This window comes from Silene latifolia, chromosome Y, assembly GCF_048544455.1.
Source record: "Silene latifolia isolate original U9 population chromosome Y, ASM4854445v1, whole genome shotgun sequence".
In the NCBI taxonomy this organism is placed as follows: domain Eukaryota; kingdom Viridiplantae; phylum Streptophyta; class Magnoliopsida; order Caryophyllales; family Caryophyllaceae; genus Silene; species Silene latifolia.
Genome location: NC_133538.1, coordinates 145908065 through 145980153, shown reverse-complemented (window position 1 = coordinate 145980153; position 72089 = coordinate 145908065). Strand labels below are relative to the sequence as shown.

The 72089-nt window shown below is 38.7% G+C and overlaps 2 protein-coding genes, 1 non-coding gene and 1 pseudogene across 3 annotated transcripts; 3 read left to right on the top strand and 1 right to left on the bottom strand.

Annotated features, from left to right (window-relative positions):
• The first annotated feature begins 2659 nt into the window (after window positions 1-2659).
• Window positions 2660-2766, top strand: LOC141635616 (small nucleolar RNA R71). Its single transcript, XR_012540289.1, has one exon. It is a non-coding gene; the product is annotated as a small nucleolar RNA R71 (small nucleolar RNA).
• A 46007-nt stretch (window positions 2767-48773) lies between these two features.
• On the top strand, window positions 48774-51069 carry LOC141629127 (uncharacterized). Its single transcript, XM_074442179.1, has 5 exons — window positions 48774-48908; window positions 49051-49339; window positions 49682-49779; window positions 49855-50474; window positions 50589-51069. Exons 1-5 carry the CDS (start codon window positions 48774-48776, stop codon window positions 51067-51069), a joined length of 1623 nt encoding a protein of 540 aa, XP_074298280.1.
• A 481-nt stretch (window positions 51070-51550) lies between these two features.
• LOC141626438 (pentatricopeptide repeat-containing protein At2g13600-like) lies at window positions 51551-53866 on the top strand (annotated as a pseudogene).
• Window positions 53867-64705: 10839 nt separating this feature from the next.
• On the bottom strand, window positions 64706-65420 carry LOC141629126 (DNA mismatch repair protein MSH6-like). Its single transcript, XM_074442178.1, has 5 exons — window positions 65354-65420; window positions 65192-65285; window positions 65004-65106; window positions 64863-64916; window positions 64706-64777 (listed from the first exon to the last, which is right to left on the bottom strand). The coding sequence occupies exons 1-5, from the start codon at window positions 65418-65420 to the stop codon at window positions 64706-64708; spliced, it is 390 nt and encodes a 129-aa protein (XP_074298279.1).
• Window positions 65421-72089: the final 6669 nt, after the last annotated feature.

The following is a 72089-nucleotide window of genomic DNA, read 5'->3' as shown; positions in this document are numbered from 1 at the left end:
AATTTAGAAAGACGGGCGTCTTTTCCACAAGACGGATGGATTCTTCAAGACGGGCGGATTCTCCGGAATCCGCTCGGATTCTTCAACAGTCAAGAAAATTTCAAATTTCAGCTCAGTTCAGGACGGGCGTCTTTTCTGCAGGACGCTCGGATTGCATAAGACGGGCGGATTCTCTGGAATCCGCTCGAATTCTTCCCCTGTGTACACGGATTCAGTTCCATCCGTGCACAGCGCATTCCCTTTATCATTCTTCCATTCTTTCTTTCAAGGCTTGTGTTCTTCATTGTGGGGGCAATACGAAGGCATGAATAGCCTAGGCAATTGCCATCCCCACACTAAGGTAAAGCACTACACATCAATTGAAGTTGTTAGTCCCTCCCTCACTTCTCTCTTACATGACAATTATTTTGATCAAAGTAAATAAAAATCCAAAAATGACAAAAATGCAATACAAGAATTGAAATGTAAGTTAGGGAGTTAGAAATATTTACAAGTGGTGGTTTAGGGAGGACTCCACCAAACTCTCATTCTTGATGAGATGTCAAGGGGGCATGTTCAAGGTGTTGTTGATGTTGCTCAACACCTTGAAAAAGTAATCAAAAGCTTGTTCATTATTATGGTAGAGGTCCTCAATAGACCGTGGCCGTTGTTGTTGATCATGATCGATGGCATGCCCAATGTAGGGATTAAAAATCCCTTCAAACTCGTCGTCCCAAAGACCACAAACTTCATTGAGTTGATCATTGAAAATCTCTTGCTTAGATGGAGACAACTCTCCCAATTTCTTCTCTTGGCCAATGAGGCCATCCTCTTCTTCCTTGGTTGATTTTGATGAGCCTTGCAAGCTCTCCTTGTCACAATTCACTTGCTCTTTGAATGGAGCATCTTCAATTTTCTTCCTCCATTGGAGTTCCGATTTCTTCCTTTCATCTTTTCGGCTATAATGATCAATCATGAAACATGGCTCATGCAAACGAGGAGCTCTCATAGTCTTGTCAAGATTAAAAGTTATGCTTTCATCTCCCACTTCTAGAGTGAGCTCTCCATGTTTCACATCAATCACCGCACCGGCGGTGTGTAGGAAAGGTCTTCCTAGGATGATTGGAATGTTGGAATCTTCCTCCATATCAACAATGACAAAGTCCACCGGGATGAAAAACTTCCCAATTCGCACGGGGACATCTTCCCATATCCCTAACGGTGTCTTCGTCGATCTATCGGCCATTTGAAGTGTGATGTTGGTGCATTTAAGCTCTCCCATTCCCAACCTTTTACTCACCGAGTACGGCATGACACTCACACTAGCCCCTAGATCACATAAGGCTTTGTTGATCGTCGTGTCGCCAATGGTACACGGTATTGAGAAGCTTCCCGGATCCTTTAACTTTGGAGGTGAACTCCCTTGAAGTATTGCACTACTCACCTTAGTGAAGGCGATAGTCTCAAGTTTCCGGATCGACTTCTTCTTTGTGAGGATATCTTTCATGTACTTTGCATAGGCCGGAACGTGGTTGATTAATTCCGTGAAAGGAATTGAGACTTCTAAATTCTTCACAATTTCCATGAACTTTCCAAGTTGATCATCAAATTTGGGCTTGGCTTGACGACTTGGAAAAGGAAGTCTAATCACAATGGGCTCCTTCTCTTTGGCCTTGTCTTCATTTTTCTTTGAACTTTCTTCTTTTGATGATTCTCCATCTTTGGAGTTTTGCACAATTTCTTCCTTTTCACTAGCTTCCACAACTTCATCCTCAACTTGCTTCTTCGGTGCTTCATACCTTGTACCACTTCTCAAGTGAATGGCACTAACCGTTTCATGTCTAGGGGGATTACTTTGAGGTGGTAATTGCCCCTTTTGTCTTTGTGAGCTTGAAAATGCTAGTTGAGTCAATTGTGTTTCCAACATCTTGGTGTGAGCTAGAATGTTGTTGATGGTGGTTTCTTTTGCTTGGCTATCTTTTTGCATTTGGGTGAAAAATTCTTGTTGATTCTTTTGCATTTGGAGGACCGCTTTTGGACATCAAAACCTTGGTCATTTTGGTGATTGTATGGATTTTGATTTTGGTAACCTTGGTTTTGATTGTAAAAGGGTCTTTGATTTTGGTTTCTCATGGGTGGTGGAGTGTATGTTGTTTGAGGGTTTTGAACATTTTGGCTTTTGTATGAGAGATTTGGATGGAACTTGGTGTTCTTATTGTAAAAATTGGAATAAGGGGTACCACTCTTGTAAGCTTGGAAAGCATTAACTTGTTCGGTTGTTCCCCTACACTCACTTGGGTCATGACCCAAAGTTCCACAATTCTCACATATCCCACTTGGGATTGATGAGGAGGCCATCATGGCATTGACATGATGCTTCGATGATTTTGAGTTTTCCTCAAGTCTAGCCATAGCTTGTTCAAACTTCAAGTTGATTGTGTCGATATGGGAGCTTAGTTGGGCACCTAATTGAGTAACAGCGTCCACTTCATGCTTTCCTCCTCTAGTAGCCTTGCGAGGCCTACTATATTGTGAGTTATGGACCGCCATTTCCTTAATCTTGTTCCATGTTTGATTGTCATCAACTTCGGTGAACATTCCATTTGATCCCATATTGAGAATGTTCCTAGAATCTTCATATAAACCATTCCAAAATTGTTGCACCAAAAACCATTCGCTAAGTCCATGGTGAGGACATGAGTGACAAATTCCCTTGAACCGCTCCCAAGCTTCATACAAAGACTCTTCATCCTTTTGCTTAAAACCCGTAATTTGAGCTCTTAGCATGTTGGTCTTTTCCGGTGGGTAGAATTTTTTGTAGAAAGCTAGAGCCAACTTCTTCCAAGAATCTATTCCAAGGGTGGCCTTATCAAGGCCCTCACTAGGCATTCCAAGACCCATCTAATTTGGTCTTGAGTCACGCCCGTTTGAGAGATAGCATCACAATAATCGCAAAAGGTTTCCATATGAGAATGAGGGTCCTCACTAGGCATTCCCCCAAATTGGCTCCTCTCAACTAGTTGGATGAAGGCGGACTTGGCAATAAAATTTCCGGTGAGATGTTGCGGTGTAGGAGTACCATTTGGTAGATTCTCCTCGGTGGGTACGGAGTGTGACGAGAATTTTGGCATTGTAGGTGGATTTTGTGGGGTATTGTGTAATGGGTTTTCTTCTCCTTCTATTGCGAAAGGATTGACAAACTCACTAGTGGGTTGAACAACTTGACTAACACCTCTCAAATTCCTCCTAACAAGTCTCCTATTGTTCGTCAAGGTTCTTTCGATTTCACGGTCAAAAGGTAACAAATCACTTTGTAACCTTCTAGACATGTAAAATATCAAACAACTCAAAAACAATTAGAACAAACCTTGAGGATTTTTACTTCCTCAAGGCGAAGAAAGACACAACTAATAACAAAAAAGGAAATCTAAATCAAACAAACACCGTCCCCGGCAACGACGCCATTTTTGATCGGTCCGTTTCGTATTCACAAGTAAATAGATGTGGTCGTTGGTCACGGTCGAATCAAAACACAATTTATAGCTTAACAAGCAACTCTACAATTAGTAAAGAGGCAAGTAAAGGTCGGATCCCAAGGGACGGGAGTTGAAATGAGATTTCTATTGTAACTAGTGGTGTCTAAGGGGTGTCACAAATTTGGTTGATGTAGAAGGTTACTAAACTAGAATAATAATGAAAATAAACAAGCAAGATGAATTAAAGGGGTGTAAACAATTGATTAAAGGCACTAGGGTGTCATGGGGTCATAGGGGAATCATGGGATATGATCATACAAACATGTTCTCAAATTATAAGCAAGCAATTATTGTTGTGATGGATTGAGTTGGGTTATATCTTACAATCCTAGGAAAGTTTGGGTCCCGGAGCCGAATCGATTAGATTGTACAACACCTACAAGTCGACTTAATCTTCCCTACTCAACAACATGCATGGTCTAATGAGACTCGAGTTGGGTTATGTCTTACAAGTCTCATTGAAAAGATAGGAGATGCTAGTAAATGCAAGGATTCATAGGCTTAGCATTTCATCAAATATAACATGTGCATGAGTTGAGATCAAAACAAGCAAGCAAATAAGATATGAAAGCATATTAATTTAAGCATGAATCATTCCCCATGTTGGTTTCCCCTAATCACCCATTAACCCTAGCTAAGAGACTACTCACTCATTATCATGTTGATCATGCTAGCAAGGTTGTCAATCATACCAACAATATGAAATATGATGAATAAATGAAAGTAATTAACAATAATTAAAAAGGGATTAAGAGATTATACCTACTAATGATTCCAATAATAAAGCAAGAATAATAGAAGTACTTGAATGCTAGATTGAGAGGTTGTCAATCTCCCAATAATAACCCAAATAATCTTCAATTACCCAAAATAAAGGATGAACAAAAGAGAGATTAAAGAACTAAAACTTGGATTAAAACTTGATTAATACTTGATTACAATATTGAAGAGAGATTTGATTGATATTAACTACACTAATTATTGATAAGAAGAACATGCCCCTCTAATTAGCCTAATGGGGTATTTATAGTGAAAATTAGGGAGGATGCATTAGGGTTAACTAAGGGCTAAACTAGTAATTACACTTTTTAAGTTGAGCAAGGAGAAGCCGGTATTTTTGGAGAGAAGGGCTTCTCTTTTCGTAGCTTGAAGAAGACAACCCGTCTTTGTGAAGGAATCCGGGCGGATTCAGTCGGGACGGCCCGGATTTGGCGAAGGAATCCGAGCGGATTCTGGGAATCCGGGCGGATTGCTTGAGGGGAATCCGAGCGGATTCCAGCTGACGCTTTCGGATTGTGCAAGGGCAGGACGGGCGGATTGTTGACAATCCGCTCGGATTGTCAGTCAGCGTGGTAACTTCTTCTTTTCTTCCCTTTTCTTCATAAATTCCTTGGGGATTTCCTTGAGGACTCAAGGATCTTTTCTCAACATTGCTCTTCTACTAAGATATGTACAAAGGCCTTCTAATCTTGTCTCTCCTTGATGCTTGGTCATTGAATTTGATCAATTTAGTCTCGATTTGCCATGAAAATGCAAGATTCTTACTCCTTTCCTACCAAGGGATCAAAATCTCAAAGAATATGCAAAACAAAGAACTAAAGATAAGAAATGACCCAAATAAGCACTAAAAAGCATGGAAACAAGGGTAATTCGGGGGCTAAATATGCGCCAATTATGGTCACATCAACTACGGTCCCGAAGATTTTAGGACAAGACCCGAGTGCTGATGGGTCAGTCCCGGTCCCGAAGTTCGACCCAATGACGGTTAATGGTTCTCATTTGAGACGGTCTGAGGAGGGGTCTAGCTTCAACAAAGAGAAGGTGACGAACTTTCACCTAAGTCCAAGGACGCCGCGCGTGTGAATTGGAGGAGAGGGCTAAGGTACTCCTTACGGCCCCCATATCCGAGAGACTCGTGCCGACGAAGGAACAGTATCTTTCAAAGAACTTTGAGAAAGTTATCCGTAGTCTGAATGTACAAGTCCCCTTCCTTGAGTTAGTTAACCAAGTGCCCGCTTATACTAAATTTATGAAACAACTGTTGTCCAAAAAGCGGTCACTTGAAACAAGGTGCACACCGTCGCACTCACCAAGGAGTCTTGCTCTATCTCTGTCTCACACTGCGCCCCATAAGTTAGAGGACCCGGGTAGCTTTTTTGTTCCTTGCAAAATAGGTACCTTCTCAATTGAGAAGGCATTGTGTGACCTAGGGGCTAGCATAAGCGTCATGTCCTTGAGTTTAGCTAGGAGGCTTAAGTTGACCCGGTTTGCTATCACAGACATGACGGTTCAGATGGCTGACCGATCTGCGGTCGAGCCTATAGGAGTCCTAGAGGACATACCCGTCCAAATAGGGAAGTTTTTCTTCCCTGTTGACTTTGTTGTCCTTGACATGCCTGAGGATGCCCATATACCGATCATCCTAAGAAGGCCATTTCTGCACACTGCTGGTGCAGTTATTGACGTAGGCTCTGGAACTTTAACCTTCAAAGTTGGGAAACATTCTATCATTTTTGCCCAACCTGCTAAAAAGAAGGATCCCATGTGGCCTGTTACTTGTAATACGGTCTCTGAAAAGAAATCGTACTTTGTGCTTCCCGAATTGCTGTCTCTATCACTCTTTCTGTGTTAACCCCTCCGCCCAGTTTGGTAGCAAGAAGGAGGAAGAATCTGTTGTTTTATATATTGCAGGAGCTGGTTTGGGGAAGGAAGTGCTACAAGTTGTGCCAGCTGTAAAGAAGCCTATCATTCAAAGAGGAGGCCTTGGATGCCTAAGCTATGGGACTGATGAGGAAGTGGAAGATGAGCCAACCAAGGTGAGACGGTCTGACTTGGATTCCGTTGAACCCAACGAAATTCTTGATTGGGGAGCCGACAAAGTTGATCCATTGAGCCCTCCGATTGCCGAAGCTAAGAAGGGTGCGGTGATGAGATGAGCACCATTGAGGCTACCTCTAGTAGCCGTGGCCGACGAAGTGGGCCATACCGTGGTCCTTCTTGATCAACTATTAGTTGATCGATCTCGTTATAAGCTTCATTTTATTTGTTGTTAAGACATTTTTATTTTTTTTTTTTTGTGCGAAAACTTCGCTTTTATTTTGTTTGCTTAGGATTTTCAAGTACTTTAGACTTTTTTCTGGGTTTTGCGAAATTTTGGGAGCATATTATTGTGTACTTGCAGTGTTTAGAGCTTGTTAGCTCAAATCATTGAGCAAAACGAAGAAATAAGAGTACAAAGAGTATTTTCTGGTCGATCGATCGCCATCATGGTCGATCGACCGAGTTGCGCTTTCCGGAGCTTCGTTCGTTCATCTAGTCGATTGATCGCCCCTATAGGTCGATCGACCGTAGACATCTTGTTGTACTGTTCACGACCTCTCCCCTGCTGTGTTTGGTCGATTTGCGGACTTAAGCGAGTTTTCTACTCCACTTTATTTTCCGTCAAATTATTTATCTCTTCTATTTTCTCATTTGTGCACAATTTTACCACTTCAAAAATTGTTTTCTCGATCTTATGCGTGGTATTTTTCGTCTTTCGGCACTCTTATTGGTAGCATCTTTGCTAGCTCATCAAACCTCCTAGCTCATGCTGGTTTGGGGAGGTTTCCTTTGCTGCGCTTAAAGTCTTGTGAGTTCCATATCTTTCCTTTGTGTCTTGCTTGTTTATTTTCTCGCAAATTCCCATTTCTCTTTCCTTCATTACATGATTTTGCACAATGGGGACATTGTGCGATTTGGTTTGGGGAAGGGTTTTGCGTCGCATATCATTTGCTTGCATTCACGTTCAATTTTATTTTGCATTGTTTATTTCATTTCTCTTATATATACAGAAAAATTCAAAAAAAAAAAATTGAAAAATTTCAAAAATTCCATAAAATGCACGTTTATTTTAGCATATAGGTCGAGCCTGAATCGGTAGTATTTCTATGATGATTTTGCATTTGCACCTGTTTTGCCTGAGCCTTGCTAGATTAACATGTTATTAGTAGAATCGTATATGCATATCTACGAGTTTTCGTTACATTCTTGCTGAACTTGAGACTTGACTTTGATTTTTGGCAAACTACATCATATTTCTGAGAATTAGAGCCTATAACTGGTGACATTCATGACCGGTTTAATTAGGAATGTGAGTAGTACTCCTTATGAGACATGTTTCCTTAATTTGCATGAATATGAATTTGATCTACTTAATACCTGTATGCATTCGGTTTGTGGTTTGTTGACACATGTGGTAGAGGTTGCCTTTTCTCATTTTACCCATGAGCTTCACACTGCCAAAAATAGCCTTTTTGTCCCATTACTACATCCTACATTTAGCCTGTCCCTCGTCAAGCTAGTAGTCTGTGTTCTTGGGATTGTTACTCGTTTTTGGTGGCATTTGCTCTGTTGAGATGATGATTGGAAAATAAAAAAGGAAAGAAAGAAACAAAAGAAAAAGGAAGAAAAATGAAAAAAAAATGATTCGAAAAAGAAATGAAAAAAGAGGTTCTGTACTGTTTAAGCAGTCGATCGACTGCCAAATATGGTCGATCGACTGAGATTCGAGGAAGAAGTCAATTCGCATAATTTAATCCTTATCTTTTGGCGATTTTTGCTCCCATGTTTCATTGATATCCTATGGGGAGTTTATTAATTTGATAGTTTGGAGATTGTGAGTTTTGTGCTTGCTATAGCACCGTTTCGCTTGATTATGAGCAAGAAGCTGGATGTTGCCACCTGGTTCCGTTTTGGTACTAGCTTGATCACCTGTACCTCCACTTTACCATAAAATGTTTTGCCTCTTCTTACCCATACCTCACATATCCCATATATACCTCGGCATGTGTCATTGGTCATCTGTTTGGTTGGAATGCGTATGCACGGTCGTAGAGGTCATTTTCATACTTTATTGCTGGCATGTTTTCATAGGTCGTAGTTAGGTGAGAGTCACTACAAAATTAATTCTTTCTATCTTACATATATATCACCTGTGCTTAATGAGTGATTTGAGCGACCCGCGAGAGTCCAATTTGATAAGTCTCTACAGTTGACGGCTCAGCAGTCTTTAACGACCTCATAACTCGTTTGCATGATTCACGTTACTAGTTGATTGTTGGTTGTGCATTAAATTGGTTTAGGCTTAACAGTTTGCATTTCGCTCGAGATTGAACTCGTTCCATTAGGTCATTAGATCGAGTCTAGTTCTTGCTTGGGGACAAGCAAGGGTTTGGTTTGGGGAAGTTTGATGCGTGTTATTTATATGATGTTTTACATCCCATTTTACACGCATTTCAGAGCTCATTCTTGTAGTTTGTGCTACATTTCTCCCTATTTCCGTCTACTTCCGTATTTTGTACATTATTGCAGAAATGTGAAGAATTCAACGGGAAATCAAGCCAAATCCGTCCCCGAGTAAACTGCATTGCAAATGACGTAAAGGAATCACTTAAGGAACGAGCTTGGTGCGCAATCCAAGGCCCAAAAGACAAGTCCACGAGTTTCAAGAAGTCAAGTAGCAGCTCCATTAGTCGATCGACCATCACCTTCAGTCGATCGACCAATGTTCGGTTCCGAAGCTCTTTGTTTCTTGAGGAGCGATCGATCGACCGACCTTATCGGTCGATCGACGATTGCTATTCCAGGCATTTAAATTAGAAGACCGAGAAAGCGCAAGCCCATGATGCTAGGTTTAGGAAATAAGATGTTACGTTATTTGCTATATAACGTAACATAAAACATTCAGATTTGATCATCGAAGTTTTTACGACAATTTCACGAGTAACTTTCATTTGATTCAGTCGAGTAATTAGGGTTTGGATCATCGTTTTAGCATTGGAATTCTGTTCTTGTTCTTAATCTTTCCTCTGAAATCTTGGTATTCCTTCTGCCCTAATTCCACTTTATTGTTTTACTTTCATCATTAGTATAGATTTGCTAGTTAGTATCCCGAAAGCCAATTATCGTATTATCGCTGTTTGTTATTTACTTTAAGCATGAATTCAGTAATCGTTATTAGTTTTATTGTTGTTATCACTTTCATCATGAGTAGCTAATTCTTTAGTGCTAGGATGTAGGCGATTTATGGCATAGGCGGCAATAGATTTTACACGGATCGTCTCGCGTGTTGGTCGATCGACGACATTGTCGATCGATCGATTGACCTCGTAGGGTTTTATTTTCGTTTTAATTGAATTTAATCTTGTGTTTAACGAATCGAATGCATGCGACCAGTTAGATACCTATTTTGTGACCGACCCATTAGATCGAAAGATAGGGAAAGTTATTTGACCATCAATTAAATCGACTAAACTGTGCTAAGATCGAGAGATAGGTATAGTTTAGACCGTTAGTCACTTTTCAGGACGAAAGTTAGTATTAGTGACATTAGGGACCTATAGCGAGATCGAAAGATGCTATTTTTTAAGAGTAGACCGAGAGGACCTCTTTATCTCCCGCCTTACCTGTGTTTGATTCAGACCGACTTAGTTTGCTGCCGCCGAAGCTATAATGAACCGACCATCCTAGTACCCTTCTTTTATCTGTTTAAATCGTTTATTTAGTTTATCATCTTTGTTCACTTTTAGCTGTAGACCAATTCAATTTAACCCCCACAATAGTTACCTCAGACTGAACTTAAATCAACTAAAATTTACATCTGCCTCCTTGTGGTTCGACCCTGTTACCACTAGCCTAGGTTAGTCTTAATAGGAATTATAAATTTTATCTTTGGTACTCACAACGACGGGTATCAGATCAAGAGAGAGGTTTTTCCAAAAAAAACAACAAGAGAATAAGAATGATAAAAATGAGAACTAATTCTCATCTTTATGTGGGGGTGGGGGAGGGGGGGGGGGAGGTTGCACGGTTTAATCATCACAAAAAGAGGCATGCTCATACTTTTTGTCTTATCAAAATAATAGGCTAGTGTTTAGGTGTGTAAGAGTAATCATTGTGTTTTTATAAAAACAACTACGTTACCATCCTAAACCCCTTTAAACCGGTTTTACCACTTAAAATGGACCTCCATTTTATCTTTCACAATTTGTCAATTGTCATGTAATGTGTGACATGTGACACATGACATGTTTATTAGATAATGTATGCATATTTAACAAATTAAATATCATTACATAATCAATTAATTAAACTTAACAACTTAAGTAGTAATTCACAATTATATGTATATAAAATGGGTCATTTAAGATTTAGTTAATATAATCTACAACATTTTGTAATTATAACTAACTAATTACTCTTATCTCAAATGTTTCATAAACATTATAGTAATATAACATATTAATTACTAAATTGAATCTTATTTAATCACATTACAATAAGATATAAAATTCTCACTCACAATTGAAATTTGTTCAATTTAAGGAATTAATTAATCTGTATCGACATACAATCAATTAACTTATCAGTTAAGGGAATTGTCCTATAGGTGTGACCTTAAGGGATCAACTAATCACCACCGTCAAACGACAATAATGTCAAACTCTAGTCAGCCAATCGTTACCGATTAATGTTGATCAGTTGACAGTATATTGAATCATCCCTTTTGTATTCTTTTATATGAGATTTAAATATGTGATCGCACTATTGTTGAGGACACATACTCCAATAATCTCGCACTTTTCCGAGACAAGTGTGCGTCACCAGTTCTCTTATCCTATTACTATCTCCCACTCAATGCAAGGTGTCTTGCAGGTCGTACTTGCATTTTATCATATCTAGAGTGGTTTCCTCGATCTAGAGAGTAACTGTTTGACCAGAATTATCTGCCGTAGATACCTTACGAGCGTGGCCACGCATTTCCAGCTCACTACTCCTCGAGTGGCCCTAAGATTTAAATAACCCTAACAAGGGGATGGACAATTCCTATCGCACTATTCCCTTTGTTCAGCCACAGTTCATGATGACCCAAAAGATACCCATTTTCACTCCATTTTCGGAAGTCGTAGAGAAAAAATCAAAGTCAATCAGAAACTGTGCCAACTTGGTCGAACAGTCTCTAGTCAAGGAATCGACTAAAAAAGAATACTATAGTAGCTTTCGCCACGACCAGGCTATATAAAAATTACAAGAACTCTATAAGTGGTCACTGCCCGACAGAGTGTCCCATACAGTCTGCCTATGTGATCGACTAGTCATCTCTTATGACCCTATGGCACTTGAACTTACCATCAATCGACTCACACTGTAGTTACTAGGAGACGTCACCGCATATAAGTGACTAGGGGCCAATACTATGTTAATCCAGTTCACTTTAATAGGGTTCAACGTTGTCCTTACAACCTATTTGGATATAACAAAGTAAAAGAGTTTAAAATAAAACTCAAACGATGAATGTATTATCACATATGTAAAATTAATACAATATCAATTACAACATAATCTATAATCCAGAATTAATTTTGTATATAATTGTACATTTCAATTCAATTGAAATGGCATGATTTATCATGTTAAGCCTATGAGAAGGTCTTGGTCAACAAGTTTAAGCAACATCTTGAACCTTACTTAACCTCATTATATACTATTTTCCTTCGTTATCTATAATCTTGTATTATAAAACCTTTTGAGTACGTGTCTAGATCCAATCTAGACATATGCTCTCTTGCCTTAGGATAGCTCCCACTGTCCTCACAGTGTGTGGGATTCATCCTTCTTGCATATCTCACAGTTAAAAGTGTAATCAAGGGATCAAATGATTACCACCGTCAAACGACAGTAACGTCAAACTCTAGTGAGCCAATCTTTACCGATAAATGTTGATCAGTTGACAATATAATTTTCGTTGTATATTTCTCATTGTTCAACTGTCTAGAACGTTCCTCGCAGATTTACTCCTCAAATAATCATAGCCAAGGTGGTTCTCCAACCATCCTTATGTGTTTAGAATATGGTTTTTGTGTAACTCATTGCACATAAATCCAACAAATATTTCCAAACATTTAGCTTCATATCTTAGTCCTTCTTGAGTACTAACGGATGAACTATATGGTTATATAGTGAATTTCACAAAGATTCGATTTTAATTTCTCATCATACTCCAAGTATATGAAGTATAATAATAGAGATACATCTTAGCATAATAAATTAATCCAGCAGCGAAAGCAAAATGATTCAATTTCTACATGTTCAAGACTTTTGAACTTGTCAAGATTTAACTTTATGCTAATATCCATCGAACTGGATATCTTAGAGATGTATTATTCTTCTCCTAAGTCTTTCATCACTCATAGTGATCAATATGTTATTTATATATAAGACTAATAATACCACCCTACTCCCACTAAACTTCGCGTATAAACAAAACTACTCGACAAATCGAGAAATGTTTATTACATGACTAAAACATATCATTCAACTCCTTGACTTCTACTTAAGATTTCTTCTTAAGTTCGCATCCTACCTTAGGATAGTTTTGATTTACAAAACTCATGCAAGATGATTTTAAAATCCAACAGTCAAATAATATTATGAAATCCGAATTTAATGAAGCGTTGCAATTGGTGTAAACCTCTTACCACCAATCAACCAAATCATGGAAACATCTTAATGTTTATGTAACACCCGCGAATTCCTCATGTTGACATTTATAATTTATTTAACCGTTCAATTACTTTATTTTATGTTTTAAATTATTTAATTTAATTAACTGCGTTTTAAACATAATTTTTATAAAGGCTACATTTTTATGAGCTTGTTTATATAAGAATATAAATATTTTAGTCGGATATTAATAATAGGTGATAATAATAATAATATTTTCGTCTTATGTTACCGACTAGCATATACCGTCGCATTTCTCTTGTAAAGCTATTTTTAATTCGGGCCAACCCGATTCCGACAACACAACACACCTACCTACTCTCTTACCCTCTACATTTATATATAATCTTATTATTATTAATAATATTATTATTATTATTATTATTATTAATATTATTAATATTAATATTATGCCCGTCCTCACCCTCCTTCTTCTTTTTTCCTTTTCGAGCAAACACAGCCAAAACAACATCAATAATACAGAGACCTTAAACACCATTTCTGTCAGTTTCAAACCAAGATTTCGTCTTCATTTCTTCACCATTCCTCTTAATTTTTGTACCATTCTTTTCCTCTTTCCTTCCTCCTTCTTTCAAGGTAATAAAGTCTCGTTTTTGGGATGGTTTCGTTTTTCGCCGTCTTATAAAAGTTTCGGTTTTTGCCTCATTCCTTTCGTTTTCTTGCTCCTTGATGACGGTTTTGAAGACCCGGTGGAAGACTCAAGCTTTGGGGACCGTTTATTCGAAGAATAAGGAGCATTTAAGGTAACGGTGATAGGTTACCCGACAAAATGTCGGGACACTCGCCCTTCCTACTCGGTTTTTATCTTTTTTATCGTAAAGTTTAAGCCTTTATATGTTTCCTCGTGTATAGAATTGATTTTTGTAGTACTTGTGGTTAACTTCCATGATTGTTGTGTCTCACTGCGTGTCTCTTATTTTTATCCGGTTTAGGGTTCGAAAATGGAGTGTTGCTTGTCTGCTTGTTGAGTAATTGGTGTTTTCGTACTTGCTGGATTTTCCTGAGTTTATCTATGCTGAAAATGATGGTTTTATTCATGTCTCAAGCTTGCTCATCCCCGTCCTAACCTTGTTCTTAGTTTCGTCCTAAAAACTGAATCGAAAACCGGGTCATTGGATATGGTGTTATACCGTGACTATGGTGTGAACTCTGTCTTGAGTACCGTCTTTAGTTCTGGTTCGTATAGCGTCGTGAACAGTCGAAGTAGAGGTATTTAAAGGCTGAAATTTAGGCGGGCACATACGGAGTTTTAGGGACGAGTCATATGCATTTCTAGGACTGTTTTGGGACGGATTAAAGGGTCCCTTAGGACTGTTTCTCCTGCTTGTGCCTTTAAGCTAAGGTCGTCACATGTTTACTCGGTTTTGGGGGTTGTAACACGGGCTGCCCACGGCCTGTTGTTGGGCTGCTCGTGGCTGCCTGTTTCGGCAATTTTTGGGTGGCTGTTTAGACAGGTTTTTGGTAGCTGGTTGTGGGTTGAATGGTGGCTGTTTTGGGTAGTAATCGGGACTGATTAAGGTCGGGTATGGCAGCTTGAGGAAGTCGTGTATGGTTGTGTATAGAGGTCGTGTATAGTGCTGCCAAATGACATGTTTGAATCGTTTTATGAAATGTTTTGGGCGCAAGTTTGGTTTATTCGAATTATTAATTTCCGTCTCGTGTTTTATTTAACGTGACTCGTAAATATCGTTCTTTTACATATTAAGCTTTAATTGTTGGATTCATTTGATTTTGTTTGTTGGGCTTGATTTCTTGTACCTTTTGGACTCGATTTCTTATTCTATTTGGACCCACTTTCTTATTTTAATTGGACTCATTTTCTTGGTGTATTTGGGTTCACCACCATTAAATTTTTGGGCTCACCACAAGTTAATGGTTGGGCTCATTTTCTCACTTGTATTGGATTTGTTTGCATTTCGTAAATTTTCACATAACGTAAATTATTTATTATCGCTTACTATATTTTATTTTAACTGGCGTGTTAAATTATGAAGTGGAATATTTATTAATATAATACATGTATGAAATATTTATTATAAATAGTTACTTGTAGTGAGTCGTATTCTAGATAATGTCTTGTATGGTTCGGTTGTGAGAGTCTTGGTCCTATCAGATACTAGAGGTGAGCTATAAGCCCTCTAGTTGCGATATCATCGTCGGGATTGATGTTCCCATCCGTACTTATGGTGAGATACAAGCCATAAGTATGAATGTGACATTAGTAATCACGTCCCGGACACTTGTTTGTAGTATTTGGACATGTTTTAAAGGTAACCGCTGAGCTAGATACTTTAGAGGTCGTGCCTTGGACAAGTTTTAAAGGTAACCGCTGAGCCAAGGTACTTAAGGATTTGTGTCTTGGACAGGCTTTACAGGTAGCCTCTGAGCCGGATGCTTCGCTTTATGTGTTGTACCTCGGACATGTTTTAAAGGTAACCTTTGAGTCGGGTACTTGTTTGTAGTATTTGGACATGTTTTAAAGGTAACCGCTGAGCCAGATACTTTATGTGTTGTGTCTCGGACATGTTTTAAAGGTAACCTCTGAGTCGGGCACTTGTTTGTAGTATTTGGACATGTTTTAAAGGTAACCGCTGAGCCAGATACTTTAGAGGTTGTGCCTTGGACATGTTTTAAAGGTAACCGCTGAGCCAAGGTACTTAAGGATTTGTGTCTCGGACATGCTTTAAAGGTAGCCTCTGAGCCGGATGCTTTGCTTTATATGTGATGTTAGTAATCCCTTTTCATGTATTGTATGTTATTTTGGCTTTCAAAGTTCATGGCTAAGGTTTCTTTTTACATGTATTATGATGTAATCTTGTTTATCCGTGACATATGATATCCTATCGTGTTTATATTTGTATTATCATTTATGACGTTTTGGTTGAATTGTCTTATATGTATGCATCATATGCCCTATTTGTGATTGACTACGCGTGTTTCGAATGTTAATCTCATGTCTCAGTGCTTGCATTGAATAGTTTTATTTATGATGTTCTAATATGTTTCTGTTTATCTGTGTTTCGACATTTTGTAGCTGAGAGAACCTTAAGTTACTCCCCACTGACTGTGGCGTTCATATTTATATGAATGACAGGTTGTGAAGATTCTTACATGGGGAAGATGTGTGGGCTAGCGGGAACTAAACCTTGGACTAGTAGTCGGTTTATTAGGATTTCTTAGACTCACCATTTATCATTTTATCATTCGAGGGATATATTTTCCCTCACCTTTGACTATCACGTTTGTATAAACTTAACTTTATTTCCGCATTCTTTATTTATGTTTTAGATTTTAATGAACCCGCGCTTTAAACTTTAAAAGTTTCAAAAATTTCCTAAAATTCCGCATTTTATTATTGTATTTCTCTTACCGTTTTTGCGGGGGTTCACAGTTTAAGTTCAGTTCGGACTTTTGCGGAGTTGAAACTAGATAAAGCATCTTAATAAGTTACAGGTTTGTTACTTTCAAAAATAACATGACTCCTGTCCACTTAGGTTTCGAAAAAATATTTACTGATTTTGACCAAGAAAGAATATTTTCCTACATCTTATGATCAGTCTGTAGCTCTTGAATATTTTCTCCCGCTCTATCTTTAAAAAATATTCCTCTTTTCTTAATAGACAGCACCACGAGCCACAAACCCTTCGTTCTTGTGATTATGTAGGGGAAAAGTGCACATCTATACTATCGAAACAAGCTACAATTTAGGTACCATGTCTAATCACATCTCATATGAAATGTAGATATGGCTTTAACTATGTTTTGTTTTAGTGGAAAATTTAAATGCCAGACAAATTTTATAACAGAAACTACCTCCAACTTTATTATAAAGATTCAATCATATCATATAGAATTCTTTGTTACTTTCTAACACACTCTATCTAATATTATGTGTTTATGAAAGTGAACTTGTGATACCATATCATACTCCTTTTAGTGTAAATCAAAGTCATTACTTTATTGTTCCCCACCTTAGCAAAGTGCTAATACTTTGGTTTTACAATCTCTAGGTTTTGATACTTTTAAACATTCATTGAACTTATTCAAATAATTTCTCTTCTTACCTCATTAAGTGGATACCAAGTATCTACCTATTTCGTTGGTAAAAGAGATGAAGAAGTAATAACCTTTTCTGATTGAAATTGTATTCGACCATACACTTCAAAGTGTAAATAGGGCGAATATCTTGCTCTATTCGTAATCTTTTTTTGGAAAAAACATGAATTATCTTGCTTTGAATACAAGATTCGCACACACCGAGAGATTCCTAATCAAATGGTTTGGGAGACTAGTCAAAACTAGTTTCTAAATGCAATTTTCAATCGAGAATTGAGAAATGATAGGGGTCACCAACTTGAGTCTTGTATATATGACATTCTATTTCTAGTTTGAATATAATTACCTTTATTTTTTATGGTCTCACCATAAACTTAATCGTGGTATGTAAAGGCACAACGCTTGTTTTAATTGCATAATAGTGAAACCCTTTGTTTTTATATAAAAACTTGAATTATATTCTTATTTAGAGTTAGTGTACATCATAACAATTATTGAGGTACATTTCTAAATACAAAACTAAAATGAGTACACTACAACATTCATATGTTCATGGATGAAATGACAACTACCTAGTTCCATTCATGCAAATTTCTGAACTTATTCTTGGTAGTCGTCACACGATAATGCCAAATATTATGATGGAATCTACAAATTTGTATCAAATACTCATGATGTGGTAATTGGCAAGAATGCAATGTCAATGTCATAGATATTCAAGGAGGAATATGTTGGGGTCACACAACCAACTTCCTTGATCTTTACTTATTAGGGGTTCGTATCTATTTTAGTGTCTAACACCTTCTCTTTCGAGCCTAGTTCTATCCTTAACAATTAAGATAGGTACTTACTTCTTATTACTCCCACTGACTTCAAGAATTTCTAATTGATGAAAACTTATCTTCATATTAATTCCTAGTTAATCCTTCACAAGGGTTAACTCTATTGTGGTATTTGGTTAATCAAAATTTCTAACAAATCAATTAACCAAGTTAACATTGTCATGTTCTTAACTAATTAAGTGCTTGATGACAAGTGTTTAGGTTGAACAATAAGACTTTTGAACCGTGGATGCATAGAAGATATCATCAAAACATATTTTGACTAATCATTACTTCTATTCATATATATTCACAAGAAATCATACATAGGTATGTTAGGAATTTAAGATGCTAATCTTATATGACATAGGACAATTCCTATGGAGTTCTATGGAATAGAACGATTCCTATGGAGCTAGTCCATGCCTTATTTAAACGGTTCAATTGAGGCTTTTAGAAAGGAGATTCTATTTATCTTTAGCTATAGTGGTTTAATGGAGACATAAGTTAAAATCGAAATGACATCGTATATGTCTAGGAGCAAAGATATAGAAAAAATTTAAACAACAAAAAAGTGGGAAAACTAATATTCATCGTAATATATGAAAACTTTTAGCAAGTTTTAGCATTTATATAATGACCTCCACCCAATTATATAAACGATTCCAAGACCAAAATTCATACTAGCTTGATTGTGGGACAACGGTCCCTCTACAACCTTTACTAATACAATTTGGTCGGTTAACTCATTTAACCGTGAACTCTCGGTCGATGAAATTACATTAAGTTCATCTTTAGCCCGAACCTATTGAGACAACGGTCCCTCTAATACTTTCGTTGAGATCAACCAAATTTTGAAATGTAATAACATCTTATTACCCCACTTACCTAACGTTAAAAGAAAGCACCCCGATATAATATTTCAATACCGTATTGTACCCCTAATGAAATTGGGATTCATGAGTTCCTACTATTTGGTAAGGCTAAGTCTCAATTTTTAGAAATGTGAAGGTTATGTCAATTTATTATCTATCTCTTTTAAGTGAACAAAATTAGTGATCTATCGATAATTATAATTGACAAGGTCGAGGATTTGATATAAAAGATATGCATGATATGTAATGGGGATTTGGCATGCATGCATGCAAACATATAAAATAGAACATGTAAAGAAAAGCAATTTCCTAGTATGGCCTTTCCTAAAATAGAAAATTCAATAATCTATTACATATTCGGAAACCAACTCCTTTGGTCCCTTGAACTTCATGTGACACGCCTCCCAAGGAAACACCGTCTTGATCGGAACTCCTTTTCGAATGGCTCCGTCTTTAGGAAACTTCGGAATTACAAAAAATAATAATAAAATATATAGCTATTCCTATTATACATTTATAATAAAAATTTAAATCTATTAAATTACAAAAAAGTGATGCGAGATCACAATAAAATTACAACCAAATCGATATTCCCTTACATTACGGGTAATATTGATTAAAAACTAAGGTCATACTGAGACAAATTACATGATTCAAAATTACGTAAATTTAAATGACATACATCTATACAATATGCAGCATTATATATGTATTCAACATGCAAAAATGAATGTGCCAAATCGCCTTACTAGATTATGTCGTATATAGCTCGGTTTTTATGGAAATACGTGATTTTTAACTTATTAAAATCACTTACTAATTCTTAAATCAAATTTAAGGCCAAGTTAATTATCCTAACTATCTTAGGACTCAAATATTAGTCTCCACAAAAAATTTGACAATAATCGAACTTGGTTATACATTGTTGCTCATATTTAACCCATTTATCATAACAATTATGAAATAATTCCAAATTCAATTACAATAATCTAAAAATTTGAAATTTAAATTTTAAACATTTTGGAATATTACCATGACCCTCATAATTCCAAAATATGGGTTAAAAATTTCGAATTAATTTAGAGAAAAATATAGTTGCAATTTATCGGTTTTATCAAATAAAATGCCTAAAGCATACGAAAATTAATCTAATCAATTTTATAATCTTACATCTGACATACAAGACATAAATGCAACCTAAAATAATTTTCTCATACCATGGAAATTAATTTAGCTATTTTTGCTTATACAATCTCGATTTAATCCAATTTTAACCATTAAAATCATAAATCATGCAAAATTAATCGAATTAATCTCAAATTTTACGTAAAATAAGTAAAATATGCATGTGAGATCATATTAAAATTTCATGGTCAGATTCGAAGTTTAACTATTTTTAGTTAATAAACCACCATTTTACTCACTAAAATGTTATTATTATACTAAAAATCATAAAAATGAGCAATAAACTTCCATAAACCATCTAAAATAACCTAAAATATTTTAAGACCAGAATGTATACATGCATCCAAAATTTCGTGCATTTCTCATATATACACAAATTTTACGGTTTTTATTTTAGTCATCAAATAACTCGTAAAAAACTCTTTAACGATTTGCATGCAACAACCAAAGCTCTTCATACCAATTGTTAGGTTCTTCAACCCCTAATTATATACCTCTAATTAGTTTCTAAATTACTCACTAATTTAGAATAATATATCTAGTTGCATGCAAACAAAGATAACAAAATAAGGAGGAAAAATGTACTTGCTTACAATGGTGATGGACGAAATTAATGGGCACATGGTAGGACACCTTCCTAACCTTGTTCTTGAGCTTAACTAGATGGGATGATCCTCCAAAACCCAAAGTTCCAAATTAGAAACTCTCCTCTTAGTTGCACCCAAGACATATCCTTAACACTAATATAATCACTAACTAGGTAATATAACTTAGTACCTTAAATATTAAATCTAATATTTATTTTATTAGTACCATAGTAATTTTGGTGTAAATATTAGAGTTCTAGAACAAATTTTTAGCATAAAAGCAAGTTTTATGTGAGAGATCAAGAGAGAGGTTTTTCCAAAAAAAAAAAAAACATGAGAATAAGAATGATAAAAATGAGAACTAATTCTCATCTTTATGTGGGGGTGGGGGTGGGGGTGGGGGGGGGGGGGGGTTGCACGGTTTCATCATCACAAAAAGAGGCATGCTCATACTTTTTGTCTTATCAAAATAATAGGCTAGTGTTTAGGTGTGTAAGAGTAATCATTGTGTTTTTATAAAAACAACTACGTTACCATCCTAAACCCCTTTAAACCGGTTTTGACACTTAAAATGGACCTCCATTTTATCTTTCACAATTTGTCAATTGTCATATAATGTGTGACATGTGACACATGACATGTTTATTAGATAATGTATGCATATTTAACAAATTAAATATCATTACATAATCAATTAATTAAACTTAACAACTTAAGTAGTAATTCACAATTATATGTATATAAAATGAGTCATTTAAGATTTAGTTAATATAATCTACAACATTTTGTAATTATAACTAACTAATTACTCTTATCTCAAATGTTTCATAAACATTAATCAATTTTAGTAATATAACATATTAATTACTAAATTGAATCTTATTTAATCACATTACAATAAGATATAAAATTCTCAATCACAAATGAAATTTGTTCAATTTAAGGAATTAATTAATCCGTATCGACATACAATCAATTAACTTATCAGTTAAGGGAATTGTCCTATAGGTGTTACCTTAAGGGATCAACTGATCACCATCGTCAAACGACAGTAACGTCAACTCTAGTTAGCCAATCGTTACCGATTAATGTTGATCAGTTGACAATATATTGAATCATCCCTTTTGTATTCTTTTATATGAGATTTAAATATGTGATCGCACTATTGTTGAGGACACATACTCCAACACTCGGGTATGTCTAAGACTATAAAATCGACGGGAATAAAGAATTTCCCGATCCTAACAGGTATCTCCTCTAAGACTCCTAACGGCCGTGATAATGAGCGATCCGCCATCTGTACGCTCATGTTCGTGCATTGAAATTTTGTCAAACCAAATCTCTTTGCGAGAGACAGAGGCAAGAGACTTACGCTAGCTCCTAGGTCACATAAAGCTTTATCAATTAAATAAGTTCCAATATGACAGGGAATTGAGAAACTACCCGGATCAGCCAACTTTGGTGGAGTCTTATTCTGAAGAAGTGCGGAGCACTCCTCAGTCAAGGCCAACGTCTCAGTCTCATCTACATTCCTCTTACGTAAAAGAATTTGTTTCATAAATTTCGAGTAAGAGGGTACCTGGGTGAGTAACTCAGCAAACGAAATGTTAAATTTAAGACTTTTCAAAAGATCGACAAATCTGCCGAATTGTTGTTCCGCCTTATCCTCTGTAGCCGCCCTGGAAATGGAACTTGGGGCTTATAGGAATTAACCTTAATTGCAGAATTATCGTCCAAATTAGAATTAGACGACAATTTAATATCCTCAGCAGCAATAGTGCTCGATCGAGTAACATCACCACTCGATCGAGAGCTTTTCTCAGCAATTTTACTCGATAGAGCAGTTTGGGATGCTCGATCGAGAGACTTGTTTTCTGCACTGCTCGATCGATCACTATTTTCTCCTCGATCGAGCACTTCTTCAGCAAATTTTCTCGATCAACCATTAGAAGCTAGTCGATCGAGTGCAGAACGTGAATTAATCACTTTTTCGTCAAAAGACGCCTTTTCATGAACAACAGCTTCAACTCCCGAGTATAGAAATTCAGCATTCTCAGTTGGCATTTTGGGTCCCTCATAAGAAAGACCACTCCTTAAACTGATCAAATTCACCGTCTCATATGGTTTCTTGTCAGGTTGTGACGGTAATTGGCCCGGTTGTCTTGATGCTTGCTTGGTAGCCAATTGAGCTAACTGGGACTCAAGCAATTTAATAGAGGCATCTCTCGTTTGTTCATTTTTCTGCATCTGAAGCGTAAGTGTTTGCACTAGTGACTTCAGCTCAGCTTTGTCATTATTTCCACTAGAAGAAAGAATGAGGCTTTTGAAAGCCTTGTTGTTGATTCCGATGGGGTGGAACATAGGTCTGTTGTTGCTGTGGTGGAGGTGTAGGATTCAACACATTCTGGCTAGACCACCTCAAATTTGGATGAACTCCAGCTTGTTTGTTAAAATAGGAACCTCCTTGCCTAAATTGTTGAAAAGCAAAGACTTGCTCCTTCTCAGCTAAACACTCCACTGCATTATGGCCATCAGTACCACATCTCTCACATGAGACGGTTTCTTGTCTAGACAATAAGTGAACCGTCTGTTGATTTCCCATAGCCTACAATTCTAGTTTATCAAATCTTTCATTCATGGCTTCCAGTTGAGCCACGAGTGCACTATTATCTGTAGCAACTGTTCTAGTGCCACTCCTTGGGTTCCCATATTCAGCACAATGGGTAGCCATCTCCTCTATAATATGCCAGCCCTTATCATCATCAATGTTCTTCTGAAATCTTCCATTGGCTACAGCATCTAAAATAGCACGGTGGTCATCATACAACCCATTGTAGAACTGGTTGTACAAAAACCACTGGCCAAACCCGTGATGTGGGACAGACCTAGCCAACTTCTTAAATCTACACCATGCTTCATAAAAGTTCTCAGTCGGATTTATCAAATCTTTCATTCATGGCTTCCAGTTGAGCCACGAGTGCACTATTATCTGTAGCAACTATTCTAATGCCACTCCTTGCGTTCCCATATTCAGCACAATGGGTAGCCATCTCCTCTATAATATGCCAGCCATTATCATCATCAATGTTCTTCTGAAATCTTCCATTGGCTGCAGCATCTAAAATAGCAAGGTGGTCATCATACAACCTATTATAGAATTGGTTGCACAAAAACCACTGGCCAAAACCGTGATGTGGGACAGACCTAACCAACTTCTTAAATCTACACCATGCTTCATACAAGTTCTCAGTCGGATTCTGTTTAAAACTTGTAATCTGCCCTCGCAATACATTAGTTCTCTGTTGAGGGTAGTATCTCTTATAGAAAGCAAGAGTCGGGGTGTTCTAATCAGTGATCTCTGCTGCGGTCCTATCCAGGTCAGTTAACCACTCTCGGGCTCCATCAGTAAGAGAAAAAGGAAACAAGACATCCTTAATCTTCTCTTGGGTCACTCCCTTAGTAGCAGGTATAGTAGAACAATAATCCGTGAAGACCTCCATATGCTTCCTCGGATCCTCACCAGCTACTCCTCTAAACAGGTTTCTCTCCACCGGATTAATATAGGAGGAACGGATATCGAAAGTACTCCCCTCATCGGTTGCAACCTTGAAACCCTTAGGAATAGAATCAGCTGTCGGCTCATAATGACTAGCAATGCTAGGCATCTTTGCATATTTACTAACGGTTGCAAAAATTGAAGTGTCTTCCTCTAAAAACCGAGCTTCTGCAAAAGTAAAATTTTCAAGAACTGGTTCAAGAGTTCCTCTCGACGAATCTCTCTTAATAAGTTTTGACTACGGTGAAATGTCCTCTTTTGTTCAGGATCAGCTGGTACTAACTCTGACCTGTTGGACCTGGGTATAAACAAAACTAAGAGAGAAGAATAAGAACTGTCTCAAGGAATGAAAAATCCCTTGAGATTAAAACAAACTAAATAAAAACAAGTAAATAAAATAGTTGCCTCCCCGGCAACGGCGCCAAAATTTGACACGGTTGTCGCAACCCTATCAAAAATAAACCAATCGGCTCTAACTAATGTAGTAGAGGTAAGTCAGGTATCGTACTCTACAGGGAGGCGGTCACTATCTACTTGTTATCTAGTCCGTCTTACGGTCACAAAATGGGGGGTTTTGATTTGTTTGTTTTGTCTAAACTAAAGAACTGAATTTAAAACAACAAAAGAAACAGTAATAAAAAATAGCAAGAATGAAATAAGATGTGATCAAATAAGGAAAAAGATGCCACGATGTCGATTCACCATGATATTACACAAATCATCTAAAGGTAAGGTTAGTCGGTCTGATGTGAGAAGGGTAGTGGAAAGGTCCTTCTGGTCCGCTATCCGCCCTAGATTCTTCCTAAATAACTTCCGCTCTGATTAGGGTTGTCTATTGTTCATAACAGGTCTGTTCATTCCAATCTTCCGATCTAGGTCTGAATTTAACCAAGTTAATTAATTCAGTTGCATGCACTCAACTTAATAATTATTGTTATATTGCTATAAAACAATTCTCACAAGAAAAACCTCCTAAACTAATTAAAGCATCATTGTTTTACAATCATGGCTCCCCTAATCCTAGCATTAAGGAATTTAGCTACTCATAACGATAAATAAAGGGAAAATTTTATTGCACGGCAATTAGGCCTGACCTACTTTACGGCTCCGAGTGTTGGGCCGTGAAGCATTGTCACATTTAAAAGATGAGTGTGGCAGAGATGCGCATGTTGAGGTGGATGTGCGGACATACAAGGAAAGATCGGTTAAGGAATGAGGTGATTAGGGAAAAGGTAAAAGTGGCACCAATAGAGGACAAGATGATGGAAAACCGACTAAGATGGTTTGGCCATGTGAGAAGGAGACCTATGGACGCACCAGTTAGGAGGTTGGAGACTTGGAGAACATAAAAGGTCCCTAGAGGCAGAGGAAGACCGAGACAGACATGGTTGAGAGTGATAGAGCACGATATGAGAGTTCTGGGGCATGAGGAGAGTATGGTGACGGAGAGGGCACAGTGGCGGGAAAGGATACATGTGGATTTTTAGTATTTGATGTTTTTTGACAGATTTAGTGTTTTTTTATTTAATTTAAAGAAATTAAATTATTTATTCTTCTCTCCTTTATTACATTTTTTTTACCAACTACTTTCTTATAGATTTTGCCTGGTTCATTCCGGATCCTTAACTCTATTTCGGTTTAAAAATCGTTTTAACCTTTTCTCTCGATTTAAATTTTAAGTTTTTATAAAAGAAAGACGGAATTCGATTTTAAAACCCCTAAGTTTCCCTTGAGTTTCCATTACATTTTCGTTCTTCCTTTTTGTTTTTCATCTTCCCTTTTTTTTATTCGCATTTTGAGGCGTGCGTTCACCCATGGACGGTTCGAAAGGATAATTCATGTCAGCCGATCCCAAATCATTTTGGGATTAAGGCTCTGATGTTGTTGTTGTTGTTGTTGATAACGATAAATAAAACAATAACGATTTATAAAACTATAATAAACATGGTATTAAGATGAATAAGAAGAAATTGCATAAACTTAACAATAAAACTAATTACTAACATCAATTATAGAACAAGAAATTAAGAATTGCAAAGGAAATTAAATTGAACAGAAGAAAGTAAAGAGATTACACAATTCGAGATCCGGAAAATGAAAGCAAAGCAACGTTGACAAGAGTCTCGAAATTAAAGACAGAAAACTGAATGATTAAGAAAGTACAGAAACTAATGAATGATTTAAGATGATTAAACCTAATTGACTCTCTGCTATTTATAGGAAATATATTTTATTCACCTAATACGTAACTTAAGATATTAAATAAAGAAGTTCACGCAAGAAAAATCCCGTGTCAGATAACAAACTGGTCGATTGAGCACTTTGAAACTCCTCGATCGACCATCTTTTAGCCAAAACCTCTCGATCGAGTACAAAGACTAATCGATCAAGGAACACCAATATGCCACATCTCGATCGAACACGGCAAGGTTTCGATCGAGGACTTCTCCTCATCAGAAAGGTCTTGATCGAGGAACATTAGCCAGCAAAACCTTTCGATCGAGTCAATTGCCACTAAATCAGCCATAGGACGTATGATCTTAGCTTCCAAGGTAACTTCACGCATCCCAAGGCAGTAGTATTCTTGCTCCAATTTTTCCATCTCCTAAATTCAAGCTAAAGAGACAGTAAAGGCTCAATTCTGCTTCTTCCGGGTCCATTCCTGCAATTAAAGCCAAACGAACTAAAGTAGAGTATTTGGGACATTTCGTAGCCTAAAACTACGAAAATTGCATAGAAATGCGTGCAAATAAGACTTAAAAAGGCTATATAAAATGCACGCATCATACTTCTCCTGGTGGAAGGTCTCCTCCAGGGACTCGTTTTCATAGAAGTAATCAACCTTTCTCTGGACATGTTATTTTCCAGAATGGTATCCAGACTCAAGAAGAGGTCTTTGATGAAGAAAATGGTGATCCTGGTGAGTCCTTTGGTAATTTGGATGGTTCTAGTAACATGCATGCAGGTGGATGGGTTGCTCCCTCTTTTATGGCTGAAGATGGGCCTGTGGGTCCAGAGAATACTATGGCTGAACCTACGATGCCTCATTGGCCACCGGGTTTTTTGCATATAGGTGAAACTTCTATTGCTCCTGGTAGGGATGCATCTACGTTGCCATCTTTTCAACTTGATGTGGAGATGCCACATCAACATCCTCCTCCTTCCTCTACTGACGCTTGGTTTGAGGAGAGTCGTATAATGATCCTTACCTAATGTATTCAAATAGGGAGAATCCCCCTCGTGTAGATCTTGATATTGTGATACAAGACTCTGTTTATAATAGGCTTCAGAGTAATTATACACTCGCCAGGGAGGAAGATGATCGTCGAGACCTGAACCACCGTTTTGAAATTCCTCCCGATTGTCCTATTTATTACCATGAAGATCCGATAATGGATGAGGCTAATTTCTATAATGGTCAATTCATGCCTGGCTTCTCAACTTCTGTGGATAATCTTTCCCCGACTGGTGTCCTGAGCTCTAGAGAATATGAAGATTCTTCTATGTTCGTGGATATTGAAAATTCTTCTTCTTCAAATACCCAAGGTGTTGAGGAGCTTAATCGTCTCTTATTCAACACTGATATGGATCATGGCTCTATGTCTGTTCCTGTCCAACGCGTGGATTGTGATATTATAATGGGAAATAAGGATCAGGATGTTGGTATGAATATTGGTGGTATTTGCTTGAAGGGGGTGTCACCCAGGACTCGTCTGTCGTTCCTTCACCTTTGGATGTACTTAGGGCTCATTCTGAGTCTTGTTTAAAGAAGGTTGTAGATAGGGTTGTTTCAACTGCTGATTGTAGTTGTCGTAAAAGGAGGGCTTCGTCTGAACCAGCTCTCGCTAATGTGCCCTCAGATAGATGGTCTTCATTGGATGATGCTAGATTTTTCATCAGGGGGCTCCAAATTCATCAATGTGTTACTTAGAGACTTGCTTGCCCTAAAAAGCAATCCGAGTGTGGTAATCCTCGAGCAAAAGCGAAGTTCAAGATTGGATTGGGTACTCCCTCATCTCCTAAACCACCTCCGAGTTTTGTCAAGATGAAGGCTGGGTTTAAGATGTCAGTTGATGATGGTATTATGTCTGATTGCTCTTCTGATGATTCTCCTGATGTGGGTGTTATGGAGGTTGACCCGTCTCAACCTTCTCGTACTCCATGAAAGGGCTGGCTTGGAATTGAAGGGGTCTTAATGACCCGCTCGTCCTTACAATACCTAAACTTAGAGCGATATATAGGTCATAAATAAATAACTTAGGTTTTATTTTTCTTTCGGAGACTAAGTGTGATGTAAGATCTGTTGATGTCCTTTTGAGTCCTATGGGCTACCTTTATTCTACTGGATGTGATGTTATTCGTTTAAAGGGTGGTATTTGGGTGGGTTGGAAATGTAGTAGTAACCTATAATGTGTATATGTCAGTTGTAACCTTATTATCTTATCTGTTAATCAATGTTAGGGTACTAAGTGGTATTTGTATTGTGTGTATGGTAAGCCTAATCATACAAAACGGGCTAATGTGTGGGAGGACTTTGCTTGCCGTTTGAATGCCCTGGATAGACCATGCTTACTTTTTGGAGACTTCAACCAAGTAGAGTTCCTCTGACAAATTAGGTGGTAGTGCCAAACTTATAAGAGGTGCAGATCTTTTTTCATTCTGGTAGAACTCCCTCTGTGTGATGGATATTCCTTTTAAAGGCCCGAGATTTACTTGATGTAATAATGGAGAGGCGCCACACCGTATTAACGAAAGACTGGATAAAGGTCTTGCTTCTAATGATTGGCTCTCGTTGTTTCCAAATACTTTCATTAAACATATGCCTATTCAAATATCGGATCATGCACTAATTATTGTTGATACAAATATGGTCTTTTATGCTAAGAGGAAGGTTTAACGTCTTGAGGCTTGGTGTTTTGAGTATGCAGATTGTCATAATCTGGTTAAAGCAAATTGGGGAGGAAATGATAAGGGTGATGCCTCCGCTGTTCTTTTGGCCAAATTACGGCATATTACCAAGGTTTTTAGAGAATGGGCATGTAACAAAAAAGATGGATGGGGTCTAAAATGGAGTGAGTTTGATAAGGAACTTGAGTCCTACCTTCTGGATATTGAGAATAGTGGTGCTATTGATAACTATGAATCTTGTCATAAAAAGCTCATAGAATTCTCTCTTGCTGCTGGTGTTTATTGGCGACAAAGGGCCAAACTGAAATGGAATTGTGAAGGTGATACATGTACTAAATATTTCTTCAACTGGGTAAAAGGGCATTCGAGTGCTAATATTATATTGGGTATTAAGAAGATTTCTAATGAGTGGTCTTTTGACATAAAGGAAATTGGTGGATTGTTTCAGAATCATTTCTCAACTATTTTTCAGTATCATGATGAGCCTAATAATTATGATAGCTTCATGTACAACTATGGTTACTTATTTGGCAATCTTAAGCGTAAAGTGGAATCTGATGACAAGCTCATGCTGGTACGTGCTTTTTGAAAGAATGAAGTCCGTCAGGCGGTCTTCCAATTGGGCCTCTTGAAGTCACCTGGGCCTGATGGTATCCCGGCGGCTTTTTACCAAAAGTACTGGGCTATTGTTAAGAATGATGTTATTGAAGGAACTCTCAACATTCTGAACTCGGGTACTCTGCAAAAAGAGTTCAACAAAACCTATATTGTTCTTATCCCGAAGTCGGATTGCCCGGATAGGACGATGAGTCTTTGTAACGTTATTATGAAGGTTGTTACGAACTATATCGCTAATATATTGAAAGGGGTGATGGATAATCTTGTTAGTCCTTTATAAAGTGTTTTTGTTCCAAATAGAAGCTGTGACACCCCCATATACCAAGGAGCCTTACTAAGACCTTCCCTAGCATATAAGGACATCACCGTCTCGGTTGCCCGAGGAAAGTAATCATCAAAGGTCAATAAAAGAACATTTAAACTGTTTACAAGTGTTACAACCAAACTGCTAAAAGAAAGATACAACTCATCACTATAAACTATATCCTGTCGTAACTCGTGAGGACTCATCCCAGCCCGGACTCCAGCAACCATCCAAAACAACACCTGCTAAGACTGACTGCTCACCATAAGGGATCACGGCAGACACAACAAAGAAAACAAGACAAACCAAATAAGGTCAGTAACTGAGACAAGACACAACAAACATAGACAGCCTATAATAACCACAACCAAACACACACACAGTCACAACCACTCCAACCAATCTTCGTCACCGACTGTCCACTGGACCAGCCCTGCCAGTGGGAGACCGCAGCCGTTCCCACCTAAGCCCCGCTAATCATATCGAGCGATAACCCTATCCCATTAATGTGAACATCCCCTCCCGTGGCGGGTTCCACGGAGAGCGAAACTCGGGCGTGAAGCCACTCCCGCAAGTGACTCCACTCAGCCGAGGATGCACCTCAAGAACCAGAGACAATCAACCACAGACAACTGCAATACATCAACAACCAACAAACTGTATACACCAACCGATTACCACATATACTCTGCCACACAATTCCAACAACACAACAACCACGACACAACAACTGACACACTAGACCATCCACAGAAACTGAGTAGGCGAACCTACCTTTAACCAAAAGCAGCGATTCCTTAATCAGCCATACGATATCAACCAAGCAAGCAATCCCTAAACAATCAGTAAACAAGCCTATTACTATAACTACCACCATACAAAGAAGTACGAAAACAAAGATGACGATGACGACATACCTACGCATCTCCCAACGGTGTTAAGACTGCTACCCGACTCAAGCAACCCATCCTCAAGGTACTAGCATCCTCAAAGGATCCCATGGAAGGTATTTGGTGAAGGAAAGAAGAAGGGACGACATTTAGGTTTAGAAGAAAGAGGCGGAAATGATTTGCGGTTTTAAGAAAACACGATTATAAATCCTCGCTGAAAAGACGCTACTCGATCGAGTAACTAACGTACTCGATCGAGTGGTCCCTACTCGATCGAGTGTCCAATCTACTCGATCGAGTAGCCTCTACTCTATCGAGTGCCTCTCGCATCAAAATGAAACCAAGGCACAAGGTAACTTTGGCACGTATCCCTAGGGTCTATTACCTGCCCCCAAGGTCAGTCAACTCCGGTCAACGGGTCCCTAAAAGGGCGGGTATTACAGTCTTCCTCCCTTAAAAAGAACTTCGTCCCCGAAGTTCAACTCACCTTCTCCAAAAGCACAAGACACGGAAACAAGGTCAACACCACCGTTCTTCCAACATAGGTCACTACTCTGTATAAGTACCATCCTACCACGTCAATCATCATCAATTGTCTAATACCATATACACAAACTCCTACGAACCACAACGTCAATTACCAAATTTAGCACATGTACTAACACAATTAACAACCATACTACGACTCCGAACTTTTAGCCACGCAACTATGGAACTATACTCCCACTAGTCCATAATTACCAACACAAAACATGTCACATAACACAAACATGTTACCTAACAAGCCTATTACAATGCATGATTCAAAGTTGTACCATTCCGCTACTCAACTTTTACTTAAACATACTTAACTTGTACAACCAACTTACAAATTACTCATCAAACAATGAAAACAATTATAACTCATGCTGGAAATATAACAGGAACAATAAAAAACATTATAAACAAATAACAAGATTATTATGATATCGGCCTTTTTATTTTGCGACATTACTCTTCCCCTCTAAAGAGGAACTTCGTCCCCGAAGTTCACCATCGAATTATTACACACATTACTAATACGTATACCTTGTCATTTACCCCACACATATAATTCCTTTTTGACATTACTCATTATTCATAGCAAACATGACGTTATAAATGCATCCGCTACTGTACTCGAATATTTAGCAACAATCACGAACACATGTATGTATCAAGTCGTATATAAAGGAAATACGCGAACTCCGTGAAATATATAACGAGTCTTTTCGATAATAAATGAGTTAGGCTACTAAGCTAGTAGGCATTTAAGATGTAAAAAGAATGCTATAAAAGTAACTATTACTTTCACTATTCGTCACAAATCTGCATTCAAAATCCAAGCACGTCTTCCAACATATCAAATTAACGGTCCAGACATGTTACTAATTGTCAAAAACCATGTTAAACATCGACACATGTAAGAATATAACCATTAAAACAATTATAATTATCGAAATGTCTCTGAAACAGTGCTACTCGATCGAGTGCATAGGGTACTCGATCGAGTGCCCTCTACTCGATCGAGTGTCTTAGCTACTCGATCGAGTAGCCTGAGATCAGAATGCTCTTTTCTTGTCACACCTGCAGCTACTTGATCGAGTGAGGGGCACTCGGTCGAGTGGCCACAGGTCAAAAGCTACTCCAAAACTTTCCGACACATCACAAGGTAAGTAAATATATGCACAACATCTCATAAACGCGAGTCGGGATGACAACCCGACTCCGAAATCCTGTAATCAAGTCTAAGCTAAGCAGATACGGCCTTATGGCCACCAATACATCCCAACGTAAAAAGTTCGAAATAAAATAAACTAACATCCAACATAACCAACAACCATACTCAAAAGAAAAGAAAGGAGTATCACTCCTGCTGCTGCTGCTGCTGCTCCTCCATGACGCAATCCTCCGCTCCGTCACCACCCGAAGTACCTACCCCCGAAGCCCCAAGACTCGCACCATACCCTGCACCACCCTCTGGACTCACATACCATGGGGTCAAACCGCCAAAAGCAAAAGACTGTGGTGTTCCTCACGCGGACATGTCCACTCCGTAGGAGTCAAAAACCCCGCTGTAGTCTCCAACTCCACTCCATCACACCGGATGCAGTCCCTTGGTCCTAATACCCTGAGCATATGCCATCTCATGCATGTTCTGGAGCGTCAAGGTAGAGGACACTCTCTCTGCCATGTAGCTCGAACGTGTCTCTGGGGTATCAAGGTAGGGATAGCAAGGAAATGGGTGCTGAGGTGGTGCTGTTGGCTGTGGCTGGGTCTCAGCCGTCCTCTCCCTCACACGACGTGGTCCTCTCCCTAACCTTGGTCTATCCTCCGCCGCTCTCACATTCTCCCCCTTCCTCGGCTCGGGCATAACCTGAAGGATCGTATCATTTATGAGGTACGTCTGTCTCAGCCAGGGTGCATCCTCATCCTCCTCCTCATCAGAATCAACCGCATCCAAAGGCTCAGTCGGTGGGAGGTGCTCAAGAGTCAGTATCCTCATCCAGCTCATACCCCACACCCTCCATGCTAGGCTACCATCCGCCAAGGTTCTCAACCATTTCAGGTCGAAGAAATAATCACTATCCATGGTAGGCACCGGGGTGGCTAAGGGAACGTACTCGGAGGAAGCCTCAAAAGAAGGTAGCTTTTCAGCTAACCGGGTGGCAATAGCACCGCAACTCAGGTACCTGGTACTAGAAGAGGCCATCAAGGCAAGACCCGCACAAACCATAGCGAAAGCATTGAAGACCACCTTCTCGGTCCGCTCGGGGTTAAGATAGGCCATCAGAAGCAACAACTCGTGAGAGTTCAACTTACTCATATCCGACCTCTCGTAAACAAGGTTCGACACAGCACGAAGGAAGATTCTCAAGGTAACATGTTGCACATCATTAATCAACATATTACTAGCGGTGGGAGCTGACTTTCCGGTGATACAGGGCATAAGACGGCAAACTCCGCACTCAGATGGTATGTCACGAAGGGTATCCTTGGAAGGCTTAGCCAAACCAAGGTAGGAAGCAAACAGGTCCATGGTTAAAAGGAAACTGGTGTTCATAAGACGGAATTGCACAGTCTGCTCAACCGGCTCGTATTTAAACGAGCTCATGAACTCAAGGGTAAGAAAAGCATAAGAATGCTTCCGTAGACGATATAGCCCAGTGAACCCCAAAGTCTCGAAAATGTGACGGACATCCGTCTCAATACCCAGGTTCTCTAAGATAGTCGTGTCAACAGAACGGGTTGGTCTCATTTTGCGAGTCTGTAAAGCTACAAACTTCTTCCGTTGGTTAAAGCCTACGAAGACTACTCAAGGGTACTCTGGTATCGCCGGTACTACTGGTCCGCTACCTTCCCCAACTTCGGGCTGAGAAGCCCTTCCCCACTTACTTTGTCGGGTTCCCAAGTTTAGTCTCGGCATCTGTTTCAACATATAATTTAAGTACACTCACATACGCACCAAAGCATGTGATTTACACAGATTAAGCATTTAATAAATCATCCATGTACACACTATCACCAACAATTTCCCAATTTATACATAGAATTTCAATTTATTGCATTTCAGTCGGTCTCTACAGCTGTGAAAATTTTAGCATAATTAACATGAATTACTCAACTACTACAACTCTCAACACATGGCTTGAATACAACCACATATATATTGAAAACATGTAAAACATTCATGTACGTTCATAGAAAAGAGCAACTAGGTACACATTATCACAAACAATCCAAAAATTATAAGTAAAGTTCTCAATTCTAGTCATCAGACGGTCTCTACAGCTGTAAAATTTTTGACATATTTAGCATGAATTACATTACTACTACTACATCAAAGGTTTAACCCTTCAACATATATTCATGTTCAACACAAAATTCCAATCATAGAAAATGAATTTCAGATTTGGGGCACTTTTAAGACGGAGTTTTAAGGCAAATTTTGAGGTGAAAATCACAAAAATCAACTCCCAACATGATATATACAACATATATTACTCAAATTTCATCCTTCAACATGTACAAGACACCCAAAAATCAATTTAATTTCACAAACCCTAGAAAATTCCACCCCAATTTTTGCAATTTCTATTCGATTTTTAGCATAATAAACAACATCAATCATAAAAGGGAAGCATGTGGATCATATTACAACAATTACAAGCAACTTCTCTTCCATATCAATCGAAATTTCAGATTGTTCTACCATTCCAATCGTTTCTAAGTGATGAAAACATTAAAATAGGGAAGAAATTCATACCATAATCAATTAGGGAGTGAAAGAACAAGTAAAAGCAAGGAAAAATCACCCAATAAATTACCACAAGTGATACGTGCCTAATATATAGTCTTTTTGGCCTATTTCAGCACGTATTTCTTTGCATTTCTATACTGTTTTTATGGTATTTTGCTCCGAATTGGCTACTTTGGTGTATTTTGTCCTTTTTGTAGGAATGATCGCGGAAGTAGTGGAACCATATCCCTTTTTGTCCTTTTTGCATGCATTTAGAGGAGACGGGACTGTCCCAGAGTGAGATACTACACTTGGAAGTGTCGTGGCACGCATTATGAGGCACCTGGGTGAAGACGTGAGCTGAAATGAAGACACAACCACTCGATCGAGCAGTTTTCCACTCGATCGAGTGGTTCCTACACCCCCTGATGCTCGATCGAGCTGCCCCTCATTCGATCGAGCAGGCTGCACAAGACCAAGTCCTCGATCGAGTAACCTGATGGTCGATCGAGGAACTTCTGCTTAGATGTTGGTCGATCGAGTGGTTTAACCCACTCGATCGAGAGGTTTTCGACATTATGGGCTTTAATCAGTCCGTGTTTTATTTTTTTCCGCATAAACACTTTGTTGCTTTGGCTATTTAACCTATGATTTACTAGGTTATTAGGGGGACTCTTTTATTATCTTTTACACTGGAAAACTATCAAACCCTTAGTACGTAGCTTTTGCTTTGACTGTTGTTTCATTTCGGATTATTGATTGCTCGGATTCAGTGTTCTTTACGCCGGATTCGCTCAGATTGTTATCTTTCCTTTCTCTTTATTAATAATAATCACTTGTTGCTTTTATTTCTTGTTCATGTTATCATTCTCCTTTGCCCTAATTTCCGTATTTGCATTTTATTATTATTTCATTATGTCTTCTGCTGGAAATTTATTTGCTGTTAGTTTAATTACGAACATGAGTAGCTAAACCCCCTTCATGTTGGGATTAGGGAATCTGCGGTAGAAAAATGACGACGTAGTGAATGAATTGGACGAATTGATTAAGAGACCCTGTCACTATAGCAATTTAACTGTAATTCCCGACCTAGTTGAGTGCACGCTTCTATGTCACCCATTAAACTGGCTACAATTAATCCTGGATCGAAAGATTGGACTAAATAGGCCTGCTATAAACAGTAGACTACCCTAATGAGGACGAAAGTTAAGTTAGTGGTATTTTAGGGTAGGAAGTGGACCGAAAGGACCTTCTAACATCCGTCTCACATTAGTTCGTCTGAGTCAATTACTGCTGAGTTGTTGGACTACCGTAGTGAACCGAAATCCCGACATGTCCCTCTCTTCTTGATAGTTTAATCGTATTTTATTGCTTATTTGCTCTTCACCTTATTTCTCTTCTCTTCAACCTTCGTAGTTTAGAATTAAATTTAATCAAACCCCCAATTGTTACCATAGGATTAGAATAGACAAATTATAATTACATTTCCTCCTCGTGGATTCGATACTCATTTGCCTCTCGCTACATTTTAGTTGAGACCGTTAGGTTTTATCTTTGATAGGGTTGCGATAGCCGTGTCAAATTTTGGCACCGTTGTCGGGGAGGCAATTGTTCAATTTTATTAGTTGTTTCGTTTTAATCCTTTTTCGGTCTAAGGGACACCCGTTCCTTGGACTATTCTCATTTTCTGTTATAGTTTCTTCTTATGCGCAGGTCGCAAGGTGGTCCACTACTACCATTCGATCCTGAGATTGAAAGATCTCTACACGTAAAGAGGAGATTGTTTCAAGATCAACAGTTAGAGGAAGAGTCTAGTTCTCGTCCCAATTACTACGAGAACGAACTGTTCGAGGACAACCCACCGTCTTCTCCAGTTTATACCTCATCAGTTGAAACCGTCACTTTTCTAGACGTTCCTGAGATGGCCGAAGAAGCGACCATTGCTAGTCACTCTGAACCTACAGCAGCGAATCTCTACAAGGGATTCACGTTACCAGGGGAGGCAAGAAAATTTGAGCCAAAACCGTCCCTTATAAATTTGGTCGAGAGGAATCTATTCGGGGAAGCTGCAAATGAAGATGCAGCCAAGCACATGGAAATATTCATTGATTATTGCAGTTCCATGTCTCCACCAACTGGCGTGACTCCTGACCAAGTGAAAGAAACCATGTTCATTTTCTCACTCCGCGATCTTTGCAAGGGAGTGGTATAGGGATTTGGACCGGGAAGTCGAGAGGATAACTCGACGGAATTCGCTAGCTTTGGCGTTTTATAAGAAGTATTTATCCGCCTCAAAGACTATTGCCATTAGAGCTCAGATAACGAGCTTTAAACAAGGGCCTGACGAGACCTTCCACGAGGCATGGGTTCGATTCAAGAAGCTAGTGCGCACCATACCGCACCATGGGATCAAAAAATGGAGCTTGTCCAACCATTTTTATAATGGTTTGTATGATGATCACATGGCCATTTTAGATGCTGCTGCCAATGGCCGATTTGCTGAAAACTTGGGAGCAACCAAGGGGTGGAAGATTATTGATGATCTGGCCACCCACAAGGCTGAATATGGGAACTCGAGAGGAAATCGAGAGAAGAGCCGCCAATCTACTGTCGCGGCACTTGAAGCCCTCACTGCAAGGTTTGACAAGTATGAGCTAGGAGGGGTTTCTAAGGGGGGCATGTACCAGGTTAATGCTGTGACAGACGGTCCTTTCGTCTGTAGGAGATGCGGAGGAGAGGGACATGTCTCAGATCATTGTCCCAGTCCTTTTGAGCAATGCGCTGCCTTTCAACATTACAGGCAGAACAACAGTTACTACGAGCCGAATATCCATCCCAATTTGAGGTGGAGCAATCAGAACGTGCTCAACCCCACGGCTCCTCCAACGCAGCAACCATACATTCCTCCACACCAGAAGCAACAAGGCTATCAGAAGCCTCCATCCTTCAACCCTCCTAACCAAGGTGCATCATCCTCTAGTGGGGTGAGTGAAATGAGTGAACTGAAGTCTATGGTGCAAGCCATATCGAAGCAATTGCAGCTGAATGATCAACAAACTCAACAGCAAATCGCGTCACATAAGGCACTTGAGACTCAAGTTGCCCAACTTGCTGCAAATCAATCCTCGAGGAAGCCGGGTCAATTACCGACTCAAAATGAGAAGAACCCACATGAGACGGTAAACCTGATCGAATTGAGAAGCGGTCTTTCTTATGAGGGACCAGAAGTGAAGAAATCGGACCAAGATAGTCAGAATCGATGATGAACAGGTGTTCTGTCAAGAAAAAGGGCTCACGACAAAACGATTACTCGATCGACTAAAGGCTGGTGTTCGATCGAGTGAAAATGGTGAGGAAAGCCCTCGATCGAGTGGTTGCTCTGCTCGATCGAGTGAACAGGAAACTGAGGATGGTCGATCGAGTGGTAATGTTACTCGATCGACTGATTTTGATGAGGAGAGTGCTCGATCGAGTGAGCATATTGCTCGATCGAGTGATATTGATGACGGGAAGCTTATTCGGGAGCCCGCTAGTGCTCGTTTAAGCGAGAAATTACCGGAAAGACCTCGTTCGAGAGGTAAGAGGCGTCCAAAGGATACCGAACTTGCACCAGAAGACACTTTGGAAGCGAGAAACAAGGGACTCGAGATACCTATCACGGTTCCCTTCCCGAGGCGGTCAGAGAATACCAAAGTTAATCAACAGTTTGGCAAATTTGTTGAACTTTTGAAGAACTTGGAAGTTTCCGTGCCGTTCACCGAATTGCTTGACTAAGGTAACCTCTTATTTAAGATTTATGAAAGAAATTTTAGCACGTAAGAGAACTATAAATGACAAGTGAGACCGTAGCTTTGAATCGAGATGGGGTCACCCTATTTCAAAATAAGTTACCCCCTAAGCAATCGGACCTGGGTAGTTTTTCGATTCCTTGTCACATCGGTATGCAATTGATTGATAATGCGCTATGCGATCTAGGCGCTAGCGTAAGTGTCTTACCTTTGTCTCTCGGCTAAGAGACTTGGTTTGACAAAACGAGTTGCACCAACATGACTGTCCGGATATGGCCGACCGTAGTCTATCACGGCCATTAGGTATAGTAGAAGACGACTGTCCCGGATCGAGAAGTTCTTTATTCCCGTCGATTTTGTTGTCTTAGATATCCCCGAAGATGCACACACCCCTATTATTTTAGGGAGACCATTTCTATCCACCGCCTGCGGTGATAGACGTCATGGGGAAGACTTTGACATTTCGGGTAGGGGATGAGGAGCCGATTTTCATCATTCCAAGTTCCGAGAGCTACCATGCAAGTTCACCTTGCAATGCTCTTTCTTCTATTGTTCCTATTGTTGACGCCCGATGAAAATTTGGAGAATATTGTCATTTATTGTTAACCCTCCGCCTCGTATTGAGAGCAAGAAGGAGACAAGTTCGTCTGTTGTCCTTACTGCAGTGCAGGATGAAAGCAAGGATGGGATCGTCAAAGGACGTGGTGTGGCCATTATCAATCAAAGTGGCGAAAGGGATGCCAAAGAAGATGACAGAGGAGCGAGAACGAAGAAAGTTCGAACCTACATAGATTGGAACTACATTCCTCCTACACGCAAATGGTGATTCAAGCTCATGGAAGATGAAGAGGTCGGTCGATCGGCGAGGTGACGTCCTCCACTGTCGAAGCCCACGAAGGGGCTACTGAAAGCTGATGAGAATTAAACGGGGAAATGCCCCGTGTAACAAATTGTAATAGACAATTCGTTTAAATTTCTTTTAAACTTTGCTTTATTACATTTTAATTAGGACAATTAGTTAGACAATTTTTAGCATAGACTAAGACTATAGATTGTGTTTTCTGCGTATTTGGTATTTCGGGATGTGTTTGGACGTGTTTTATGCAGGTTTGGGGAAGTTTCACGCATTTCGAGGAAGTAAAGACGGAAATCCAAGAGTCCACAAGAGGAAATCCTCGATCGAGTACTTTTTGTACTCGATCGAGTGGGAATTGGGTCGGTCGAGCTGTCTTGTTACTCGATCGAAAAAGGCCACAGAGGAACTGGTCGATCGAGGGGATGCTTACTCGATCGAGCAGCAGGGACATCAAAACTCCTCGATCGAGTGACTTAAAATCACTCGATCGAGTGAAATGAACAGTGGACACGGGAGTTTTTCTAAACTTAAACTCCTTATTTCGCCATTTCCATTTTATCCCTAATTCCGTCTAACCCCTTTCCCCTAATTGCAATTTTCACTCCCCAAATCCTCATTTTCTTGCCCAAAATCATCAAATCCGCCACCTACAATTCTTTCCTTGCATATTAATCTTCAAAAGCCCCTTGTTTTCCCTCTCATTTGTGCTCGTTTTCTCGGTATTTAAGGGAAATTAGGGTTTGCGGGTTTTTTTTTCTTTCGATTAAAATCCGCCTTTGTCGCTTGTTTATTTGAAGTTTAATTGCTATTATAGGATCATCATCATCAAGTAAGTGTTTCATTCACACTCTTTGCATTTTCTCTTCGATTAATTTGAATTTCTTGAGGTGATTTTGAATTAGGGTTCGAAAAATCCATGTCTAGTCGAATTTTTTTCGATTTAATTGTGTTTATATGCCCTTAATTAGCTTCTTGATGATCTTATCCCAATCCCTCACTGCTTTGCTTGTTTAATTCGAAATTTGCGCGAGATTTCCGCGATTAGGGCTTCTAAGTCGGTTTTTCTCGATGGTCAGACGGTCTTTTTGTTGCCTTGCTTTGTTTAACCTCAGTCCTTGCTCACTTATTGCTGTTGTTAACTGCTTTTTACCATCCCCTATCGCCATTACTTGATGTGAATTACTGGGAAATCTTGTACCGTGAGTCAGAATCCTCGACTGCTAGGAGTCCTACATGCTCCCATATGTGGTTTTCATGCTGTGTTAGCCCCTTTAGCAGTCATTATGTTATCATATTAGCACCACTTACATGCTGCCTTTCGAATTTATTGAGGATTGTTGGATTTTACATGCTGGAAGTTGAATTTTTCGACTGTTAGGGCCATCTTTTGCTGTCACATGTTGGTTAACGTCATGTTTTAACCACGGTTAGCAGCAATCTTTTCTTATCATGCCTTTAACATTTTGCAGGATGGATAGTGGCTCTTTACCTTCCACTAGCACCGCTTCGGTCGGCCGCGAGCGAGTCGCCCCCTGCTTGCTGCATGCCACCGGCTCGCCTTAGTCACCACCGCGCTTCGTTGTTACTTCTACCCCCGCCAGGCCCTCACTATCTTTGAACGAGGATTCATTCCTCGTTTCCCGACGCCCGGTATCTTTCCACCGAGGCCGCACCAAAGAAGCTAGTCACCGGGTCATTACTTCCATCCTTCCGGGCCTTCATTCTGAGAGAGGGCACTCTTACTCCTTTACCGGCGTTACCTACGGTACATTACTGAGATTAGACGGGATATGGCTTTGGCTGTATTCCCGCTCTACGAGTTCCATATCCGAGCCCGGCGACCGATTCCAGAGGGGTGGCCACATCCCTCCTTCTACCGATACCCGGGACGGGTACCCTCCACTACCTTCGACTCGGAGGAGGAGGCGGAGGAGACACCGTAGCACGAGAGGTGCGATTCGGGCCGAGCAGCGCACACAATGAGCCGAGAGAGGAGGCGAGTGACCCTCCGTTTACACCCGGTCCGGAGGATCACTGAGATGACGACGAGTTTCCACCTTGTTTGTTGCTTTGGTGTGGGAGACCGTTTTGTTGAGTCGGGTCGTGACGGCGGTGTGCCGACGACGGGTAGCTCTTCGGTCTACTCACTTCCCGATTTTACGTCGGGTTTGGGGAAGTTCGCTTTTGTATGTACCTTACTCTTTTCATTTTGTCTCCTTTATTTTTATTTTTTTATTTTGCAGGTTGTATACCCCCATCCCCCATCTTTCTGCTGGTGTATGCTGGAGGACAACGAGGGCGCTGTCCGTTTTGGTTTGGGGAGGGTATTGCATCCTTTTGAGTCTGCATCTGCATTTGTTTTGCATTCACGTTTAATTTCCCGCTTGCATTGTTGTTTATTTTCAATAAAAAAAAATCAAAAAAAAAAAAAAAAAATTAGAAAAATTTCAAAAATTCAAAAACATTTCACGTTTATTTTTGCATATAGGTTGAGTCGGAACGGTAGATTCCCGTGATGAAATTGCACTATAACTTGTCATTTTACTTGAGCCTTGCACTTTTATTGATAGTCTTTAGCCTTGTCATACGCATAATCTACGAATTTCTGTTCAAATAATAGCTGACCGTTTAGACTTGACCTATAAACTGGCAAACTACTTAAAAAATTCTGAGTTTTAGAGCCATAACTGGTGACATTCATGACCAGTTTATTAGGAATTTTGAGAGTAGTACTCCTTGCATAGCATGTTTGTCTCATTTGCACATTTATGACATTCAATTTCTCGTCAAATGCACATATTTGGGTTTGTGGTTGGTGTCACATGCAGGGAGGGTCTTGCAAATTCCCCTTTCTTTATATCTTTCACCCATTTAGCTCCACATTAGCCAAAACTTGCCTTTTTGACCCATTAGCTACATTCCAAACTAAGCCTACCTAGTCAAGGTAGTTAGTTTGTCCTTTTGTGGTATGTTTTCCACTGCAGTTTGGCCTGTCATTCTTGTTGGGAGTTGGTGTCTATGTTAAGGAAGGAGGAAAGAAAGAAAAGAAAAAAAAAGGTATTGAAAAAGAAAAAAAAAAAAAAAAGAGAAAGAAAACGTGAAAGAAGAAAAAAAAAATATGAAAAAAAAACAGAGAAAAGAAAGGTATCGAAAAAGAAAGAAAGAAAAATTGTGAAAATAGTTGCACCCTCTTGTCAGAGTTGAGAAGATGTTCGAAGATGTACAATCGACAAGAGTTGTTGTTCAGTTAGTTGTTTCAGACGGTGTCTTTTAAAGGGAAGTTTGTGACCGTCTGACTCCTCCGTTCTATCCCATATTTTTTGAGGAGATTGTGCTTTGAGTCTAGTGAGTTTTGTGCCAAGTGAAGGGCACTAGTACTTAGTTTTTCAGTCAGTTTGAGATCCGGATGGTTTCATTATGGTCCTGTTAGGAACTAGCTTGACGCTCTTACCTCCACATTTCCATAACTTGTTTTGCCTTTTCTCACCTGAACCTCACTATTCCCATATTATCTCGCATACTCTCGGCCGTGACGGACTTTATTGGTTGGAATTTGTGCATCGCATTTGAATTGTCTTTCATTTTTGTTGCATGCATGCTATGTAGGTCGCATCGGTGAGTGACTGTCCTTTCTTCTCTCTTTTACATATTACATTCGCCCTTTGCTTCATGAGAGAAGAGTGACCACGTGAGAGTCCTATTTTGTTGGTCTTGCAAGGTCGATAGGTCGGCTTTATTTATAAACAGACTTATAATTCGTTTGCGTCTTGACGCTTGGCTTTAATCTGTTGATTTTTGTTGCATTAATTTGGCTCAAGTAGACAAGTTAAGCTAGCTACGAGTTATCATTTCCGTTCCATTAGTTTAGTTTTGAGTTTACTCGAGGGCGAGTAAAGGTTTGGTTTGGGGAGATTTGATACGTGCCTAATATATAGTCTTTTTGGCCTATTTCAAGACGTATTTCTTTGCATTTCTATACTGTTTTTATGGTATTTTGCCCCGAATTGGCTACTTTGGTGTATTTTGTCCTTTTTGTAGGAATGATCGCGGAAGTAGTGGAACCATATCCCTTTTTGTCCTTTTTGCATGCATTTAGAGGAGACGGAACTGTCCCAGAGTGAGATACTTTGCACTTGGAAGTGTCGTGGCACGATTATGAGGCACCTGGGTGAAGACGTGAGTGAAATAACGACACAACCACTCGATCGAAAGCGCTTTCCCGATCGATCGAGTGGTTCCTACACCCCGATGCTCGATCGAGCCGCCCCTCATTCGATCGAGCAGTCCGCACAAGACCAAGTCCTCGATCGAGTAACCTGATGGTCGATCGAGGAACTTCTATTAGATGTTGGTCGATCGAGTGGTTTAACCCACTCGATCGAGAGGTTTTCGACATTATGGGCTTTAATCAATCCGTGTTTTATTTTTTTCCGCATAAACACTTTGTTGCTTTGGCTATTTAACCTATGATTTACTAGGTTATTAGGGGGACTCTTTTATTATCTTTTACATTGGAAAACTATCAAACCCTTAGTACGTAGCTTTTGCTTTGACTGTTGTTTCATTTCGGATTATTGATTGCTCGGATTCAGTGTTCTTTACGCCGGATTCGCTCAGATTGTAATCTTTCCTTTCTCTTTATTAATAATAATCACTTGTTGCTTTTATTTCTTGTTCATGTTATCATTCTCCTTTGCCCTAATTTCCGTATTTGCATTTTATTATTATTATTTCATTATGTCTTCTGCTGGAAATTTATTTGCTGTTAGTTTAATTACGAACATGAGTAGCTAAACCCCCTTCATGTTGGGATTAGGGAATCTGCGGTAGAAAAATGACGACGTAGTGAATGAATTGGACGAATTGATTAAGAGACCCTGTCACTATAGCAATTTAACTGTAATTCCCAACCTAGTTGAGTGCACGCTTCTATGTCACCTATTAAACTGGCTACAATTAATCCTGGATCGAAAGATTGGACTAAATAGGCCTGCTATAAACAGTAGACTACCCTAATGAGGACGAAAGTTAAGTTAGTGGTATTTTAGGGTAGGAAGTGGACCGAAAGGACCTTCTAACATCCGTCTCACATTAGTTAAATGCGAGTCAATTCTCGCTTTGAGTTGTTGGACTACCGTAGTGAACCGAAATCCCGACATGTCCCTCTCTTCTTGATAGTTTAATCGTATTTTATTGCTTATTTGCTCTTCACCTTATTTCTCTTCTCTTCAACCTTCGTAGTTTAGAATTAAATTTAATCAAACCCCCCAATTGTTACCATAGGATTAGAATAGACAGCTATAATTACATTTCCTCCCTGTGGATTCGATACTCGACTACCTCTGCTACATTTTAGTTGAGACCGTTAGGTTTTATCTTTGATAGGGTTGCGATAGCCGTGTCAACAAGCACAAGATTTTGGGCGTTTGAGGGAGATTGAGGGGTTAGGGTTTGCTATGAATGAGGAAGAAATAAGAGGAATGAGGAAGGAAAGGGGTTTATGAACCCGCGAATTTTCCCGGTACTGTAGCTTACTCGATCGAGTGTCTAGGGTACTCGATCGAGTGCCCTCTACTCGATCGAGTAGGCGCTATTGTATCGAGTAATCGTAGGAAATTTCCTACATATCGACGTCATAGCTTCCTAACTAGATCGAGTGAGGTCTACTCGGTCTAGTAAGCACTCACACTCGGTCAAGTAAGGTTGGGTACACGGTCGGAATTACAAGACTAAGTGAAGATTCCTGCAAGACAATATCACGTGTCGATTCCAAAACAAGTTCGGAAGTCGTCACTGGTTATCGTATTCATTCACATTATACCATTACTACTCATCTATATTGCAACCGTTTCACAAACTAAGACTTATAGCACATCGTTTCATAACGAAATTCACACAACATAGTTTACCCTACAATTGAGTCATCCATATATGCAATTAACTCACTATATCATGTCTAACCTTTGTCTACAACATCGCTAACAAACTAATAATCACCATCTTCCGAGCACACATTTAGCATTAACCTTTCATGTGTCATCCAAGTACATTAGCAACATATTCATGCTTCAACATAAACCAATTAACTTACTCAAATTAATCACGTCATAGGTGGAAACTTTCAGTCATACACATATCACATTCATCCATTAAAGTCTTATAATGCTCATTACAATTCTATAACTATTTAACTACTAACATTAGCACTATTATAAGGCTTATGAAATCGTATAAAACTACCATTACTAACAAGGTGAAGCAAATATAACCGTTACCACATTCCAGATCACATCACACATTTCTACTCTTTCACATACTTCTATCGTATTAGAACTTTTCACGATTCTCATTATCATCCCACTCACATACAAGTCCCAATAAAATTTTTACCATGCATACTTCTATCTTAACTATTACTCTCACACTATCTTCAACAAAGACTCATCCACAATCATTTCTATCATAATCACCATACACATTAGGCACATCCTTGCCGACTCTACATTCCCATACCCAGTGACTGGCTTAAGCTCAATGGGGCCAAGATTTTGAAATGAGGGCACCTACTCACCCAAAATCTAGCATCAACTGGGGCTCACATTACACATACACCAGGTTCATTTTACTAGACTCACTACGTTCATTAGGTTCATTTGTTACAGGTTCCAAAATCGTCGCTCTGATACCACTTTGTGACACCCCCATATACCAAGGAGCCTTACTAAGACCTTCCCTAGCATATAAGGACATCACCGTCTCGGTTGCCCGAGGAAAGTAATCATCAAAGGTCAATAAAAGAACATTTAAACTGTTTACAAGTGTTACAACCAAACTGCTAAAAGAAAGATACAACTCATCACTATAAACTATATCCTGTCGTAACTCGTGAGGACTCATCCCACCCGGACTCAAAGAACCATCCAAAACAACACTGCTAAGACCGATCGCTCACCATAAGGGATCACGTCGACACAACAAAACAAACAAGACAAACCAAACAAGGTCGATGAATCGAGACAAGACACAACAAACATAGCCAACCTATAACAACCACAACCAAACACACACACAGTCACAACCACTCCAACCAATCTTCGTCACCGACTGTCCACTGGACCAGCCCTGCCAGTGGGGGACCGCAGCCGTTCCCACCTAAGCCCCGCTAATCATATCGAGCGATAACCCTATCCCATTAATGTGAACATCCCCTCCCGTGGCGGGTTCCACGGAGGGCGAAACTCGGGCGTGAAGCCACTCCCGGAAGTGACTCCACTCAGCCGAGGATGCACCTCAAGAACTAGAGACAATCAACCACAGACAACTGCAATACATCAACAACCAACAAACTGTATACACCAACCGATTATCACATATACTTTGCCACACAATTCCAACAACACAACAACCACGACACAACAACTGACACACTAGACCATCCACAGAAACTGAGTAGGCGAACCTACCTTTAACCAAAAGCAGCGATTCCTTAATCAGCCATACGATATCAACCAAGCAAGTAATCCCTAAACAATCAGTAAACAAGCCTATTACTATGACTACCACCATACAAAGAAGTACGAAAACAAAGATGACGATGACGACATACCTACGCATCTCCCAACGGTGTTAAGACTGCTACCCGAATCAAGCAACCCATCCTCAAGGTACTAGCATCCTCAAAGGCTCCCATGGAAGGTATTTGGTGAAGGAAAGAAGAAGGGACGACATATAGGTTTAGAAGAAAGAGGCGGAAATGATTTGCGGTTTTAAGAAAACACGATTATAAACCCTCGCTGAAAAGACGCTACTCGATCGAGTAACTAACGTACTCGATCGAGTGGCCCCTACTCGATCGAGTGTCCAATCTACTCGATCGAGTAGCCTCTACTCTATCGAGTGCCTCTCGCATCAAAATGAAACCAAGGCACAAGGTAACTTTGGCACGTATCTTTAGGGTCTATTACCTGCCCCCAAGGTCAGTCAACGCCGGTCAACGGGTCCCTAAAAGGGCGGGTATTACAGTCTTCCCCCCTTAAAAAGAACTTCGTCCCCGAAGTTCAACTCACCTTCTCCAAAAGCACAAGACACGGAAACAAGGTCGACACCACCTTGTCCCATTAATGTGCACATCCCCTCCCGTGGCGGGTTCCACGGAGGGCGAAACTAGGGCGTGAAGCCACTCCCGCAAGTGACTCCACTCAGCCGAGGACGCACCTCAAAAACCAGAGACAATCAACCACAGACAGCTGCAATACATTAACAACCAACAAACTGTGTACACCAACGGATTACCACATATACTCTGCTATACAATTCCAACAACACAATAACCACGAGACAACAACCAACACACTAGACCATCCACAGAAACTGAGTAGGCGAACCTACCTTTAACCAAAAGCAGCGATTCCTCGATCAGCCATACGACATCAACCAAGCAAGAAATCCTTAAACAATTAGTACACAAGCCTATTACTATGACTACCACCATACAAAGAAGTACAAAAACAAAGATGACGATGACGACATACCTACTCATCTCCCAACGGTGTTAAGACCGCTACCCGACTCAAGCAACCCATACTTAAGGTACTAGCATCCTCAAAGGCTCCCATGGAAGGTATTTGGTGAAGGGAAGAAGAAGGGACGACATTTAGGTTTAGAAGAAAGAGGCGGAAATGATCTGCGGTTTTAAGAAAACACGATTATAAACCCTCGCTGAAAAGACGCTACTCGATCGAGTAACTAACGTACTCGATCGAGTGGCCCCTACTCGATCGAGTAGCCTCTACTCTATCGAGTGCCTCTCGCATCAAAATGAAACCAAGGCACAAGGTAACTCTGGCACGTATCGCTAGGGTCTATTACCTGCCCCCAAGGTCAGTCAACGCCGGCAACGGGTCCCTAAAAGGGCGGGTATTATAGAAGCATTGTGGACACTATTATTATCGCCCAAGAAGTCATTCATTCTATTAATCATACGCGTCATGGGAAAATGGGTTTAATGGCGTTGAAAGGGGATATGAGTAAAGCTTATGATAGGCTGAACTGGAATTTCAGTAGAGGGGTGCTTTATGATTTAAATTTACCGGACTCTTTGGTTCACCTTATTATGGCTACTATTGAAACCGTTTCTTATGAAATTTTGGATCAATGGTGCACCTTTGGAAAAAGTTAAGCCTGGATGTGGGATTAGACAAGGGGATCCGTTATCCCCTTATATTTTCTCATTGTGTACGGAAGTGCTATCTCAAATGATTCTTTATGCTCAGGATGCAAAATCTATAACGGGTATCAAAATTGGTAAGAATGGTCCGGAGATTTCCCGCCTTCTTTTTGTTGATGACTCTTTGTTCTTTATTCGTGGTGCATATGGGGAAATGGATTTTCTAATGAATATTATTGATGAATATTGTGCATCCTCCGGACAACGTATTAATATAGGGAAATCTTCTATAATTTTCAGTCCTAATTGTACTCTAATGACAGTCAAGAATTGCCTGACTGGTTACAAGTTGGCTCCAAAGCATGACCTTGGCAATTATCTTGGTCTACCTACGAGTATTGGTTCTTCTAAGAGGGATTTATTTAAATTTCTTATTGATAAAACTAAGTGAAGATTGTCTTCTTGGAACAATATCCTCCTCTCATCGGCTGGAAAATTGACTCTTATTCGTTCTGTTATCTCTTCGCCGTCTCTTTTCTCTCTATCGGTATTTCGTATACCAATAAGTGTGGCATCGAAGCTTCAGTCTTTGATGGTGAATTTTTGGTGGAGTGGAACTAAGGCGAATAAATCAATTCACTAGTGTAGCAAGGATTTCCTTAGTAGGCCCGTGGGAGATGGTGGGTTGGGTCTTCGCAATATAATTTGTTTTAATCAAGCTCTTACTGCCAAATCAGTTTGGAGAATATTAAGTATCCCTGGAAGTCCTATCGGTAAGGTTATTAGCCCTAAGATTGGCACTCAAGTTGATTCTCTTGTTCAGAATTGCTGGCGGGTTTCTCAAGCGTCGTCATGGGCCCTTTAAAGTCTTGCTTGGGGTTCTAACCCTATTCTCAATAATATTGCTTAGACGATTGGGTCTTTATCTCGTCTCAATGCTTGGAAGAGTAGATGGATTCAGGGTGATAGTCTTCAAGATCTTTGTGGTGAATTTATTAATGATCCTCCTGATCCTTCGATTATGGTAGGCGAGCTTCATGATATTCATAGGAGATGGGATCTTTCGTCCCTTGGTTTTGATCCAGGTGAGGATGTTAAGGAAAGAATACTGGCAACTTATATCCCGTGTCAATCTTCTTACGACTCTTTTTATTGGAAGTTTTCTAAGCATGGTGATTATACTGTTAAGTCTTGTTATTATGTTGATGTTACTGCCATCTCCAATAGATCAGTCTCGGGTGTTGATGGCTCAAGGATGTCACCAACTATTATTTCTTTCTGCAAATCGAAACTTTGGAAGTTGCCTTGCACTAATAAACTTATGGTTTTTCTATGGAAATTAATGGCTAATGCCCTTCCTATGGGTTCAGAATTCCGTAAACGTAATTTGTCTTGGCGTTCTTCTTGTTCTCTCTGTGACAACTTAACCCCTTGCGTGGAATCTATATCTCACCTCTTTAGACATTGTAGTTTTGCGAAGGCTCTGTGGTTTGGTTGTCCTTTAGGGTTTCGTTTGATGCATGAGGTGGAGTTAGATGTTAGGGTTTGGATAAAAAATTAGGTTAATTACTTTTTAAAGTGTCCTGATCCCAACTCCTTGCTTTTCCCTCTGATTGCTACACTTTGAATAATATGGTGTTGTAGAAATGAGATGATATTCAAAAATTCTCATCCTTGGCCCAAACGTGCACTTTCCTCTATACTTGACGACGTCTCATGTATGACTGAGCGTTTGTGTAGTAAGGATTCTCAGATTGGTCATGCGTATATTTTGAACATGTCTTCTAAGTATGATGTGGTAAAGAGCATTATGAATTCCTTTCCTTGGTGGCTGATTGGTGGGTCTGGGTGTGGGAATGGTTTTACTATGAAGTGTGATGCTGCTTGGAGGGTTGATAAGCTCTCTGGTTTGGGGTGGTGTTTGCTGGATGGCCAAGAGAAGGTTTGTTTTACTGGTTCTGCTAGGTCTTTTGCCTCGTCTGCCCTTCATGCTGAAGGTCTTGCTGCTATTATGGCGTTAAAGTGGGCTTTGAATGCGGGGGTTCTTCATGTAAGGCTTGTTACGGATTGCCTAAATCTGGTTTTGCAGGTTATTGATGCGGAAAAAGGTTGTTGCGTCTTTTAGTTCTGTTATTAGGAATATTAAGTCTATTGCATCTAGTTTTCATTGCTGTTCTCTTAGCTTTTGCCCTAGGAGTAGAAATGGCAAATGGGTCAATCGGGTCGGGTATGGGTTGGGTCAGTTTGGGTCGGGTCATTTCGCGTCTGTCATACATTTCGGGTCGGGTCATTTCGGGTTTCGGGTCAATTTCGGGTGACCTGTTGTCGGGTCATTCCGGGTCGGGTCACTTTCGGGTATGGGTCATTTTGGGTGGGTCGTTTTCGGGTCAATGATTAAAACACTTTAATTAGTACTATATTGATTAAGAAATATTATTTTGCAAATTTAACTATTTATTAGGAATTGTTGTAATCAATGAAACTTTATTGTAATGCATATAATATTATTAATATGACTTAGTACTTGTCGTTTCGGGTTATTTTGGGTCACATTAAGTCATTTTGAATCGGGACGCATATGGGTCGGGACTTCACCAAAAAAAAAAAAAAAAAAAAAAAAAAAAAATAAAAAAAATAATGGGATGGCAAGAAATGTGCTGGTTAAGCAAATTGTTGAAAACCAATATCTCCCAAATTCATCACCATTTGCCAAATTATTGGATTGGTGCATTCAATCAAACTCGGTTCGCCATGGCCGGTGTGTCCATGCTAAAATCGTTAAATCCCGCTTTGTCTCCGAGGTTTTTATTCAGAATCGTCTGGTTGATATGTATGGGAAATGTGGGTTCGTGGATGGTGCACGTAGGGTGTTTGATAAAATGCCGCAAAGAAACATCTTTACTTTCAATTCAATTTTGAGTGCTTTGACGAGGTGGGGTTTTCTAGATGAAGCTGGGGAGGTTTTTGAGGCGATTCCTGGGGATGAGCGTGATCAGTGTTCATGGAATTCGATGGTGTCTGGGTTTGCTCAGTGTGATAGGTTTGAGGAGGCGGTTGAGTATTTTGTGGGGATGCATCGAGAGGGATTTGTGCTGAATCAGTACTCGTTTGGGAGTGTTCTTAGTGCTTGTGCTGGGTTAGTTGATCTGGAGATGGGTACCCAAGTTCATGGTGCGATGTCTAAGACGCCTTGTTTGTTGGATGTGTATATGGGATCTGCTCTTGTTGACATGTATGCTAAATGTGGTGAAGTGGTATCGGCTAGGAAGGCTTTTGATGGGATGGATGATAGAAATAGAGTGTCCTGGAATAGTTTGAAACATGTTATGAGCAGAACGGCCCCGAGAGTGAAGTTATTGAGGTGTTTTCAAGTATGATGTGTCATGGGGTTTACCCTGATGAGATTACACTAGCTAGTGTGGTTAGTGCTTGCGCAACCTTAGCAACAATTAGAGAAGGTAGACAAATTCATGGTTTGGTTGTGAAAAACGACAAGTATAGGAACGACCTGATTTTAGGTAATGCATTAGTTGATATGTATACGAAAAACGGTAGAATCAAGGAAGCTACTGTGATCTTCCAAAATATGCCTTGTAGGAATGTGGTGTGACTACTATGGTTAGTGGTTTTGCAAAAGCAGCAAGTGTAGATGCTGCTAACTCATTGTTTACAAATATGATTGATAAGAATGTAGTATCCTGGAATGCACTTATGGCAGGCTACTCACAAAATGGAGAAAATGAGAAGGCACTCGATCTTTTTCGAAAATTAAAGAAATAATCTGTTTGGCCTACTCATTTTACTTTCGGTAATCTTCTCAACACTTGTGCCATTCTGGCAGACTTGAATCTTGGCATGCAATCACATGCTCACTTGTTAAAACATGGACCATGCTTTCATTCAGGGCCAGATTCTGAAATCTTTGTAGGGAATGCTCTGATAGATATGTATATGAAATCTGGGTCGGTTGATGATGCATTAGGGGTTTTCCGGAACATGGTGGATCAAGATCATGTTTCTTGGAATGCAATGATAATAGGTTATGCTCAAAATGGATATGGGATTGAAGCTCTTGAGATGTTTAAGAAAATGTTGATGTCCGGCAAAAACCCCGACCACATATCAATGCTTGGTGTGCTATGTGCTTGTAGTCATTCTGGTCTAGTGAAAGAGGGTCGTTACTATTTCCGCTCAATGATTAAGTTACATGGTCTTGAACCATGGAAGTACCATTATACGTGTATGGTTGATATACTTGGTCGAGCGGCTTGCTTTGATGAAGCAAAAGACTTGATTGAGAGTATGCCAATCCCGCCTGACACTGTTGTATGGGCTTCTTTGCTATCGGCCTGTAAAGTTCATCGGAATATCGAAATGGGAAAGTATGTCGCAGAGAGACGATTGGAAATTGATCCTAGTAATTCGGGTCCTTATGTTCTTCTATCAAACATGTATGCAGAACTTGGAAGGTGGAAAGATGTTAATGGGGTTCGTAAACTTATGGTGGAAAGGGGAGTTGTTAAGCAGCCGGGGTGCAGTTGGATTGAGATACAGAGCCGTGTACATGTCTTTATGGTTAGGGATAGAAGTCACCCCCAGACAAATGATATCTATTCCATCCTGAAGATTCTTACTAAGGAAATTAAGCTGGTTAAATCTGTTCCTATTATTGGTGGTTTTGAGATTGATGAGGAAGAGATGATCAAATCGGAAGGCTATTTGCCTTACTGTTTGTAGCTGAAAGTATATTGCAATTGCAGCGATCAGGTAAACATTGCTATCTTGCTGTTAAGTAATATGCATCTCCTTGTCCAGGAAACTAATTAGACTATGAACACGTGACATTTGGTTGAAATATCAATGGTTTTCACAAATCAAAATTAATTGATGTGAGTACTAAGGGCATTCATCGAAACAAGTGGTCAGAGGTCGAAACTTTGGAAGGGTCTATCAAATAAATTGCCGTCAGTATCCTTAAGAAGACTACTATCCTTAAGAAGATTGTCGTAGCTTCTGTTAAGGGACTTGATACGAGTAGCGGAAGCTTAACCAACTTTAACAAACTTGAAACTTATCTCGTGATAAGCGTGACAATCTAACAGAAAATAACGAACACAAAAGGGGATATTTGCTCGGATTAGACCTATAATCCGAACAATGGTGAATTATAGTCAAGACCTATGGACTATAATCCGTGTTAAAAAGCTTGAAAACGCGTCAAACTATAACAATGGCGGAACGAAAACGTGTTGAACCTGGGCTTACAATTGTAAACATGCAAACTGCTTTTTTATTTATCACTTGAATACCTAATTGAGATAGAAGCTGATGCTATTTATAGCTAATTAAAAATTGACTCCTAATTGACGAATAAAACGTCCCACCGCTAAAAAAACGTCCTACTAGGACTCCTCCTAACCAACTTGATCAACAATTTAAATAATTAACTTTAATAGCTACAATTAATCTAACAACTAATTAATTCTAACTTAATCTATCCTGGGTTTAGTTTTATTTGACTAAACTATTAATTAATTAAACGACATGCTGCTGTGTAGTTAGTCCGGAGTTCGAGCCTTGCCCCTTGCAACCATGTCCTTCTTTATCACACTTGTATCAGGACTCTTTGTCATCACTTGGATGGGAAAAAAACTTAGCCAGTTCATTTTTGAATTGTGTATTTGGGGATTGGCTACTTTTCTTGTGAATACGACCAAAATACTCCTCCATCCCGAACTCTTGTAGGAGTAGAAGGATAGAGAAGTATAATTGGTGTTATTGTGTGCACGATGACCTTTTGTGTTTCTAAAATCTCTATCGGAAGGATGTAGCATTAGATAAGGTTTTCAAATTGTTAACTCGTGAATTTCTTTTGTATGATTCTACTTTTGACTCATATAAGATGAAACTCATAATGCGTCATTTGTTATCAGTCAGAACGACTCAGAATCAACTTGATTTACTCCATTATTGCCATATTTCATGAAATTTGCTTTGAAAATAGAAAAAAACTGTTGTTTTTGTTTGTTCGTAAGTAGTCCTTTACAGTTAAAATGAAATGTTTACCTCATACCTCTTTGTTATTTTTTGAGCGTTATTACAGCTACAACGTTGAATATGTGAACAAGTTGTGTGATTGTAGAATGTGTAGTTATTAGATTCTAAGTCACTTTCACCAGAAATGAGTGACAATATGGCCTAAACTTAACTGTGGGCCTGGAGTGTTAATTGTGTCATACCCACTGTAAGGAAAATATTTGTGGCTATGGTTATATTATAGTCGAGTTGGCATGTGGGTACTAGTCGAGTTGACTTCGAGAGTATTCATGGGGGTTTTGGGTTCGGGGAGAGAGAGAAATGAATCAGGAAGTGACATATTAGATTTTGTTTTGGCATATGACTTGGGCATAATGAACACTTGGTTCGAGAAAAGGCAGTCTCATTTGGTGACTTATAGGTGTGGAGGAAATGCAAGTCAAATTGACTTCCTTTGGTAAGGAATGTGTGGAGGAAAGAGTACACTGATTGCAAGGTCATGCCCGGGGAAAGTACCGCAACACAACATTTCGGGATAGGAGAGACTTGAGGAAGAGAAAGGTAATCGATGAGGCACGAATCAAGTGGTGGAAGCTACGAGGGAAAAATCAACAAGCGTTTTTGGATAAGGTCGGAAATAGTGATATTTGGTCGGAGTGCAAGTAGAAAGATATAGATGCAACGTGGGATAAATTGGAGCATGTTGTAAAGGATTTGGCAAGGGAGGTGTTAAGGCAATCTAAAGGAAATAGACCATCAAGTAAGGACATATCTTGGTGGAACGATGAGGTGAGACAAGCGATAAAGACAAAATGTGAATGTTATAAGGTTTTGGGGAAATGTATGAGTGATGAGAACTTTGAAAAGTACAAGGAGGCTAGATGAGCCGCTAAAAAGGCGATGCGTGATGCGAGGGAAAAACTTAACCAAGAAGTGTATCTCAGGTTGGACACGAGAGAAGGAGAGAAAGATATCTATAAACTGGCCCGCATAAGAGATCGACAGACGAGGGATATTGGGAGAGTTAGGTGTGTGAAAGATATGGACGACAAGGTTCTGGTTCAGGATAACGAAATAAAGGCTAGATGGAGTTCTTACTTTGATACTTTATTCAATGGACATCAGGAGCAAGGTTTTGGGGATGTAGAAGTAACACCAAGCATGGTTAATCGGGAATTTGTTCGTAGAATACAAAAGAGTGAAGTTAGAAAGGCGTTAAGGAAGATGGGGTCAAAGAAAGCCGGGAGACCGGATGGTATACACATAAAACTTTGGAGGTGCTTCGGGGAGAAAGGGAGAAAGGAATCGAGTGGGTAACCATGCTTTTCAACAAGATTTGGAGGAGCAACAAGATGCCATCAACTTGGAGGAGAAGCATGCTTAGGAAATGTGTAGACATCTTGGATAACCAATTTGGATTTATGCCTATGGATGTGATTTTTATCATGAGACAGTTGATGAAATACTATCAGGACAAAAAAAAAGACCTAAAAAAGACCTGCATATGGTTTTTATTGACCTGGAAAAGGCATATGATAGGGTACCGAGAGAAGTACTTTGGTGGGCTTTGGCGAGAAACGGTGTGTCTCGAAAATATATTGACCTCATAAATGGCATGTATGAGGGGGCTAGTGCAAGTGTTCGCACTAATGTTGGGACAACGGAAGAATTTTCCATTACCATCAGGGTGCATCAAAGTTCCGCACTTAGTCCTTTTCTCTTTGCTATAGTTATGGATGAGTTGACAAGGGATATTCAGGGCGACATCCTTTGGTGTATGATGTTTGCTGATGATATTGTGTTGATTGATGAGACGAAAGAGGGGGTGGAGAGAAAGTTGTAATTGTGAAGGCATACTTTAGAGACTCGTGGGTTTAGGCTGAGTAGGAGTAAGACTAAGTATTTCAGGTGTTAGTTCACGAACGCGGCGGGGTCTAGATTGACAGAGGCGGGGAGTATTATTTTCGATGAGAATGTTGTTGATGGGTCAGATTTCTTCAGATATCTAGGATCTATTATTCAAAAAGATAGGGAGTTAGACAGAGATGTGGCTCACAGAATTAAAGCGGGATGGTTGAAATGGAAGAGTGCTTCAGGGTTTTTATGCGATAAAGATATGCCCCAAATATTAAAGGGAAAATTTTATCGCACGACAATTAGGCATGCCTTACTTTACGGCTCTGAGTGTGCCGTGAAACTTTGTCACATTCAAAAGATGAGTGTGGCGGAGAATCCAGAGATGCGTATGTTAGAGGTGGATGTGTGGCCATACAAGGAAAGATCGATTAATGAATGAGGTGATTAGAAAAGAAAGGTAAAAGTGGCGTCAATAGAGGACAAGATGATGGAAAATCGACTAAGATGGTTTTGCCATGTAAAAAGGAAACATATAGACGCACCAGTTAGGAAGGCTGGAGACTTGGGGAACATAAAAGGTTCCTAGGGATAGAGGGAGACCGAGACAGACATGGCTGAGAGTGATAGAGCACGATATGAGATTTCTTGGACTTGAGGAGAGAATGGTGACAGAGAGGGCACAATGGAGGGAAATGATACATGTGGATTTTTAGTATTTCATGTTATTTGACATATTTAGTGTTTTTATTTAATTTTTAAAAATTTATTTGTTCTTCTCTTCTTTATTATACCTTTTTACCAACAACTTTCTTATACATTTTATTTGGTTCACTTTTAAGGTACTCCAGACCCTTAAATTTTTTACTTCGGTTTTCAAAATTTTTTTTAATCTTTATTCTCGATTTAAATTTTATGTTTTTATAAAAGAAATCCGGACTTTGATTTTAAAACCTATAAGTTTACCTTGACTTTTGTATTATGTTTCACTCTCCCTTTTGTTTTTCACTTTTCCTTTTCTTTTTTTCGCATTTTGATGTGTGTGTTCACCCATGGACGGTTTTAAAGGATGATTCATGTCAGCCGACCCTAAATTATTTTGGGATTAAGGCTCTGATACTGTTGTTGTCTTATAGTTATATTATAAGAGGTTTAATTTATATCAAAATTAACAAGAAGACATCACACTATCATAGGTTAGGTGTGAGCCAAATGTAATCCCATGCACGTGATCCTCTTAGCTTCCGAAGAGTAGAAGTGGTAGCTTCCAAAAGAGTTGAAATTAGGGCAGAGTACGGATCGGGTATTTGATCCAAAGTGCTAGTTCGAATCGGATACCCATATTAGAAATCCTGAAGTTAGATATCCAATATCCAAACCAAATGTCTCGGATATCCAATGTTCGGGTATCCAAAATAATCGGATCAGATGCGGATATCCATCGGATATCCATACTTTTGAATTTATTTTAAAATTAAGTTTGAAACACGATTATATTCATAGTTTTACATGATGAATTTCTTTCGTATTTTTATTCCAATGTTCTCGCTATAAAATTTAAGTACCACCTAGATATTTCTCTAATATTTTAAACATTAATTAAGTTGTTGTATCAAATAAAATTTTATTTTCTCGAAATTATATTAGAAAACTATAGTTTCGGATCAGATCGGATATCCAAATATTTTAATTCTAATATCCATATCCAAACCAAAACTAAAGATTTCGGATCAGATATCCAAACCAAACTTAATTTTCGGATCGGATATCCAAAAATTCGGATCGAATATCGGATCAGTTTGGATAATCGGATTTTTTGCTCAGCCCTAGTTGAAATGTAGTTGATGAAGGAAGAACAAGTGCAATGGACAAACATATTAAAGAAATAGATAGGTCATGGTAGAAGTCCATTGTGGGAAGATGGTAAGTTTTTTGGTGACAAATATCTTTTTCAATAACTTGTGACTGTTAATTTACAAAATGATAGGAACCCACAACCGCTATGTGAGGAGCATATGGAAGTAACTACCATTTTGATGAATAGAGAGTAGTAAAAGTCTAACTCTCTCTATCCCATTTACGTTGCCCCCCTTGATTAAAAGATTAGCTTTTAGAAATACTAGTTGTCTCTCCGCGCGCGTTGCGCGCGGAGATCCAAGATACGTTTCCATTTGTTGTTGCAGTGATTTTGTTTACGTCTCATGCTTACTGCATTCTCCTTAATGTGCATTCTTGTTGACGCATTTTGTTTTGTTGTGGTAGCTATCCTATTTACGTTCAATGTGGTCTCCTTAATTTACCGTTTAGTTGTTTAGACTGTTGTAGATTTAGACGGACTTTATTGATTCGTCTTCACATATTCGGCAATACAATACTCACGTGTGTCCCAAAGCAAATCATCTACTGTACCAAGAAATTATAGAACTGGAAAACTTTGTTGCACTTAATGTTGTTCATTGAATACAAGTATTAAATTAAAACAATTGAACAATCAGTTTGTGTTGAATTTGGTGCATTTACCATAGGATGTTTCAATTTGACTATTGCTGTCCAAATTCTTAAATTTAAGAGGTTGTTTAATGCGCGTGGAGATCCAAGACGCGTTTTATTTTGTTGTCGAAACTATCCTATTTACGTCTAATGTTAACTGCGGCCTCCTTAATGTACCGTGTTGTTGTTTAGTCTGTTGTAGATTTAGACACACTCTATTTATTCGTCTTGACATATTTGGTAATACAGATATTGAATTGTGTCCCAAAGCGAAGCATCTGCCGTACCAAGAAACTACATAACTGAAATATTTTCGTATGATCCATAGCAAAGGCACTGTAATGACCTTTTACTAACAGATGCATATGTCGTAATTAAATAGTTATTATATTCGTTGTGAAGTTCTATAATCATTTTTAGTCGAACAGAACATTTCTTTTTCTACTGGTTCATTGTTCTATGTTAGTATGTTACTTCAAAATAAAAAATACTGGAGTCTCGTACGCAATTCTCATAATTGAGTGAATGAGTATACGAACTAACATTAATAATACATGGAGTTTAACTTTGATGCACTTAATGTTGTTCATTGAATAAAGATATGAAATAAAAACAACTGAACAATTAGTTTGTGTTGAATTCGGTGCATTTAACGTGGGATGTTTCAAGTTGACCATTACTCTCCAAATTCCTAAATTTAAGAGGATGTTTCACATTGACCATGGATGTTCGAAATCTGGAATTGAAGGTTATAAATAGTCATATGAAAACTCAATACTTTTCGTAGAACCATTATTTCCCTTCCTCCTCCACCCGCTCTCATATTACAACTCCCATTTTTCCTCGCACTACTCCTCTATATCTTTCTCTTTCTCCTCCCCCTTCTTTTCTCTTCGTTCAAATCCTTCTATTTCCCTCTCCCTACCTCGTATTCTTTCCTCATATTCTCTTTCTAAACCTCCATCCCTTTCCCCTTCTCATTCCCCTCATTCGTATTCTCCTTCCTCCTCTTCTCCTTCTACTATTTGTCATTCTCCCCTTAGCCCTTCCTCCTTCTCCTCCCTCATTCTTCACCCTCTCCCCCTCATTCTCATCTTTCCCCTTTTTTTTATCTTTAACATTACCGCCTCCTAATCTTCATTCTCGTCCATCTTCTCATCTTCCTTGTCTCCTTCATATTCCTCCCCCCCCCCTCTTATTTCATGTCTCACCACCTGCTTTTCTGTCTAGTATCTCTATAACTATTTGAAGAAAATGACATTCTGATTACGATTGTCTCTATTAACTAATTCATTAATGAAAACGAAATTCATTAATTTTAATAAATTTTATTTTTTAAGTAGAGTTTTCCTATTTTTTTTTTTGAATTTCTCATTAGAATCAATTTTCTTCTTATTACTAATACTCCTCCTCCATTTTCTCCTTGTACTACTCGCCATTTTTCTCTTGCCCCTTCCTCCTCCTCCTCCTCCTCTTTCCCCTTCCTCTCCTTCTCTTCATTTTATCTCTGACGTTGTCCTCGCGTCCTAGCCACTTCCTTCTCCTCTTTTTCTCCTTCACTTTCTCGCATAATACTCCTGCGGCCTTCACTTTGTCCTCGAACTATCCATTCTTATCTTTCTCTTCCTCTTTCTCCTCCTTGTCACTTCCACTCTCCTTTTCCTCTTGTAGCTTACATTTTTTCTCTTTTCTATGCCTTTTTCTCTTTCTCCTCATTCTCTTTCTCAACCCTCATATATTTCCATTTGGTAACGGTTTGGTGTGTTCAAACATTACCACAAGTCAATTTAACTGAAGTGTCCAATTATCGAAAGAAAGAAAAACCATTTTACAATTCACAACCGCAACGTTATCTAAGAAAAAAAAAACATCTTACAATCTTAAAATGGAAAAAATCCTTAGAATCAACTTATTATAACCTCTACTTCCATTCGAGCAAGAAACATTATCGCCTTCGTGTATAAAGATAAATAGATAATAAAATGAAAAGGAATTGATAGCATATAATTGTCATTCAAAAATAGAGGCTCGAGGGAACAATTTCTTTACAATTATCCGTGTAAGTAACACAAATGTGTCTTGCTCGACATTGAGGGTAACACAAGATTCATTGAGGATTTCGGAGCCAACAACAATCACAGAAAAGCAAACGTTCAGTAAGTTGATAGAACTTGTTGTCGTTGTTGTTTATAATTTGTTGTAGAAACAATGTCTTGCAAAATTTTATGCAAGCTATCCATCCATAACTAATAAACCACCCTCTTTATTTCATTCATTTGACGCCATTTTAAGTGTCGAAAGAGAATGGAAATCACTTAGTCATTATTTTAAATGATAATGTAGCACAATGGATTCACTTAAAGTGATTATTGGTGACATTTTTTATTGATTCTAAAGTTTCATTAGGATGAAGTAGTCATGTTAACCATTAAATGTTTATTTGATATAAATGAGGATAAATGAAAATAAGAAATTTGACCTTTAAGAGTTGTACATGTCAAGGATAAACAGTTTAAGACGCCCATAATCTAATGGGTTACCCAACTATACAAAAAAAGAGAAAAAAAAGCTCCGACTCATCATCTCTGTCCAGGCTTTCATCTTTGGATCTATTACTACCTATAGCCTCTAGGTCTTTCATTTCTACATCACCATTCATCCGTATCTACAACTTCTCTACTAAAACGTAACCTGGACATCAGTTAAAAGAGTGTAGATAATATCAGGTAATTATGATATATGAGTACTATACAACTGAAACATCAACAGTAGGAACACAGAAAGCCATCTGGTCAGCTTTCCGTTCAAAGCTGGCAACACCTTCCCCGAAACCTACAAATTTGAAGCAAAAGAGAAATTAGTAATATATACTCATGAACACGGATTAACTTCCATAGTGTGACGTTATCAAACAGGTTTGGTCAAAACACCATCTAATGATGCAAATTTCCGTTCTATGCAAATATGCACTTATAAAGTATAATCACGCAACGACATATAAGGGTCCAGATAGCAAGATCAGCTAATTTAGCTAATTCTACATCATATAAACACAAAATCAAACTAATTCAGAGCACTAACTTGAAAAGGCGAATAATACGTACAACTTGTCCTCCATTCTTCTCCTCCATTCATTTTCTACCTGCATCTCCTCCCATTCATTCATTTTTTGCTTCTCCCTTCTTTTCCTCTCCAACACTCCTTTGGTCAGTTAAACTCGGACATCATTTTTTCTTAACCCAAATCATCTATTGACGAATCCTAATTGTTTCTTCTCAATGGCTTTTAGGTCACCCAAAAGTGGCTAAGTTGTTTTCAAATAAGTACTCCTTCAAGGCTACAATTGGATCTCTTGTAGTGTAGTGGCCTTTCTCAGCTGCAAAGATAAAAAAAAAAAAATATAGTTCTTCAGAAGCTGCGCTACTCCAACTGTCCAACACTTCACTTTAGTTTTAGTGTCGCGTGTCGACATAGATGACACTGGGATGCATATTCAATTACTCATGCATCATTGGCTCATTGTAGGCCAAAAACCATCAAATTCCGTCATAAATAGCCAAGTTTGAGCAGAATTGATTGGAAGTACCTTTAGAAATCCTATAGTTGCGTGTATGCGAATATAACGCTACACATCTTATAGTTAAGAAACAATCTCATGGAATTTTGAGATACATGCAACTTAGCTAGTCCAAGATTAGCTCATTTGGTACGTCAAGATATACACAATCCGACCCACACAAAGTAAATGACTACTTCAGCCTAAGGCAAGAAAAATAAGACCTCTAGCCAATTTTCCGACCAAAACTTATCGAAGATTGATGGATGTTAAGTTTTAAGTAGGCATTTAGATCTTTTCTCACAAGTCAACACTTTTTAGTAATCACTTCCAAACCAAGTTTTTACGACTGTGTATAAATTTGAGGTCTATGTCCGTCAAAATTTTTAGTATAATCTCGGGATCTGCTATAGTTGGCTCTACTAAAAATCAAATCGAGCCACTCGGAGAATAACGAAGTTGGATCGAACCTTCAAAACTCCTCCAACTACGAATGTGCATGGACGAATAACTTGACCAACAAAAAATTAAAAGACACATGGAACTCCATTTAATCATTAAGAGCCAAAGCGAACATATATATGGGGTACTATAATGGGCATTTTCACTAATCATCCATCCACACTTACTCTAAAACAATGAAGGGATCTCCTTGTTTATGCAATTAGCAATTCCAAGTCAGAGATCAACGTCCCATTTGAAAGGATAACAACAACTTGGATTCGTTAAAAAAAAAAAAATGCAAGAAAATGTTCACACACACCGATGGTTCTGCCACACCATTTGTTAAAGGACAAATTCAATAGCCACACCTCAAATGACCTATATCTACTTTAATTCTGCACACATTTAGCGTTTCAACTCAACTGGGTAAGTATTCCATCTCAGATTTACCATCTATTCACTAAAAAGGATTCCATCTTTTCAAATGAATTCCATACCGTTTCCTAATTTTTGTTGAGGTACATCCTATCCTTTTCCAATTCAATTTAGAGTGCTTCATTTTAATTTTGTTGTAATTTGATTGGTATTGACTGGAATTGTATATTTGCATTACGACGAAATCGATTATGTGAAAAAGCATCGCACGGAACATTCAAGATTCAAGGTATATAGACAATAATATTTCCAGGAAGAAAGTGAACTAAGTTTCAAATCAATCGATCATGTGGTCAAGTTCAAATTAAGGCGATTACAACAATTGACCAAGAAATAGTGGTGGCAAAAAATAGTGGTGGCAAAGAGCAAGAAAATTGATGGAGGAAACGAATTGAGAAAATATAATTATGTAGCCGACGCACCTGGTCTTGGTGGTGTGAGAGTGAACAACAATAGTAGTCGAACCCATGCTACTCGAATACGGCATGCGCGCTCAGATGTGCACACTGAAAATGTGAACCAGATGAGATATTGAACCTGAGTAAAAAAAACAACGTATCCTCCAAACCTTATCTTTTGAACCTTCCTTTTTGTTACGGATCTCCAGCTGATCAGGAGTTTCCGTTTGCTCCACTACTAATACTCGATAGCCCTATCAATCCGAAAAGAAGAAAGCAAAAATAAAGCTTCAATTTCAATCTCATATTCAAGAATGAGGTGCCGAAACCCTAACAAGTAGCACTTAATTAGATGTAAATAACAATGAATTTGAACAATGACCTTTCTTGCTAGTTTCTCCGTTAATCGAAAAATTCTTTTAAGGGAACCCGCAATGAGGTCATTCTCCCCGCCAATAAGAGCAACTCGTTCGAATAAAAGGAATAGACAAACTATTCAACAAGAGGAACTTAAGAACATGGCCAAGACATAAGCTATATCCGCACCTTCATGTCTCAAGATCAAGTTCTTTAACGCCAACATGGGCATCCATTTCGAAAAGCTCGTAAAATTTGCCCATCTAAAACATGTAAATTACCATCAATATACTGACATTGCTAGAAAGTAGATTGGTAATTTGATATAAAGACTCGAGTATGAACTACCTTAAAGAACATAACTTTGTCCATATGCTTTGATTTAAACTCCCACCATTGTCGCTACATAAGGGCAACACATTTCAAAATCAAACAACTTCGAATAGACAGACATAACTTCTTATAGAGGATCATTAAGTGATAACTTACCTGACCGCTAGTAAGACTTTTCAGAAATTGAAGGGGCAAGTAAAGAGTTTTCGGATCATAATGTGGATCACTTGGGAGTCTCCTCTTAGCATCCCGGCGATCTCTGTATGTGATGGGGCAGTGTAAAAGCATTAGATACATGACCTGAAGCAAGGAAGTAAGATGTTAAAAGTTGAGCTCAAACTTACTTGCCCAGGAATGGCAACTTTTTCTCCTCACGAATACCAAACCTCTCAAGAGCATCAGTGTCCATGCTGTCAACAACATTGGTAGATTGTGTCTCTACAAAATATAGTTTTTGATAAGAATAAGAAAGCAATCAAACATTGTCAAATGTCAAGGCAACCGACCGCCAATGTTTGTTAGCTTAACTGCGACTTGAGTTTGAAACCCGTTAACATTAATTAAAGTTTCCATTATTAGATCCTTTCATAAAATATATAAATGAGTTAGAGTACCTTACTTTTCAGCGATAAAAGCGAAAATATGGTCATTACTGACCCAAGAAACATTAAGCTTTCGAAGCGATCCACAGCTTCGAGTAATAAGCAAACGGAGCATTCGTTCAACGTGCTCCGGTTAGCAAACAGTGCGCCACTTATCAATGTCAAGCTCTTGCCAACAATAAGGTCCCTGAACTGCTTTCCCCCATGCCTTACAAACTCTGGGTATCACTGCCAATATGTCATCCAAAGGCAAATTCTTGAAAATAATTCCCAATGCATCTGACATCATCTCATCCCATTGTCTATAATCACTTCCCCTTCTTATCCCATATATATTTACCTTCAAAAATACCCAAATAAACCGAAAACTTAGAATCAATACAATAATACACTAAAGTTACAGTCTTTTTAATTTAGGTAGTCTTAATTCTTGCTACCATATTGAAATTATACTTCCTCTGTTAAAGTTAGTCTTTTTCATTTGGGTAGTCTTAATTCTTGTTACCATATTGAAATATAATCCCTTCGGCTCAATCATTTATTTACATTTTATCGTAATTAATTAGTGCATGATTATGACACTTAAGACTTACGTAGCTTAAGCTAAGCCATCAATAGCTTGGGGTGTGCAGTGCATTCAGAAGCTACACCGAATCAATAACATTGGAAGGTAAAAGAGTTAGACATACCTCAAAACTCTTCAAGGAGAAGTTCCATATGCAACCCATAAAAGTCGAGCCCCTAGGAAGCATTTGAAAGATAGCCTTCTGAATTGCATAAAACGTTTAAAGGGGGATATGTAGCTCTCTACCCCTGAGATTTTTTTGGAAAAACCACATTTTTTTAGCTATTACACTGCAATCAATTTAAACCCAGCCACTAAACCGTAACAATTCAATTCACATTATACGTGTTCAATCAGTAGCTAACATCTAATATCAGCATCAATGAAGTTAATTAAGCCTACGCTACCTTAGTACTGACACATTCATCGCTGGCGACCATCCTCTTTGTAATGCACAGACCTCCATATCTGCTCATTTGAACCAACATCTACAACGAAAGGCGCTACGAAAAGTTAAATTATAAACAAACTAATATGTCAACAGTTAACCATGAAAATATCTTAGGTATCGATAATGATGTTCACTCTAAAAAGTGATCGACTACATACCTTCAAACTCCAAAAACTCCAAGGTCCTTTGTATGCTGGATGGATTCAGACCTATCAAGGTTTCCACAAGTCATCCCTCCTCTTCTTCGTCCCAAATTTCATCTTTGTTCACGATTGAAATCAACTAACGCTTTTTAGTGCCTCCTATATATTAAACATAACTTTTGACCAGATGACAGGAATGTGGCAACAGGTCAAGTTACCTATTTTTCATTCGGGTCGGGAATTTTCAAGTGGAATCAAATCATAACTTTGTACAAAAGAGCATGTAATTTCTTGAACAACATCAAATTCTTTCAGTTTCAGAATATTTGACAGTTATAAGAAGTTCTGAACTCACTGAACACTTCATACCTCAGGTTAGATGTCATCATTTTTTGAGATAAAGCATACGAGCTTACCTCAATCATTTTTGTGAGAAAACTTGACAATTCTATCGATTGGTGTAATCTATCATGATGACTTCATCCTTTCATTTGATACCAACAACAGTTCTGCAATCAATCAAGAATTGAATCGTCAAAATAGCTATTGCAATTCCAACTATGCACCAAGATCCACTTAGCACTTTAGTAAAACACCATAGCTCAAAAAGTCCCCAATTCCCAATTAGAAAATCTCCAATTTAGTGTCAAACTTAGCTAAGTCAGTGTAGTATTTTTCGGGCTCATAGGATAAAACAATAAGGGCACGTGGCATAAACCCTAGACCTAACGACCACAGTACCTCTGTCTTAATCACTCAAGCTCAAACAAAAACAATCTCAAACCAATTCCCAATTCCCAATTCCCAATTCCCAACTTAGTGTTAAGCATAAATTTGTTCATTGGGAAGGTTTTTAGGCTTATAGGCTAATACAATAAGGAGACAGGACTTAGACTCGGACTCAAACACGATATCTAGGAAGGTTATCCACAATACCTCCATCTTAACCACCCGAGTTGCGACATAAAAAAACTTCCAAATTCCCAATACATTACAAATCAGATATCACCAATTCCACAAAACCCAAATAAAAAAAACTTACGAACACATCAAAACAAAGCACATAAATGACAACAATTACCCAGATAATAAAAACCAAGAAAGTTAATACCTTTAATGAAAAAAGACGAAGTTTGGGTTTGGAAGAAACAGGGAAACTGTGATGTGTCTTGTTGTTATTGTTGTTATTCTGGAAATGAGGCCGCCATTGCTAAGATTAAAGTTGAGTTCTTTGTTTAGTTGTTGTTGTTAAACAATGTCAATCAAGGAAGAAATGAGATGAGATGAGATGAGAATCATGATTGAAGAAAAAAATTAGGCGGGAGAGCGGGGCGAGTGGATTGTCTGTTGAGAGCAAATGAACGGACAAATAAAAGCAAATAAAAGCATCATCTACCAGCACAAGAATAAAAGTAAGTAAACTCTGAACAAGAAGGTCTTTAATCTGCAGCTGTTTCTTATTAAGCACTGAAATACTATTGCATTTTAGTATATATAAATCGCCTACCTTATAGAATCGAAAAGCTGACCAAAACCAGCCCCAGCGGCACCTCCACGACTCTATTTGTCAGCTAAACAAGCCAAAATGAGAAAGAGGAAGAAGCCAAACAATCTGAACAAACAGTAAGGATATACAACTCAACAACAATCAGGAAAGGTAATGGATAGGTAATTTGCTCACCTTCGAGAATAAAAACGTCGAAAGCAATTCCCCCCCAAGTAAAATCTCCACAAATCCACCCGACAGACCAACAAACCCTGAATGTAAAGGATAAAACAATAATTGACAACAATGATATGATATTGGTGCTGCATATTCAGGATTTAGATATAAAACATTTGCTCGCAGTGGCAGGTTAGCTGGCTGCAAATATGAGGCTGAATTGTCACATACTTGCTGAAAAGGGAAAAAGTGGGAAGTAGAAAAACAATCACAACATACAACCACCTCAAGATAATACCTTCAGATTAGGGGTTACAATACCATCTTTTACAATTAAAAAGATCATTAAGAGACAGCAACGGAGAAGTTTTACCGTGTTTTGGGAAAGCTTCTTCATTCTCATCCAGATCTATCGCTTGCCATTTTGTCATACATCTGGTTCTCTGTTCCATGTTTGAGATGGTAGCACTGTTACCAAGATAGCGAGAATGCATATGCTAACCCCTCGGTTTACTATGAGCACAAAACCGCCAAAAACAAAAAAGCAATCACGATCAAAGCTCTCTACAAAAAGCATAGCAAATATATCTTGGACTAATACCCAAGAATATTATCATCGATTTAAATAACTAATGACCGACCACGAACCCGAGAAAAAGAAAGATCAAAATAATAAACAACAAGAAGAAGGAAAAACGATAATTGAAATACGTAAATAAATCAAGGTAAAAGAAAAAAACCAGAAACAAAGTCGAAAATAATTAAGAACGAAAAGAAAGCAAGACGGTAATGGAAATTGACAAACCCACAAAACCAGCCAATCAAATCAGTAGTATAAAAGCACAATAGTGATAATCAAGGTAAAGAAAACCTAATTCCACCCAAAGTAGCACAATAGAGAAGAATTTAATACCAAAATACCTAGTTGTTTCCGCCGCCATCATCAGAATCAGCAGCAACGTCGTCGCACATGAACTCCTTACCGTCATCACCAGAGAATGAGTTTGAGATGAGAATATGACTATCTTCGTCACCCAACAATAGGACCACCTCTTTGTTGTTTGAAGAAGGATATGGTTATTGGAGTTGGTAAATAGACTTTTGTTGTTTGATGAATAAAAAGGGTTACAATAATTGATGATCCAGATTGAATAACTAATCAATATCAATCTGATGAAGAAAAAGGGAAATTGATGAATCAGATTGAATAATTAATTAAGATCTTAAACAATTTAAAGAATGAGGATGAGATAGGGGTAAGAGGGCGATACTGAGGAATGAGAGGAGGATGAAGGAGCGATGAAGAAGAGCTCAGAGGCAACAATTAAAAAAAAAAAAAGAATGTTAAAGAGCAAGAACAGTACAACGACTGTTTCTCACGTGAGACGCACGAGTGGCACTGCTCTACTGTTCATAAGCAACTTTTTTAGAAACTTTGGACATTTATAAGGGCTTTAGAAATGATGAAATGAAGTCATTACCCTTTGACTACGAGGAGCAATAATTTGGATGAAATAGTACAGATCCCTTAATTAAGGGGACAATTAATGTGGCATGAACAAAAGAGGAAATGGAGACAAAGATAAGGGATGGAGTAAATACTAACCATGGAAAATCAAGCTTAAACCATTCTAAGGTCCAAACTTCAAAGTTAAAAGACGTATCCATTGCTATACATTATTCAAGTATTATGGGTGATGACTGAAGAGAAAGAGGCTATGAGAAATATATTGAAGAGTACAAATTATGTCGCGTTCGTTAATATGATACCTTTATCAAGTCACTGCTGCAATGCTTGCCTACCAATTTATGTTTGATATCATGGTAATTGAATAAGAACCCTTCATCGCAATTGACATAAGAACTTCTTCAGAGAAACCATCCAGTTTATGGAATAGTTCTCAGAAAATAAATAGCAACCTAAGTTAATCATTGACTTGAACCCAATCAATCTTCTAATAGCTTTTTCTACTGATTTTTGATCAACTTGCCACAAGCAAACAAACCCTTATCATCAGTAGATATAAACTTACAAACTGATATTGGGGATTGAGTCACTGAGGTCCCTTAGTAATAGGATTTGATATTTTATATGTTTTGTAGATGTAAATGAGACAGGCTTGTTAATAAATCTATCTTGGACATCCTTAAAGACATGCACATGGAAGATTGTGTGCCAACAGACTTTCCTATGCCAAGAGGTTTGAAACTATCCACTAATGCAGGAGCAATCCTTGATAATCCAGAGCAGTACAGGAGGCTGGTGGGAAGATTGTTATACCTCAATATGACTAGACCAAATATTTCCTTCTCTACACAACATTTAAGTCAATTCTTGCAGCAACTAAGGGTACCACATATGCAAGCAGCTATTCATGTAGTCAGATACTTGAAAAACACTGTGAATACAAGTCTTTTCTATCCATCTGATACATCACTATCAGTCAGTGCTTACAGTGACTCAGACTGGGCAAAATGTGCTTTCTCAGGCAGATCACTCAGTGGATTCTGCATATTTCTAGGGGATTCTCTGGTTTCCTGGAAAACAAAGAAACAAAAGACTGTGAGTAAGAGTTCCACAGAAGGAGAATATCGTTGTATGTCATACACTACTTCAGAGATGGTGTGGATCAACAATTTAAAAGCATATTTGCAGATACAAACACCTAAACCAATACCATTGATGTGATAATAAGGCAGCAGAGCATATAGCACATAATCCTGTATTTTATGAAAGAACGAAGGACCTAGAGGTTGACTGTCATTATGTACGGGATAAACTGCAAGAAGGTTTTTTGGATACACAATATGTCAGGTCAGAAATGCAATTGGCAGATTTGATGACTAAAGCATTAGGATCTCAACAACACAATTTTCTTTTTTTCAAGATTGGACTCAGACACAATAAGATGAGTCAAGCTTGAGGAGGGGATGTGAATATATGATGTATGATGTAGTAAGTCAAACAGTTGACTACTAGTTAGTTAGTTAGTTCTTAATTAACTATATATAGCTAAGCATTGTAATAGAATTACTTATTCAATTCAATACACTTTATCTCTCTATAATTCTCACTCTCTCTCTATAACTAATTCTTTAACTAACTAACTCACTTAAGCTTCTTAGCTAATTCATCAATGAAGTTTCCACTTGATTCACAAATCTGTCTTTAGCCCGTCTTGTGTTTTACCACTACAATCCTTAGAACAGCCTCTTAGGTGAGTGAGACTAAAAAGAAAGTATGCTTAGAATATTCCTTGAAAATTTGCATAACTTGTTCAAGTGAAAATGGCCACAAGTAATTTTATTTCTGAAAAGTTCTAGTCCTTTCTACAATGATCTTTTTCATCTCAGAATAAACTTTTCTCTTTGTTTATTATAATCGTAATTTTCCTAGTTTTTGCAAGTATTTTAAATATGTGTATACATTTATTTTTGTGCATATAATGACGATTAGAAGACGGTTCTTATTACCAAATTCTGCAAAATCATTTTGGAACTAGGACTTAATTGTTGTTATCGTTCTTGATTCTTGGAATGGAGTCGCAGTGTCATTTTATCCCTCGTAAAGTGTTTTCCTCTGACCTACCAAAATAAAGTTTTATAGAGGAAAAACTAGACATAACTTAGAGGATTAGTTGTACTAAGCTCTTATTGCAAAAACTGTTCTTTTACCATTTCTATGATTTATAACAGATTAAAGTGTTCTTACATTTATGTTCGGGGGTAAGGAAAAGAGGGACATATCAAGAGAATACGAGAGTACAGATTTTTGCCCAAGACTGAATGTAATATTGTATGATCTATTACAGGTTAAA

What these genes read in the sequence shown, in the direction of transcription:
- LOC141629127 (XM_074442179.1), top strand. Translation starts at nt 48,774, where the DNA reads ATGGGTTTAATGGCGTTGAAAGGGGATATGAGTAAAGCTTATGATAGG. An exon ending in TTATGGCTACTATTGAAACC is followed by an intron (nt 48,909 to 49,050) that starts GTTTCTTATGAA and finishes CTTTATGCTCAG; the next exon opens with GATGCAAAATCTATAACGGG. An exon ending in TTGTTCAGAATTGCTGGCGG is followed by an intron (nt 49,780 to 49,854) that starts GTTTCTCAAGCG and finishes AATATTGCTTAG; the next exon opens with ACGATTGGGTCTTTATCTCG.
- LOC141629126 (XM_074442178.1), bottom strand. Translation starts at nt 65,420, where the DNA reads ATGGAAACTTTAATTAATGTTAACGGGTTTCAAACTCAAGTCGCAGTT. An exon ending in TAAGCTAACAAACATTGGCG is followed by an intron (nt 65,286 to 65,353) that starts GTCGGTTGCCTT and finishes TATATTTTGTAG; the next exon opens with AGACACAATCTACCAATGTT. An exon ending in ACAAAGTTATGTTCTTTAAG is followed by an intron (nt 64,778 to 64,862) that starts GTAGTTCATACT and finishes TACATGTTTTAG; the next exon opens with ATGGGCAAATTTTACGAGCT.